This window comes from Peromyscus maniculatus, chromosome 22 (assembly GCF_049852395.1).
Source record: "Peromyscus maniculatus bairdii isolate BWxNUB_F1_BW_parent chromosome 22, HU_Pman_BW_mat_3.1, whole genome shotgun sequence".
Taxonomy (NCBI): Eukaryota; Metazoa; Chordata; class Mammalia; order Rodentia; family Cricetidae; genus Peromyscus; species Peromyscus maniculatus.
The window spans coordinates 10,480,163-10,552,251 of NC_134873.1; the positions used below are offsets into that span (position 1 = coordinate 10,480,163).

The 72,089-nt window shown below is 40.1% G+C and overlaps 1 protein-coding gene across 1 annotated transcript; it reads right to left on the reverse strand.

Moving 5' to 3' along the window:
* Positions 1 to 24,510: 24,510 nt before the first annotated feature.
* Positions 24,511 to 30,113, reverse strand: LOC102905036 (olfactory receptor 7A42-like). The gene is made up of 2 exons (XM_076558885.1): positions 29,936 to 30,113; positions 24,511 to 26,947 (listed from the first exon to the last, which is right to left on the reverse strand). Exon 2 carries the CDS (start codon positions 26,932 to 26,934, stop codon positions 25,981 to 25,983), a length of 954 nt encoding a protein of 317 aa, XP_076415000.1. The 5' UTR covers positions 26,935 to 26,947; positions 29,936 to 30,113; the 3' UTR covers positions 24,511 to 25,980.
* Positions 30,114 to 72,089: the final 41,976 nt, after the last annotated feature.

Below are 72,089 nucleotides of genomic sequence, written 5' to 3' on the forward strand. Positions count from 1 at the left end.
GCAGACTGAAGCTCTGGCTCACAACATGGCAGAACAATAAGGGGTCAAGAGTTTGTCCTCTATGGAAACTAAAGACCTCAAATGATACCCTGCATGTTGTCTAACCCAATGCCGCTCAGTCTTAGAGTCATCAGAGGAGGCAGTTTCGGCTCCCTATAACTGCTCATTAGAAACGCTCTTCTCTGCTTACATCATTCTCTAACTGCCCAATTTCCCTGTGGAGCGCTGGCCTGGAAAGAAAAAATTCTCCTTCTGATTCTCTTTCCCTTAGGGGCTAGTTTACAATCAGTAAATCTACTTTTTAATTCTTCCTTCTCCATAGACTCGCATATACCAAGAGACCTGATCTAGCGTCACCTCCCTGCTTCAGGTTGAATCTTAACAGTGATGATCCTTTCTTGATTGGCTCCCATGGATAATTACAGCATTGGTGGTGGTGGGTACAAACCTCATGGCATGTTTACATAATTATTAGCCTTTATTTAACAAGATGGGTATTTGTGTGTTCCTTTCGCATAAAATATCAGAGCTTGGTTCCAGGGTGCTTTACTAAACCTGGCTAGAAACTTTATCATCTGAGCCCTAGAGCTGTCATTTAGTTCTATCATTTTGAAATGGATACTCATTAGAAGAGATGCTCGTCTGTGAACTGATGATGCAAAAATAAAAATAGTTCTTGTCACTAAGATAAAGAGAAATAGTTATTCTGAAGTCAAATATGAGTGAACATGGCCCAGGACCACATGTCCAGGTTGGACCAAATATCATCCTCTGAAGATGTAGCAATTTCGTGATGTTTTACTGTTACAGAACCAAGAGAAGTTTTAAATTAGTACATTTTTCAAATATGCTGGTAAAAGGTATCTAGATTACGGCAAATTGAGGAAACTTCTACTACGGCCTCTGATCAATTTCATTGAATTCCTAATTAATCAGTTAATCTATCAATCAGTCTCACTGTACCTTCTTCATAAGTACATTTATTTGGGGACTAATATTGGTATGAGTTTATTTCTGTTGCTGTCATATAATGTCCTGACAAAAATCAACTTTGAGGAGTTTGATTTACAGCTTCCCAGGTGACGCATGGGGTCACATGGCAGTCAGGAGGCAGAGTGACCACACATGATCTGCACAGGAAAGAGAGAGAGTGTGGAATGGTGGTGGGCTATACAACCTCCAAGCCCATCCCCAGTGACCTCCTGCAAGGCTCCACCTCTTATTTGTATTTATATTTTTTGGGCAAAATTTGACTACAACATTTCTCCTTTTCTCCCTCCAAACTTTCCCATATACCCCTTCCTGCTCTCATTCAAATTCATGGCCTCTTTTTTTTCTAATTCTTATTACATACATATAAGTATATGTATATACATAGATATTCCTAAATATAACCTGTTCAGTCATAATTATATATTTTTAGGGCTAAATGCTTGTCACAAACATATAATTCCTATGATCTTCCGAGGGTAATGTCATGTCCCCTGTTCCCAGCTTTCCTCGGTTGCCTGTCGTTCTTTGTGTAGGATGCAGGCCTTGTGGACTTTCCTCCATCCAGTTTGGTGTAGTCATTGGTGTCATCCTTGTTCAGTTTATATTTGAGAAGCCAAGTTGGTGAGACTCTAGAGGTACAGCTTCTGGTATTACTAGGAGAGACAGTCTCATAGCAACGTCCCTGATAATCTGCCTCTTACAATCTTTGCGTCCCTTTCCACAGTGTACTTCGAGCCTTTGGAGCAGGAGTGTTTTGTAGATGTATTCATTGGTACGGAACTGTAAAACATCGTTTTGATTGTTTGTGGTTTTCTGTAATGGCCTCCATATGTTGCAAAGTGAAATTTCCTCAATGAGGAGTGAAGGCTACATTTATATGTGTGTATAAGAACACATGTTTAACTACACTTGTATGTATGTGTAAGAACACATGTTTAACTACACTTATATGTATGTGTAAGAACATGTTTAGGCCGGGCAGTGGTGGCATATGACTTTAATCCCAGCACTCAGGAGGCAGACAAAGGCAGATCTCTTTGAGTTTAAGGCCATCTTGGTCTACAATGTGAGTTCCAGGGCAGTGAAGGCTACACAGAGGAACCCTGTCTCAGAAAAACAAGAAAAAAAAAAAGAGAACAAATGTTTACAGATTGTTATTAGGGTTATACAGGTTTACTAAAGTGGTAGTTCTAGATTCTCTTTTATGACTCCACTAGCAGAGTAGTTAGCTAGGTTTCCAGTATCAGGCATGGTCTACATCTTGTTGAGAGGGTCTTAAGTGCAATTAGAGAACAGTTATCTATGGCCAAGGTAGTGCACCCTAAGGCTATTGTGCTGTGCTGGTCATTGGTGTGCTTCATAGATATCATAGCTGAGCAGGAAAACAGCTTCTCTGGTTTGTAAGCTTACCTTCTGGTGCCATGGAAAGCAGTCTTCAGGGAAGAAACTTTCCGGTCGGTCCCAGCTCAGGGGTCTCTGCAGCCCTATTTCTGAAGAGCACAGTGTTTTCCTTCCACCTCTGGGGAATAACCAAGGGCAGTGGCAATAGGCTGTATATTCGGGGACTATCTTAGAAAGCCCTGGGCAATAGATCAAAATGGGGCTTTTCACAGGCTTCATCTCTTACAGGTTGCCTAACAACACCATGAGCTGGGGTCTAAATGTTCAAATGCATATTTGTGTGTCCCTATGAGGGTCATTTCATATTTAAATCATAGCAATAACTCAAGTTTAAAATCTTATAGAAATTATGTAATTTGATTTTTAGTAAAGAGTATTTTACGAAGATAGAAGTGCTATTATGAACTCCATACTTATTGTTGAAATGGGAGTGAAAGATTTTGTAAATTTGAACCTTGGTATAGGGTTCCAATTTTCACACACTTGTGGTGGACCAGCCACCACTTCTATGACCCAGAGTACTCTTGAGTAGGGAGAAGTGAGAAATATTAGCTTGTGATACCTAGATGATGAGAGGAAAGACAGAAAACACAAGATAGCTTCAGGAGGACTTGGGTCTCAACCCACCAGCCCTGAACTTTATTCCAAAGGGCTTTTTATCACAATGCCAAGGGGAGAAGCAAGATACCTCACCCTTGCCAAGTGTAGACCCTTCCAAACACCTGCACTCAGGCCTGTGGTCCAATCATCCTCTTTATACATACCTGCTGGGTAAAACCACCAGGAAACCCAGATGGGCTACAACACACATTGGGCCAGTAATTATCAATTATAAATGTTTTACTCCATAAGCTCTTTGGTGATATCCAAAGAGATCAGTTAAATATCTGTAAAACAGTTCTCAACACAAATAATGTTCTGGTCCTTGAAGGCCAACAATAAGAATATAAGAAAGCCAATTATAGAGCAACTTCTTTTACATAAGAATTACAAAGGACTCACATTTCAGTGTAAATTCGAATGGAGCAGATACATTGAGTGTCTCTAACGTCAATTAGCTTGTTGACACTACAGGTTCCTACACAGGTGGAGATTCTGCAATAGAATCCAGCACAAGGGTAAAACACACTGACCATGCACAAGACTCCTATCCCACTGTTGGCACCAAAATGTGTTTCATGTATCATGTTAGGTCTTTACCAAGGATCTTCAATGAATGTAATTTTGAAAAAGAAATGGTGTGTTCATTTTATTTGAAACTTTGTTAGAAATACTGCATATGACTGCTTTATATGAAGGACCTGGAGTGACATACACTAATATGCTTATGATAATGACTTTGTAGCAAGTCTGTGAACCTCAAGATGCATTTGATTATAAGCAAGAGGAAGATTAAGGTATCACAGTGAATAGACCTGCTGATAAGCAAATCTCAGGAAGAGGCCTTTCAACCAAATGGCTGTAATGCAGTCACAGAGTTCTACCCAATCCGAGGAGAGAAGCAGAAGAATTGGATTCTGAGAGAGAGTTTTTAAATGTCAGCTTGCTACTTTTTGTGTGAGTGATTCCTAATATTGTTCTAACAAATGTCTTCATGAGGAGGTTGAAGGGTCCAAGTAGAATGTAGTATGGAGATGTAGATATAATCACCTTCATATAATTGGTACATACAGTATAGAATTACTGACATATCATTAATACACTCCATAATTATGTGCTGATTCAAAAACTTAAATGCATAAGGAATTGCAAGTGCTATCATGATTTGATCATTATACATTATAGACATTTATTAATATTTCATACTTCCATAAAAAAATATAACTACTGTGTTAGTTAAAATGTAAAATATGAACTAGTAAAAATGGAAAAGTGGATGGGTGAAAGAAAGTAAATGAGAGTCAGGATAAGAACAGATAAATTCTACTCAAAAGATATACTGAGGCAAAAAAAAACACAACTCTCATCTCAAAGAGGATAAGACACCATTTATTCTATAACTGAATATGAGGAACGTGGACCCAGGAATACAGATTTAGGTGACTACAAATTCCTTTTCCCAACATGATAACAGTTTGATGAAGTTTTTACTGTAACAAAGCAAAGAAGAAAGTCATACAAGAAGGCACTTTAAAAATACACTGGTAGAAACTTTAAGATTTTTTTTTTAGTGGTGACACTAAGGCCATGGTCTTCTGATGCCATGTGATGACATTCTAAGCCTTTTGGTTGGTGAAAACTAGGATTTTGTTGAATTAGTACATCCCCAATGATTTTCATAGGGGAACCAAAGAGTGTTAGACTGGACACATAGGTAGGCAAAGAACAGCTATACAGGGTGCTAACAGTAGTCCACGAAAAATCACAGACTAATGCAGGCTATATAAAAGTCAGTGTGGAGAACTCTCAAAAAACCAAACATAAATCTATCACATGATCCAGATATACCACTCCTTCATATATGCCATAAGAACTCAACATCCTACTTATTTATCCATGTTTATTGTTGCTGTATTTAAAATAGCTAAAATGGAAATAATCTGAATATTCTTTCCATGATGATGGATAATGAAAATGTGGTAGACACACAGTACAGAACATTATTTACTTTAAAGAAAAATCATGAAATGTTCAACAAATGAATGGAACTAGAAAATATTATATCAAGTAAGGTGAACCAGACCCCAAAAGACAAAAGCTGTATATTCTGTCTTATTTCTGTATCCCAAATGAGTATTTTTATATGTGAGTATATAACCTGGCGTAACTGAAGAAAGTAAAAATTTAAAAATGGCCATGGTGCCAAGGGAATCCACTGGAAATCTCCAAACAACCTAGGCTGTTTCAAAGACAAAAGGTTGCTTTCTGCAAACTGGCAGCAGGGTCCCATTGCCAAAGGACAACACCACACAGAACTCATTGAATGTGGAGAAGTCAAGTGGGATCCTACATGGACTCCTTAAACCCATGCTCCTGTCTCTGTGGTGCAGAAAGGTACTCTGCAGGATACTAAAAGATAATCATGGACACAAACCCAGACACAAAATCTCTGACATGCAATCTGTCCTGCTTGGATAATATACTAGGGCAGTTGTGGCACAAAACTTGTGGGAGAAACCAACAAATATCTTAATTGACCTAAGGCCCCCTCTACAAGAAGGAACCCATACCCAACAGTGTATGGGTAACCAAGAATTAGGAAGTAGAAAGCTCAGAGATCTAGGGAAAAACCAAACATTACTACTCTAAAAATATCAATAAAATGATTCCTAATGATATTTTACTATACTCATAGATTGGTGCCTTATCCAGTTATCAGAGAGGCTTCCTCCAGCAGCAGATGGAAACAAATATGAGACCCACAGACAGATATGAAGTGGAGAGAAAGTCTAAATTGGAGATCTCCATCAAATCTATCCCCTTGGAGCTCAGGGAATCCCAAAGGAGAGGAGCCAGAAAGAATGTAAGAGCCAGAGGGGATGGAGGACACCAGGAAAACAAGGTCCTCTAAATCAACCAAGCCAGGCACAGTTGAGCTCACAGAGACTGAAGCCTCAAGCACAGGGCCTCCATCATTCTGCACTAGGTCCTCCGTGTATATAGTATAGCAATTAGTTTAGTATTTTTATGGGGCCCCTGGCTGAAAATGAATGGATCTCTGAGTTTTGTGCCTGCTGTTGGGATTTTTTTCCTTCTATTGAGTTGCTGTTTCCAACTTCAATAAGATAATTTTGCTTTATTTTATTATATTTTATTTTGTCATGTTTGAGTGTTATCTCTTAGAAGTCTGTTTTTTTTTTTTTTTTAATGAGAGACAGAAATGAAGTGGAATCAGAGGAGAGGCGATGTGGGGAAAAACTGGGAGGAGTAGAGGGAGGAAAAACTATAATCAAGATATGTTGTATGAGAAAAGAATCTATTTTCAGTAAAAGAAAAAAAAATTTTTTTAAATGTCCATAGCAGGGGTAAAGCAGAGAAAGAGCTCCAGAGAAGGGACTACTATGGCAGAGGTATTTAAAAGGGGAAATGGGAAAACTAAGAGGCGGGGAACTTACCTGTAGAGGGGGATGGAGAACTGACAGAGGTATAAGTAACAAAATGACAAGTACATTTGTAAATGTCATAGGTAATCATTTTCTGTTTACTTAAACTATACACACACATGTGTATGTATGTGTGTGAATTAATATATATTAGTATATATGTGGTGATATTTTATTTGTGCTGAAATATGGTGATATTTTATTTGTGCTTTAATAAATAAAGCCTGACTGGAGATCAGAGGAAATAGCAAGCCATTTTAAGTGAACAAAGAAGTCAGGCAACAGTAGCACTCACCCTTAATCCTATTACTTGGTAGTCAGGATCTCTGTGTGTTCAAGGCCACAGTGGAAACAGAGCCAGGTGTGGTGGCACACAGCTTAAATTCCAAAACTAGTTAACCATGGAGGTCTGGAGGTCTGTACAGACAAACAGGAAGTGACAGAGCTGGGTAGTAAGAGGAAGTGATGTAGCTGAATGGAGAGAACAAATCAGATGGCAGAACAGCAAGGCATATAGGCATGGGGAAACAGGAAGTCACGGCATTTGGAAGCTGTAGAGTGATGAGGTAAGTTTGGCTGGTAGCTTTCCCAATTTCCCTGATCTCTCTAAGGCTTTCACCCCTATATTTGTCTCCATTTTTTTTTATTTAGTAAGACCATTTAGAAATTTGTCTAAAATTGGCATCCAATGAATATGGCAAGAATTCATTAAAGGCCAGAGCATGTGGCTGGACTCTCTTTGGCTTTCTTTCTCTTGGTGGGTCATGAGCTCCCTCTGGATTCCCATCTTGGACTGCCACCACACTAGGTACCTGCTTTGAAATTCCCCTGGACTTCTACTGTTATACACAGTCGACAGACTTGGCAAGTCAATTAAGATATCTTAAAAGGTGAAATTAGTTAAAAGAGAATTTTTTTCCCACATTGAAAAATGGGAAACATTTTTACAATGTAAGGAACTTGGTCTCTGTTTGATAACACATAAGGCAGTCTGAAAATGGAAAGATTAAATGAGAGGATAATTAATGCTGATGGGATGTATGTAACAACAATTGTAAAAATTAATTGCTTGATCATTTTTATTTTAGCATTAAAAAAGTTGGTCAATTTAAGTGCCAAGATAAAAGCTTTAGAAAAACCTGTTTACTGGTGAAATTATTTTGGCCACTCCACGTAGTTAAAAGGATATTTATTTAATGGCATAACTCACAAATTAAGTAATAGGTAGGTCGCAGGGTCTGGGAAGGTGTATCGCAGTCCAGCGGTGTTCTCTGGAGCTCTGTTCAGTCAACGTCCACCATTCAGCGTCCCAGCACAGAGAGAGCACACAGAGAGAGCACTGGCCCATCCAGCTCTCAGGTCTCCAGGCACCTCCTCTGGCCCCACTTTGTAGGCATGACAGTTTCCAGAGTCTCAATGGGGGTTGGAACTTCCAGATCAAAGCTGGAATGGCTACCCATTACATCTCCCCCTTTTTGTCTAGATAAGAAGGTTCTAAACTAATACAAGACTATATACAAAGGAATGGTTATCAAATATTGTCCAGGAATAATGAGGGATAATGACCTAGATAAGATGTAACTACAACCAATGCAAACAATATCAAGCAAGAAACACATACTAAAATCCAGAGAAGTATAGAGCATAGGTAAATGGCATGTTATAAAGATCATTCAAAGGTGTCCTATCCTAAAGAACCTGAATCTAATACTTAATATGTTCTATCTAAGATATTATATATACTAAGTTGTAACTATAACTGCTAGTCTTCAATCCCATCAAAGACCTGAGAAGGAACATAATGGTACCTGAAAAATGGTAGATGGATGCAAGCAACTTTCGGGAATCTTGTAAGAGTAGACCAATACAGGTGGCAGCCGAAGTGCTGTGGGATAGTCTGTATATCAAATTGCTCTGATTGGTCAATAAATAAAGCACTGATTGGCCAGTGGCCAGGCAGGAGGAAGTATAGGCAGGACAAGGAGGAGAAGAATTCTGGGAAGTGGAAGGCTGAGTCAGAGACACTGCAGCCACTGCCAGGACTAGCAACATGTAAAGACACCGGTAAGCCACCAGCCATGTGGCAAGGTATAGATTTATAGAAATGGGTTAATTTAAGCTATAAGAACAGTTAGCAAGAAGCCTGCCATGGCCATACAGTTTATAAGCAATATAAGTCTTTGTGTTTACTGGGTTGGGTCTGAGCGGCTATGGGACTGGTGGGTGACAGAGATTTGTTCTGACTGTGGGCAAGGCAGGAAAACTCTAGCTACATATGGCGCCCAATGAGTTGGCAAGAGTTTCCACCTAAAACCTGAGGAAAGATTCTAAAACAGAACTAAAAACAGCTTCCTAATTGTCTCTCTCAAATGAGCAGCGGCTGCCGGTTTGAGTTACTGGCGGGTTCCTGGTGAGTGTGCTTGACCTGCAGTATGGCGGGAATGAGGCCTCTGCAAGTGGCACATTAAGCTGCATGGTGGATTTAGCCTTTGCTAGTACAAAACAAAAAAAGAGGTTTCTGGGCTACTCACTGCTTTGATAGAAGCATAGACCCACTATTTCTGAGAATTAATGGCTCCCAGAGCTAGTGGAAAACATACCACCGCCATTTTGGGAAGCTGAAGTGGGCAGAGCCAGCAGCCACAGTGCCGTTTCAGGCTTAAAAGGCTGCAGTTTAAAGAAATAGGCTCACGGTAATATAAAAAAAAATAAGCCACATAAAGATGGCTATCACACAGAGAATCTGGATTATGTTCTCTTTGATGTTCATAACTGAAGAAAAACATTTTATTGCAAAAGCTGTTGAGTTATGCCAAAATGTATATTTTAAAATATACAAAATGTATATTTTGAAATATACAAATGTATATTTTGACTTCAAAATTTGGCTATAAGGATATGTTGCTTTGGAAAAGAGGCTCTGCTTTTGTTTCTACAGAAAGCCAGAGGCTATGGATTTGTTCCAGATTAAGATACATCAGGTTTGACCAGCCAAGACCACCTGAAAGGTCTCCGATGACACCATGGCCCAGATGATCCAATATCCAGAATCGTTTCAAGGCAACTGGCTCAGATGATACAGTCTCACGGACTTCTCCATGATCCTAAAATTTTCTTCGTGTCCCCATAAGATACAGCGCCCCCCTCCAGCAGGAAGTAGTAAGAGAAGCTACGCCCAAATTCCCAAATATACCAAGCTGGCTTTGGAGATGTGTAAAAGTTAAAGCCTTCCTTTAAAAAAAAAAAAGAAAGAAAGAAAGAAAAGGGGAAGTGCTGTGGGATAGTCTGTATGTCAAATTGCTCTGATTGGTCAATAAATAAAACACTGATTGGCCAGTGGCCAGGCAGAAAGTAGGTGGGACAAGGAGAGAGGAGAATTCTGGGAAGCAAAAGGCTAAGGTAGAGAGACACTGCTAGACACCACCATGACCAGCAGCATGTGAAGACGCCGGTAAGCCACCAGCCACGTGGCAAGGTATAGATTTATGGAAATGGATTAATTTAAGCTATAAGAGCAGTTAGCAAGAAGCCTGCCATGGCCATACAGTTTGTATGCAATATAAGTCTCTGTGTTTACTTGGTTGGGTCTGAGCGGCTGTGGGACTGGCGGGTGACAGAGATTTGTCCTGACTGTGGGCAAGGCAGGAAAACTCTAGCTACACCTGTTAAAATGAATCACAGAGAAATTCAAACACAGGAGAATTTAAAGGTGAAATTATATCAGGATTGAATTATACACTTACATCAGAGACAGCCTGTTTTCAAACAACCAAACTTAATCTATCCAGTAACCTTACAAGAACTACCTGCTCAAGGGCATACACAAGCTAATTGGACTCCAATAGAAATGTTAGATTTAAGGAGATTTAAAGAAGCTCAAATATCTTATGACATGCATTCTTCATTTGTAAAGCAGAGGTTAAACTCATGGCCGACTTGTAATAGAATTATCCCTCAAGACTGGAAAGAGTTAATTACAGCTGTCCTAGAGGCGAATCCACAATTACAGTGAAGAACATGGTTTAAAGAGGAGGCTAAAACAATAGAACAACAATGTAGGACTAGAGGCGTGTATATTTCCCAGGATCAGCTTCTTAGAGAGAGCAATTATGCTGATACACAAAGACAATGTTTTTGTGATAACCAAACTAAAATCCATCTGGACAGGTTGGATCTATTTCAGGCCTTTTCTGTCTCACCAGCATCCTGTCAGACAGAAAAGCAGCCAGGGTGCCAAGGCAAGAGGGACAGACAGCTCCAGAGCAGCAGGACAGCCTTACCCACCATCCCAGGATGCCTGTCTACCTCAGAAGCTCCCCTCCCTACACCCCTCTAAGAGCCAACCAACGCCCACCAAGTCAGCTGGAAGCAATTTTTCTGGAAGAATGACGCCCCTATTCCTATTTACTTGCTTTTATATATATAATAAGCAAGAAATCTAGAATGTTAGGATTCTGCTCTCATTCCTTGGGGTCTGGTGTCTTATGTCATCAGTAGGTGCTTGCCACTACATACTCACCTCGTGGTCACACAATCCCCACCTTAAAAAGCTGGACATGGACCCCCCCCTCTCTGTGTTTTCTCTTTACTCTCTGCTCTGCTCTGATCGCTCCACCAAGGCCTGGCTCTCCTCCCCCCTATCCCTTCCTTCCTTCTAATTAAGCCCTCTGTAACTCTAACAATCATGGCCATGGTTCATGACTTTTCCACTGGTAACCAGCTCCACCACCAGCACCATTCATCCCTTTACCTAATTCTATGCTGCATGGCAGCCATGAATGCATGGGACAAAACTGAGGAAGCAGGAAAAAACATTGAGTCATTTATGAAAGTTATACAAGGCCGCAGAGAATCCTTCATGAATTTCTTACAAAGGATGTCTTCAGCAGTATATAGAATGATAGCAAATTCAGAAGCTAGACAGATAATAATTGAATCTTTGGCTTTTGAGAATGCAAATGCAGCATGAAAAAGAATAAGCATACTGTTAAAGGCAAGAACAGCCCCCTTGGAGGATTGGATCAGGGACACAATTAATATTGAGTCTCATGACCTTGATGATATGTGGATAGAAGAGGTGATATCAAAAGCTGTGAGGAAAAATAATAATGTCAGAAGGTTGAATTGTGGCAAACAAGGTCATTTGAAAAGGGAGTGTAAACAGGACATTCCTAGAAACAATGTTTATTCAAGAAAAATGGCAACAGAATGCTCCTTCCTTCTGGATTATGCAGAAGGTGTGGTAAGGGTAAACATTGGACTAACAAATTAGATCGATAAGGGACAGGTAAGGTAATCCTTTGCCTCTACCATCAGAAAACTCCCTGAGGGGCCTATTGCAGGCCCCCACAGCAAATTCAGTTCTGTCCTTTCCTGCCATCATAGAAGAAATCCCTTCTCAGAGCGACTAAATAACCAAATGCCTATTAGAACAAACCAGGCTAATTAGAGTAACAGAACAGCTGTAGCAGAGAGAACAGGAAATTCAGGAGAAACCATAAAGCAGATTTTTGGCAAACTTCTATAAGTAAACAAAGACACAATTAAAAATACAAATAAATGATGTTCTCTAAGAAGGTTTGGTAGACACAGCTGCAGATGTTACAATAATTGCACCAGAATTTTGGCATCCAAATTGGCCTCTTCAGGAGGTAAATGTTCAGCTGTTACAGATTGGAATATTATCTCAAGTGAAACAGAGTGCAAGATGGCTTGAATGTATAGGGCCAAAAGGACAGAGAGGAATATTAAAGCCATATGTGGCTAATATAGCTATGAAATTATGGGGCCTTGATCATTTACAGCAATGGAATACTCAGATTAACATTCCTCCAACTTCAGAAACAAACCATAAACTAACACATGTTTCTAAGAGAAATATTAGGAGGTACTATTATAAAGAGCAGTCACCAGCCATCCAGATTGTACAATAGGGCACAACAACTGCTGATCTTTCAAAGACACCAACAACTCTACCTTTAAACTGGTTAACAGACAAGCCTGTATGGGTTTAGAAGTGGCCTTTAACAACAGAGAAACTGCTCCCATCAACCTCTCTGATAATGACTAGGCTAGGTAAGCCCAGATCTACAAGTTTAGCAGAACATCATTGGCAATCATTTCATTAGATTTTTTTCCTCCAGGGGTGTTTGGTTCTACCCCAGATTTTTGGGCTATCCTATGTCCTGTTCCTGGTCAACTATGCAGTGTCAGAAATGGGCTCCCTCTTGTGTGGGCCTCAAATTAGACCAGTTATTGGTTGGCCCCTCTCATAAGTTCTGTGTCAGCATTGCCCCTGAACATCTTACAGGTGGAACAGATTGTAGGTTGAAGGATTTGTGGCCAGGTTGGTAACTCAATCCCACAAATGGAAGCCTTGCCTGGTTACAGAAGATGAACAGTTCAGGCTCCATATTCTCCATTACTAGGAGTCTTTACTAGGGTCACCTTCATAGGTTCTAGGAGTTTCCACTGCAATGCGTATCCACAATGACATCTCCCTATGTTTTCCAATTCTAGTTGTCTTCCTGTACTCTCTGCCACCATCACCCCTCCCCTACCTGACCCTTCCTATTCCCATCCCCACCTGCCCCCAGCCCACCTACAGAATATATTCTATTTTACTTTCCCAGGGAGATCCATGGCCCCCCCTTGAGCACTCTGTGTTACTTAAATGTAGGATAAAAGATCAGTCAAAGAAACTCACACTAACCCTGAAACCAGGGCCAAAAAAACATACATACCTTGGTCCTGAATCAGAGCCAGTGAAAGAAATAAAACCTGTCCCTGAAACTAGAGCCAAAAGGTTAAAAAGGGCCAGTGAAAGAAACACACTTTTGCCCTGAAACCAGGGCCAAAGAAACGCACTCTGTCCTTGACGAGCACAGCACAAAATCTAACTAGTCATTGCCCAGGAAAACCAACCCATCCCTGAGCATGAAACCAACCAACTCCTGAGCATGAAATCCAGCCAGTCTCTGAGTTTATCAAAGCTCAGGGATTGAAATTTAACCAATTCCCACCCTGAAAAATCTTCACCCTAGAAAAACTCTGACCCTAAGAAGACTTACATAATCCTGTGCTTGTTCAGTGGGGAGCTGCCTTTTCCCACCCTGGCAGAGGCAGCTCTTCTAGATTTCTCCCTCTCAATAAATTTCTTGAATAAGTCTTGGATGAAGACCTTCTTTAGCCAGAGTGGAGCATCGCAGAGAAGTAACGACTTTCACCTGAGCAGGGGAAAACTGCTACATCTCTGTGAGGAATCTCTCTTAGGAGAGTGGAGCACAGCTGAATTATAATGGCTCTTGCAGAGAGGAGGAGGATTGCTACATTCCTGTGGGGAAACCATCCCCTACTGGAACACAGCTGTAGGTATAGCCTAGCTTCTGACAGCCCAGGATCCTTTCTCTTCACAGATATAGGTATAGCCTGGCTTCCCACAGCCAGGATATTTTTCACTTCAGAGCTGTACGTATAGTTTGGATTCTGACAGCCAGTCACAGATATAGGTATAGCTTGGTTTCCAACAGCCAGATAACTTTCTTTTCAGAGTTGTAACACTTACAGGTATAGACTGATTTCCAATAGTCAGGATACCTTTCCCTTCCAATCTATAGGTATAGCCTGGCTTTGGACAGCCAGAATACCTCTCTCTTCAGAGCTATGACACTTACACTTAGCCTCTCTGGGTCTGTGAATTATAGCATTTTCATCCTTTACTTAACAGCTAATATCCACTTTTAAGTGAGTGCATACCATGTTTGTTTTTCTAGGTCTGGGTTACCTCACTCAGAATAATGTTTTCTAGCTGAATTCATTTACCTGCAAATGCCATTGATGTCACTTTTTTTAAACTGCTGAGTAATACTCTATTGTGTAAATGTACCACATTTTCTATATCCATCCTTTGGTCAAGGGACATGTAGTGTGCTCCTATTTTCTGGCTATTATGAATAAAGCTGCTAAGTACATAGTTGAGCAAGTGTCCAAGTGGTAGGATGGAGCATCCTTTGGGTATATGCTCAAGAGTAGTATAGTCGGGTTTTGAGATAGATAGGTTCCAAATTTTATGAGGAAACATCATATTGATTTTCATAGTGGATGTAAAGTTTGCATTCCCACAGCAATGGAAGAGTGTTCCTCTTTGCTGCACACCCTCACCAGTATGAAATGGCACTTACATTGTTGATTTTAGCTATTCTGACAGGTATAAGATGGAATCTCAAAGTTGTTTTGATTTGATTTTCCCCATGATAAGGATACTGAACATTTCATTCAGTGCTTTTCAGCCATTTGAAATTCCTCTATTGAGAATTCTCTGTTTAGATATGTACCCCATTTTTAACTGGAATGTTTGGTTTTCTGATGTCTAGTTTCTTAAGTTCTTTATCTATTTTGGATACTAGTCCTCTATCAGATGTGGAATTGGTGGAAATCTTTTCCAGTTTGTAGGCTATCATTTTGTCCTATTGATGGTTTCTTGTGCCTTGCAGAAGCTTTTTCAGTTTCATGAGGTCCCATTTATTCATTGTTGAACTTGATGCCTGAGCTATCAGTGGTCTGTTAAGGAAGTCTTCTCCTGTGCATTCAAGCCTATTCCCTATTACTTCTTCTATCAAGTTCAGTGTTTCTTGTTTAAGGTTGAGGTCTTTGATCTACTTGGACTTGAGTTCTGTGCAGGGTGAGAAATGTGGATCAATTTGCGTTCTTCTACTTGTAGACATCCAATTAGAACCGCACCATTTATTGAAGGTACTTTCTTTTTTCCATTGTTTATCTCTGGCTTCTTAATCAAAAATCAAGTGCTTCATAAGTATGTGAATTTATGTCTGGGTCTTCAATTTTATTCCATTGATCAATATGCCTGTTTTTAATACCAATATCATGCTGCCTTTGTGACTGTAGCCCTGTAGTACACCTTAAAATTAGGAATGGTGATACTTCTGGACATTCTTTTATTGTTCACGATTGTTTTAGCTATTCTGGGTTTATTGTTTTCCCATATGAAGTCCTTTCAAGTCTGTGAAACATTGTGTTGGGATTTTAATGGGGTTGTATTGAATCTGTAGACTGCTTTTGGTAGGATGGTCATTTTTACTATGTTGATCCTACCAATCCACGAGCACAGGAGATCTTTTCATCTTCTGAGATCTTCTTCTATTTCTTTCCTCAAATTCTTGAAGTTTTTGTCATACAAGTCTTTCACTTGCTTTGTTAGAGTTACCCCATGATAATTTATATAATTTGAGGCTATTGTAATGGGTGTTATTTCCCTAATTTTTTTCTCAGTCCATATGTAATATGTAGAAAGCAGGGCTACTGATTTGTCCTAGTTAATCTTTTACTCATTCACTTTGCTGAAGGTGTTTATCAGTTATAGGAGTTCCCTGATACAATATTTAGGGTCACTTATGTATATTGTCACATCATCTGCAAATAATGACTTCTTCCTCTCCAATATGAATCCCCTTGAACTCCTTCAGTTGTCTTATTGATCTATCTGGAACTTCAAATATTATACTAAATAATATGGAGAGCACAACAGCCTTGTCTTGTTTGAATACAATTGCTTTGAGAGGAGGGGAGGAGGATTTGGTGTAGTTTCAGTGGCACTGAGAGAGTGGGGAAGGTCAGCAGACAGGTGGCCTTCCTGTATTTCTGGTGTCGGCCTCTAGTCAAGCATGGGGTCTTTGCCCAAGTTATGGGCTGGAACACAGTGTCAAGGAGTGGAGGGGGAATTGAGGATAGTGCTGATGGGGGCACTGAAAGAATTGGGGAGGTCTGCAGATGGGCAACCTCTCTAGAGTTCTTGTGGCCAGAGTGGCCTCTGGTTGAGCAGGAGTTTTGGGGCTGGGACATGGCAACAAGGAGGGGGCTGTTAAATCTTCTTATTGAATTGCTCCATTTATTAATATGTAAAGACCTTCTTTGTTTGGATTTATTTATGTTTATTTATGTGTGTAGGTATAGAAATGGGTATATGCATATGTGTGCCAATGTTCTGCAGTCCAGAAGAGGGCATCAAATTCCATTTAAGCTGGAATTACAGGTGGTTGTTGAGTCCTGTGACATAGAAACTGAAATTGAAACTCTGGTCTTCTGCAAGAGCAGCAAGTGACCTTAACTACTGAGCTGTTTTTCCAGTCCTAGTAGTAACCTTATTTATAATATCTATCTAATTTTGGTTTAATATCTACTTTATTAGGCTCTGGAGATTGATCATTGGTAAAGAGCAATTGGTGCTCTTGCAGAGGACCCACTTTGAATTTCTAACACTCACATAGTGGTCATAACTGGTGACTTCAGTATCAGAGGATCTTATGTCCTCTTCTGGCTTCTGTGGGCACCAGAGATGTGGTGCCGGCATACATGCAGGCAAACACTCGGGAATTATAAAATTAAAAATGAAACAAGGACGTCTACTTTACCAAATGTTAGAATTTCTGGACCAACTTGATTTAGTCTAGCTTTCATTGTTTGAGAGAGTGACCTCTACCCTTTGATGCTCAGCCTGTAGATGTCTTTATGCGTGTGTTATTTACAAAAAAGCATACTTGGATCTAGTTTTGAAGGTTTTATATTATATTTTCTTTGTTTATTTTACGTATTTGTGGAAGTGAGTGGGTAGATACATGCTTACACTCGTACTATAGTATACATTTTGAGGCCAGAGGATGACTTTTGGATTCAGTTCTCTCCTTCAACCATTCGTGTCCCTAGAAAAAACTAAATTTGTCGTGCGTGGCAGCAGAAACTTTCACTGCCGAGTCACCTTACTGGCCTGGACCTTGTTTGTTTACTAGTTAGCTAGTTTGAGTCTCTACTGAGTTTAAGTCATTTTCATTTAAGGTTAATTAGAAATCTTACTGATTCCAGTAATTTGGTCAGCCGGTCTTCTGTTTGGTTGGTTTACTGTCTGTTCTCTACTTCCTCCCAATGTCAGAATCAGGCTTTGCTGGTTTAACATGTTACACATGATGGATTCTTTTGCACTTCCCCCTTTCTGTGTGTTTCCCTCTATTCCCATGACTTACACGCCTTTCTTCAACCTCTGCAAATAGTTTTCCATTTAGTATCATCTGCATGTGGTGTTGGTGGTCATAAACTTTCTTAGCTTGTGCTTAAAATGTTCTTATACCTCAAAAAAGTTTAATTATAACTTTGTTGGATGTGGCATTCTTGATTATATACTGCCAGGACTGAAAACACATCATTCTATGTGTTCCTGTCTTTTAATGTTGCTGAGATATCTGGGGTTATTCTGACTTTTCTGCCTTTATGGGACAGGTGGCATTTTTTTCCATTCAACTTTTAATGTATTCTTTCACAATTTTATCATGAATACAATATTCACATCATATCCTCCCCTTGCTCATCTTCCCTAAATCTGCCTGAGCCTCTTCCTGCTTTCTTAAAAAAGTTCATGGGCATAGGCCACTATCAGTTGGAGTATAGGCCACCTACCATAGGCCATCCCACTAAAGAAAATTGACTTTTCCTTCCTGAGTGTCTAGTAGCCACTCAGCTAGGGGTTCAGTCTCACAAGTCTTTTCCCTCTTTACACTGGAGTTTTGATTCGATTGGATTGATATTGCCCAGCTCTCATGCCCAGAAGCCATGGCTGTGGAGATACCCATCTCTGATCATGTGTATTTAAGGTTCTCGATGCTATTACTCGCTTGCATGTCTTTCTCTGGACTTGGAAAACTTTCTTCTGTGATTTCACCAAAAACCTTCTCCATGGCTTTTGTGTTTCTCCCAGAATCTTCTTCTCTCTCCATAATTCTTAGACTTTATCTCTTAATCAAGAGACAAATCAAAAAACAAAAGATTGTGCAACACAGTTCTTGGAAACTGTGGTTGTACTATTTTTTTAAACTAATGTTTGTAAACATTATTTCCTCAGACTTGTCCCACATTCCTGATAGTCTTTCTATGCATATTCGAGCTTGTTGGGCATGCTTTCCTTTGTGTTTTTTATTCACTGTATTGAGTTTTCCCATAATCAACACACATACGTTTTTCAAGATCTCAATTTCTTTGCTAAATACTTTTTCATGTTGCCTTTTCATCCACACTGTTGATTTCCTATCTGTCTTTTGCTTCTGTGCTGCATGCTTCTGCCTGCAGACCCTATGCTTGTTTGTTTCCCTTTCATGGTCATGGATCATTTTAGCCAGTTTCTTAAATTTCATCTGGCACTTTCCCTTCTTTTGCCTTTGGATTCGGCCACTGAGGGCTGGGAATCTTTTTATTGGGCATGCTAAATCTTTCATTGTTTCAGTCTCCAGATCCACTTAGACAGAACACAGTTCTTTCACGGTAATGACATCAAGCTATGGAAAAGTATAGAAATATACTAAAGGTCAATTAAATCACACTTATATGTCACCAATTGCTACAAAATAGAAAATTGTAAATCTATTTGGTATAAACTTCGAACTCATTTAAGGTAAATATGTAGAGGTGAATTAGGTAAAGTAAGGAGTCAGGGAAAGAAGAAAAAAGTCAAGGTTAGGTAAAAGAAGGAAAAGAGAAGACAGGGAAAGAGTGCAGCTTCTGCTCACTTCCTCCCCCCAGGGAGCCATACACTTTATTGTTTTATGGTTCTCCACCTTCATTTCTCTGCTTTGCTGTGGGACGTTCTGAGGGTTAAATGTGTTGCTCTGATTTGTTGATAAATAAAACACTGATTGGCCAGTAGCTAGGCAGAAAACATAGGCGGGACAAGGAGAGAGGAGAAGTATGGGAACAGGAAGGCTGAGTCAGAGAGACAATGCCAGCCACTGCCATGATAAGTGAGATGTAAGGTACTGGTAAGCCATGAGCCACGTGGCAACTTATAGACTAATAGAAATGAGTTAATTTAAGATATAAGAACAGCTAGCAAAAACCCTGAGCTATTAGGCCAAACAGTTTAAATAATATAAGCATCTCTGTGTTTATTTTATAAGTGGGCCATCGGACTGCAGGGGATTGGCAGGATCCAGAGAGAAAACTCCAGCTACACTACTTTTCTTAGCTGTTCTACCTTTGCGAATTTCCACAAATTTTCTCACTGAAATGGAGTGTTTGTTTGTTTGTTTTTGTTGTTGTTGTTGTTGTTGTTTTTCAAGACAGGGTTTCTCTGTGTATCTTTGCGCCTTTCCTGGAACTCACTTTGTATACCAGGCTGGTCTCAAACTCACAGAGATCTGCCTGGCTCTGCCTCCCAAGTGCTGGGATTAAAGGCGTTTGCCACCACCACCGGGCCAGAAGTCTGCATGATTCTTAACTCTGTTTTTTCAGTTTATATAAGTAAACACTGTTCTCTGGAAATTTCATACATAAATAGAATGTGATCTGGTTACTCTTCCACTACCTTCTTTTATTTCCCTTCTACCTCTGTCCATTTTTCCTTAAAAATCTATTTTTTGTGTTTATTACTTATTCTTGTTCCACAGAGTTTAACTAGGGTCGCCTATGTGACCCTGAGTTTGGAACTAACAACCATAGTCTAGTGGGTTCAAATTGGGTATTACATCTCCTCCACTTCCAGATTCAGTTACTTCCCAACAGGTGAGCAGTAAGTGGAAGGGACTTACGAGCCTCTGTGTGAAGCAGGCTTCAAATGTGATATTGCTTTCTTTGTCGGAATGTTCTCCAAAGAGCAAATGAAGGGTAATGATTCCATTGCTATGAGGGCATGAGGTGATACACAGATGGCAAAGCAAGATGATAAATGGTCCAAACCATTCAGAAAGAAATTTGCTAGCAACATCTCCAGGTAAAGAACAAAAACCTGCTGGGGTGTTTGTTGAACACGGAGGTAATACAGAATGGGTAGTAGAGGAAAGAAGGTATAAATAGGAGCCAAAACCATGTGATAAGTTACAAAAAAGAGGATCATAATGGCTATGAGTGTTTCTCTTCTACTTTTTAAGGGGTAGTGTATTATAAGTTGAAAGCTGGATAGTTATATCATGTTGGGAAGAATCATGACCTTGCTGTTGCCTACATTTTGACATTAAATATCATAGGAGGAGGGTAAGTGATTGATTGTGTTAGGCTCACAAGTGGGTACACTGTGGTGTTTAATCTTGGTTGTTCAATAGTTAGAGTCTAGAATAAACTAAGAGATGTGACTCTGGGTGGGTGAAAGTATTTCTGTGAAGAATTAACTGAGGGAAGACCCTTGCCCAGAATGGAGACATTTTCTACTGGGAGCTCAGATCTAAGGAGGCATGAGGGTAAACCTGTTGTTTTTACTTGCCCACCTTCAGCCCTTGTTGGTGAAGGCATCGACTCTGTTATTACCACTGCTGCCACCCTTTTCTGGTATTGGAACCAAGCTTCTTCAGTCTTTCAAACTGGACTGAAGACCAGCAGCTCTCTAGGAATACTTCAGGCCTTCACCACTATATAGAAACTGCTAAGCCTTGTGAGTTGAGCTATTACCTGGTTCTCATCCTTTCCAACATGCACTAATTTCCTTTGAAATACATATTTCAATTCTATTTTTAGAGGACCCTGACTAATACAATGAACATGTCTGTACACAGTACTTCTGAGCAGGTATGTGTCAAGAAACACTTCAAAGGAGAGGACTAAAGAACTGATGCTCTGCAAATCCTAGTAGGAGCAAATTTTAGGTTTCTGTTTATTCTCTCACTTCTGTAAGACTGCTAAATTTGTACAGAGAAAGGGAAAAAAACAGTGCAAAATTTAGTCCAAATAGGCTTTACAGTGGCAGTAATATCTTATATCCTAACCCAGGACACTCCAGAGCCCATTCATCTCAAGCAAGCCCTTGTCTTAAAAGTCAGGATGGCACCTAAGAAATGATACAGGAAAGGCTTACCACTAGCCCCCAAACTCACATGTATACAAATACGTATGCACTGCTCACATGTGCACTCACTACATGAACATACATCTGCACATGTGAACACATATCCTCTCCCTCCACAGAGTTAAAGAATTCATTGTCATAAAGCAGTAGAAACAGGGGTGTCAGATAGTCTAGACAGAAGAGGGAATTTGAATCTGAGCTGACACATGAGGAGTTGATGGTTTGCAAGGTGAAAGATGAGGCAGAATTCCATTACAGAACTCCCAAATCTATACAGGTTTTTCACCTGCACACTGAACCCTTTCATCATCCCAGGGATATGTCAGGTGCCAAAAATTTTATAATTGTCTTAACTGTAATCCATTACCTAATGCTCCCCACAGTGGTGTGAAAATCAAGGTTCCTTGGATTATTAGATGTAACTGACTCCACGCTTTCTGTAAGAACATTATCAAGATGACTGCTGTGGAATGTCTTTCTGTACACGGTGTTGCTCTGATTGGTTGATGAATAAATCTGTTTAGACAATGGTGAAGCAAAATAAGATTAGGCAGTACATTCAAAGTAGAGAAAGAGGAGAAGAAAGGAGAGTGGAGAGACACCAGCCCACCACCAAAGGAACAACAAGGTGCCAGCAGACCATTGAAGCCATGGCCACATGGCAACATATAGATTAATAGGAATGGGTGGAATTAAGTTGAAAGAGCTGGCTAACATAAGCTGACCCAGAGACCATACAGTTTGTAAGTAATATAAGCCTCTGTGTGTTTACTTAGGACTAAGCAGCTGCAGGATGCAGGTGGGAGAGATTTGTCCCAACCTGGGCTGAGAAACTTCTGGCTACAGATGGCAGTACTCATTTATTATTATTATTATTATTATTATTATTATTATTATTATTATTATTGCTATTATTATTGACATCATTTATGTAATATGTTTTTAACTGAAGGAGTTATATTAATTTCCCCTTCCCATCCTCCCTCCAGCCCCTCCCATGGCCCCTTACACTCTCAACTTGACAGACTCTTTCTTTGATTATTATTTTTACCCACATACATATATAAGTCCCTAAGTGTGGACTGCATGTATGTGTTTCTAGTGCTGACAATTCACTATTGGGTAACATATATGTGTTATGTGTATGCAGTTTTTGTGTTTAATATACTCTTTTGGTCTTCTTTTCTTAGTCTTTTTCTTAACTTTCAATGTATATATTCTTCATGCATGCGTTCTAGTTTCATTTCTGTTGCTGATAAAATGTCCTGACAAAGAGCAATGTAGCAGGGAAAGAGGTTAATTTCAGCTGAAAATTTCAGGTTGTACTTCATTATTTATTTATGTCTTCCAACACTGTGAATACATCTTCACAGGTTTGATTGCTTCTTGTGCTAGAAAAAAAAATAGAAGTTATATGGAAATGAGCTTCTGCTTCAAAGGCTAAGGATCCCCAGGAGCTTTAAAGCCAGAGGACAAGGAGAGTCCAAGGATGTCAATGACCACAGGATCTGCTGCTCCAGGTAGACAGAATCTAGTAGCATGCAAAAACAGTGTGATGGAGTTAAAAGGGTTAACTCCACCTCCCTCCTTCCCTTGCCCAGGCGGTGTTTCACACGAGGTCCCAACTCAGTTCCTCCATTAAACGAAGGAAAAGTGCCCTGGCAAAGATATTTGTAGACACTTATTCCACTGCACAAGGAGTAACGTGCTCAGGATGGAGCCCTGGAAGGCAGCCAGCTCCCCATCTCTTTTCCAAGGTAGCCTCCCTCAAGGGCATCTACCTCATCTGGGAACCAGGCCACCTTGTGTACATGGCCTTTGATGAACAGCTCCACAATATGCCTCCTTTGTACATATTTTCATTTAAATAAAACAGCTTAATTTTAGCAATGACACTCATGAAATCTCAGCCACATGGCTGTATGAACAAGAATTGAATATTTCCAAAACCAGCTGACCTCACAATGTAGATGTGGAAATCTGAGAAGGGGAGAATTTTTATCCTCTCTAAGGATGAGTCTTCTGACTGGTTATCCAATAGTGAGCAGTCAGCCCTTGAAACTCATATGTGCTGGCAACACTGAAGGACTCAACATTTGCACTGATATTTATTCATCCATGTATTTGTGATGACAATGTTTAAAAAGAAAAGACCATGAAGTTTGGGTAGAAAAGGGCAGGATGGGGAGGAAAAATTATGCAATTATATTCTAACTAAATATTAAAAGATTTTAAAAGAAAATAGGTATATATATATGTATATACATATATATAATATGTAATAGTACATAGTTGTGTGTAGAGAGTAAACAGATTGAAGAAATGGGAGAGATCAGAGTTTCAACACTTTTTTCTTCCTTAAATTAAAAAAGTATTTATTTTATCTATGTGTATGAATGTTTTGCCTGCATGTATGTATGTGCATACCTGGTGCCACAGATATCAGAATAGAGTGTCAAATCCCCTTGAAATTGGGTTACAGATTGTTGTAAGTAGCTACATGGCTGCTGGGTTTGTCAACCACATCCTCTGTTAAAGCTTTAAGTACTATAAACCACTGAGCCATATCTCCAGCATGCAGAACTAGAATTTAAGCTCTTAAACACAAGATTTTATTGTATTTTGACCTTCTGCATTTAATTATAGATTTATTTGGTGACAGTTGTCGATTGTGATGCATTGGTCAGAAACAACAGGCAGTCTTCCATTCACCCTTTCCTCCATTCCCCTGATGATAACAAAACAAAGAACTATAGCACAATATCACAATATCACAATACCACAATGGTAACAACTGAACCAGTCAAAACCCAGAAAGGTTTCCACACCCTGACATCACTAGTGTTGTCCTTTAAGGCCACATCAGCCTCCCTTATTTCCCAGGCCTGTACTCAAAAGCAGCTCTAGACCAGTCATCATTTATGCTTTTTCATCACGTGGGCTTTGTGTATGATAGATGAAAATATTATCTAGACTATGAATAATCACTGCAGAAAAATGGTGGTGTAGATTCCAGTGGGGTGATTTCTGAGCAAGCCTAGTAAACTGAATTTGATTTGGGATTCCACCCAAAGTTAGAACGAGGGAACTGATTGCTCGAAGTTTTCATGGGACCTCCCGATATGTACTGTGACACACACTACCTGGAGACACAAATCCACACAAATACAAACACACATACACAATAAAAATAGTAACAATTGTAGCCAACCATCTTATTAAATAAGAAACACAGAGCCAATACAGAGATAAAAGCCAAGAGGTCAGAGCAATAGCTAAGAGCTAAAAAACTTTACCCTTCACTATCGCGGTGGTCCTACCTCCCCGAAAGAGAGCTACTTCCTGTATGTTTGTCTTTATAAAGACTTTCTGTTCTGCCTTCTGATTGGCTGTAAGCCCAACCACATGACCTCCTCATCACTGCCTGTCTGTACAGACCTCCAGGTCTTCTATGGTTGGTATTGAGATTAAAGGCGTGTGTCTCCAATGCTGGATGTATCCTTGAATACACAGAGATCTACCTAGCTCTGCCTCCCAAGTGCTAGGATTAAAGGCGTGTGCCACCACTGCCCAGCTTCTGCGATGGCTTGCTATTAGCTCTGACCCCCGGGCAACTTTATTTATTAACATACAAATCACATTTTAGTACAAATAAAATATCACCATAAACAATGATAATAATAAATTTAAAATATAAATAGAATAAAAAACAATGTTTTGGTAGAATGAATACATAAATTTTCAAGTTGTAAAGTACAGCAGCATAGCAATAAAGCCTTGTGTATCTCAAAATGGTTAGAAGACTTCAATGTACTCATATTAAATATTGTTTATACTGCAATTTGACATACAGGATCATTACCCTGTATTGGCCATGTACATGAATTAAAACATAATATGGAAGTCAATACACGTGTTCATGTATGAAAAGAAAAATTAATGCAATATATAAAACTCTATCCAGCAGTTTAAATGCACATCTAAAGTTCACACTATCGAGAAAAAGTTAAGATGGTCCTGTGCAGAGAACAGCAAGTACAAAAGACAAAACTCAGGCTTCATATTTTCTGCAACTACAGTGAATACTGCATTAGTTGCCAAGCCTGGTTTTCCCCTGAGGGCCATGATTGCTTATATGTTAGCAAAACAAAACAAAAATAAATATTACTGTATATAATATATGTCACACATGAAGAAGTTATTTTGAAGCATTGCTGAGCAGCTGGATGAGTGGCAATAGTCATCATATACTTTCAGTCTTGTGTTTGGGAAGCCAGGACTACCATAGAGTAGAAAGCTGCTGCATAAGAGAACAAAAATCTTAGTAATGTGGCTTGCATATATTATGTACAGAGCAGGAATGAGATTAATGGAGATGCTGGGAAAAATTTGTTTGCATATATAAGATCGGTTTTATTTTTATTTATGCACGTGTATAGGGGGGTATTGTGCCTATTAATATAGGTATCTAGAAAGGTCAGAAGAAGGTGTTGCATCCCTTGGGGTTGGGGTTACAGGCAGTCATGAACTTCCAACATGAGTTCTGGGAACTAAATTCTGATCCTCTCAAAGAGCAGCAAGTACTCTTCACCTTTGAACAGTCTCTTCAGACCCTCCACGAAATATTTAGATGTACCTTCTCCATTCATGATCTGAAGACAGTGCTTGAATATCTGGCTCTGTAGCTTCAACCCCTGCAACCCAGAGACTTCTTCAGCTCAGTGCTAGGGGACAATTTAGTTTTCCCCCTAAGAGTCTTTCCAGAGCTCTCTTTACATCTTTATTCCTTAGACTATAAATGAAGGGGTTCAGCATGGGGGTGACCACAGTGTACATTACTGAGGCTCTTGCAGCAGAGTGTGAGCTTTGGGTCACAGCAGAACTGAGGTACACTCCTAGGCCTGTGCTATAAAATAAGGAGACAATACAGAGGTGAGATGCACAGGTAGAAAATGCCTTATACTTGCCCTGAGCTGAGGAGATAGCCCATATGGAGGAGCCTATCTTGAAGTAAGAGTAAAGGATTGCACTCAGGGAAGTGGCTGCCAAGAGGACAGGTGCAAGATGCATCGTGAGATAGCTTGGAAAGTTGTTTGAGCAGGTGAGTTGGGCCAGCTGATTAAGCTCACAGAAGAAATGGGGAATTTCTACATCTGTGCAGAAGGACAATTGTAGCACCACTAAGCTCTGTATCAAGGCATGCAAGACACTAACGACCATGGACAGCAGAACCAGCAGCATGCAGAGCTGGGGATTCATAGTGACTGTGTAATGCAGGGGGTGACAGATGGCCACATATCGGTCATAGGCCATCACAGCCAGGAGCAGGTTGTCCAATTCTGCAAAAACCAAGAAGAAACACATCTGGGTGATGCAGTGTTTATAGGTGATGGCCTTGCTCTGTGTCTGGATGTTCACCAGCATCTTTGGGACTGTGGTGGAGGTGAAGCAGATGTCCACAAAAGACAGGTTAGAGAGGAAGAAGTACATGGGTGTGTGCAGGTGAGACTGTGAGATGATGGCTATGATGATAATGAGGTTCCCAAGCACTGTGACCAGGTACATGGACAAGAATAGTGAAAAAATGAGGAATTGAAGGTCTGGGTTCTCTGAAAATCCAAGAAGAAGAAATTCTGAAATTCTTCTTGTGTTGTTCTCTGATTCCATAAGTCAGATGTGTCTAAGAGGCAAGGATAAGGGCAGCATGATTCTTATTCTCACATTACTGATATAGGTGATATGCTACATTTTATATTTCTAACATATTAACTTCTGAATTGTGTCCATGGAACTGGTCCTCTTAGGCAGTTCCTGATGCTAATTTTGAGAAACATTTCTTTCATTATCTGAGTATTTCCATCAGAGGTCATATATTCTACAATTTTAATTAGAAATTATTATGAACACACAATGTCTTCTGATTATGGACAGGCAGTGTTCAGGGATTTTATAGAGGTTGGTAACAAAAAATTTCATACATATGATTCAAAAGAATATAGAAAGAGAAAGAAATTATATCCACTACCTTTTGGAGTGATAGTATCACATATATTTGTCTATGCACAGACTCACCAGATTTCACACTTTTAATAGATGTGTCCATATGCATATGTATAATAACAAACAAAACTGTTTTAAAATAATTATAACATAACCAAGAGTGAAGATGCTATGAAGAAAATTAAAACAGGTGTAATTGAAAGGGAAGACAGGAACTACCTTTTTATGTGTCTGTCTGTCCAAGTGCATGTGTGTGCCTCTGGGAAGGTTTATGTATTTTAGGGGAATTGCACTCAGGACCTCCTGCATACTAAGTAGGTGACATTCTGACCCAATCACTCTGTGTAGTGGGATTTTCTTTGCCTCAAAGGCGACCCATCCTCTAATGAGGCCTACTTATATGACAACCAAGTGTTTTGAAACACTGCTCAATGTTCACTGGAAATGAAATTGCTTCATAGTGTGAACCACAGTTTGACTTAATAGCAAAAAACGTTATTTCAACATTGATATAATTATAAATTCATGAAAAAAAATACAAAAATCCATCACAATCAGGCCACAGGGCCGATTTTACAAAAGGATGTGAAACAGCTAATCTGCACTATGAACACTGACTTTTAGATATCTATGGCTGTTATTTAGTGAGAAGGTAGGCAGAGAACTAGAAAAGAACATTCTAGAGTCTATTAACCACATTCTCTCCTCTGCTACATTTTCTCAGACGCCCTCACTCTCCCTATGTTTAACTTCCGTGTCCACAGTCGCACAAATGCAAGAATTACCTGCTTCCTTTAGTGTAGGGAGGCGCAGGAAAGGGAAGGGAAGAGTGATTATGATGCCAGGCACCGTTTCTATTGTGTTGCCATTTGTAACTGATAATTGATCCCTAGTAACAACTCACATGCATGGCATACAGCAGGGTAACTCCACACAGGTGCACAGCATGCAATGATCACAGCAGGAACTTAGTGTTGCCCTTTCCTTCAGCACCCATGGGCCCTTTGTGTTGAAAGACTTCACATTCCCATCTTGTAGTTTTCTGTTTAAAAGCCATGTGATGAAGCACAAGCATGGAGGCTTTGAAGTGATGTTTTATTTGTTTCTTATGAAATAAACATTAGACATGGAAGTATATTTTAGGAGGCCTCTGAACCCATGCAGCATTATTGGGTAGCTGCTTGACCTCACTGTCTCCTCCCCTCGCTTCTTTCCTTGACCCCAAGGACTGCTTCGACTTTATATAACAGTCAGTTCTAATTTTTCATTAGTGTGTTCAGTGTGAACCAAATATATAAATTAACAATTATTTGATGACATCACAAGGGTAAATAATTTAAAGTCAAACTTCTGAAGACTTGAGAGTAACCAAATATGATTTAAAAGAAACACTTCCAAATGCACGGAGACAGCTTTGTCAAAACTTAATGTGTCTCATAGAGCTGTGTGTTTGGGTATGCTCAAATCAAATACATGAATGTTACTTAAATGAGGAGGAGAGTGAGTGTCCTGTAAGTAATGGATGAAGGTGATAATGCCCTTCTTTGGGAATGCATATCATTATAGACATTCCAATAGCAAAATAAGGAATAACAGAGATGAAGAAAAACACTGGAATCATGTACAAAAATGACCTGAAGGGGAGACAGGACATACAAATAAATGGCATATTGCTGAATTCTTTCTGAAGAATAGAGGCAAGTTGGACACAAGTGCGACTAAGGATTAATAGATTCATGCACAGAGAACAAACTTTTGCACATTGCTACAAACAAGTATCTAGGAATAAGAGAGGAATAGGGGATAAGCAGACAATTTGTGAAAAAAAGAAAATGAGAGAAATCTAATATGCTGAAAGAGTACATTGGATATCAGGAATATAAATGTTCCCACAATAACAGACAAGAGAAGACTTCATGGGCATTTTCAGTAGAGAAAGGAAACAACCAACAACCTCATAGCAACATTCAGTTTTTCAGAGATTGGAATAACTGTAGTGTGTGTGTGTGTGTGTGTGTGTGTGTGTGTGTGTATCCAGAATGAGAAGTGATACTTTCAAAAACATTTCACAACTTCTCTTGAAAAATGAGACTTTTAAGAATGCCATTCTCTGATTTTTCTCATCATAAAAGCAGTACAGTGAGTCTCGTCTACAAAAATGCCATTATTTTTGTGCATCAGAGTCCTGCATACACCTTCAACCTTTTCTTTTGTTGTTGTTTTGGTTTGGGATTTTGGAGACAGGGTTTCTCTGTATCAAAGCTCTGGCTGTTCTGGAACTAGCTCTACAGACCAGCCTGGCCTCAAACTCATAGAGATTTGCCTGCCTCTGCCTCACTAGTGCTGGAATTAAAGACATGCACCACCACTGCTCAGCCTTCACCTACTGCCTTTAACTGTGAAGATTCATGGGTAGTTCTTACACTGGAGTAAACTTCTACCTCTATCCCAGATCCCTTATTCCATTTGTGATTCTGTTTCTGCCATTTCTTGTAAGCAGTGAAACTGGCATTAACTACTTTAATATTCATATCTCAACATAACCTGAACAAGAAGTAAATGAGTGGTGTGGTATGCACTAAGAGCAATCACACTACTCTAATAAGGACTGGCCCTTGAGTCCTCAGAGGAACAAGCCTGGGGTCAATTACAGAGCTCTGACACTCACCTGAACTCTCTTTGAGGAAGGTCCTGTATAGCAGCAGCTCAGGCCTCTCCCTGAATGGTGGAGACTGAAGCTGTGAACTGGACCACACAGCACAAAGAACTGAACACATGTAAGATCTCAGAAGCAATGTCCACATACACCCTCTCCACTCCCGCCCAAGACTGCACACTCTGAGGATCCTCCGAGGAGGAAGTTACAGCTTTCTATATCTGCTCATTGGGTGCATTTCCCTCTCCTTACATCATCCTACTTTAACCACCTGATGATCCTCTGGGACACAGGCCAGGAAAGACAAGAATTTCATTCTGTTGATTCACAGCAGACCAGTGACTTTTGATTATCTCTTCTCCATGAACTTAACTACTCTCTAGAGGGCTGGCCTCCTAACATCTTTCCTTCCTTGAAGCCTATAACACAGAGGGCCTGTCTTCAGTCAAGCCCAGGAATCTTGAAATTATTGGTCAATGGATGGTACAACAAATTTAAACATTCAGAAAACTGTCACCGCATCTGATCTCAAAAATTTGTGTGTATGGTTGTTTTCCCTGAATATACAAGAGTGCATTGTGTGTATACAGTGCCCTTGGGAGCCAGAATAGGTGACTTGATTCTATGGAACTGGACTTAGAGATGGTTGTGAGCTATCATGTGTGTTCTGGGAACAAAATCTGGGTTGTCTACACGGCAACAAATGCTGCTAACCACTGCTCCATCTCTCCAGTCCCCCTTTAACTTTCATTGAGCTTGGTCTTTGACAATTTAATACAAGTATCACACACATTCTGATTGTCACAGACCAATCCTAACTCCCTCCTATTCTTATCATTCCTACTCTGCCCCCTCCCTAGAAGTTGCTTCCCTGCTTCTTGTATTGTTGTTTTTTGTTTGTTTGTTTGTTTGTTTGTTTTGTTTTTTTTCAGACTCACTGAGATTAACAATATCATCTGTTTGGCCATGACTTTGGATCTATCCACTGAAGGCTGGTTGGGTTCTCATTGGTTACAAAACTAAACAGAATGAGTGTCTCTCAACAGGAATCTCTTAGTAGCCAGTCATCTGGGAGGAGCAGAGCACCATGATTTCCCTAATTCAGACATTGTGATGTCATGGCTGTAGTGCCTTTACCATGCTCAGAAATTAGCACCTTGCATGTGTGGCTGTCTGTGTAGTCCCACATAAGACCTCTGCTCCTTATACTTAATTGTGAACAGAATAGGGGAGAGGCATATAGAGGTCCTGTTTATGACTGAGCTCTCAACTGTCACAGTACTTTGGGCTGCCAGATATGCTTCTGCAATTAGAAAAAATAGATCTTATTTTCTAATTAAAGCTATGAGTGTAATGTCTATGAGTGTAAACATATATATTTAGAAGGAAGTGTGGGTGCACGACAATTTATCTAAAATATAGAATTAATATTTCTTCCTAAGGTCTAAGAACTTGTCAGGCTTGCTCTTTTGACTGTATTTCCTGTACTGGGTATGAATTCCCTTTTGTGGAACAGGGCTAAAATCCAATCAGAAAGCAGGTGATTACAACCATGAGAATCACGTCAGTATTGCAATAATGCTACAACCATATTCTTGTTCAATTTAAGGACAGATTCATGAGAGGAAAAACATAATTGACACTGTTAAAGAGCCAAAGGGCCAAGAACATGTAACTAGAAAATGTCATGAGAGCTGGGGGAAGACCTACTACTATTATTCTGCTAAATGGATATTTTATTAAACCAACTCCTTGTGACTTATCCTAATATCCATAGAGTAGTTCATCTCTAAATTCTTATCTTTTTAATAAATTTTAAATCACAATAGATGGTGGTTAACACAGAAAACTACAACTTGGAAGGTGTAAAAAATACAAGACTATGAAATTCTCAGCCATAAATAGGATACTTACATCACATGCTATCCTCCCAAGGCTCAGGTCTTATTGCAGAAAGATTCTAAGAGCCAACGGCAATGGATGGCTATAAGAAAACAACATTTCTGGATACAGCATTGCAGTTGCTCATATGAACTCAGAGTACTTATTGCAACATTCACATTCAAGGCAGATACAATCCTAGTATTCATCGAGAATTTAAATATGAACTCAACATCCTAGCTAAGGACCTCTTGACTAAGGAGATCTACTGCTCTGGAGGAGAGCCAGCTTTTGTTAAGGTTGAATCTCCTGGTAGGTCAACCATATTCCAGTCAAAGACAAAACATACAAGAGTATAAATTCAACAATAACAGTCCTGGAGGAGTTTAAAAGCAAAAAGAGGGAAAAAAAATTTGCTAAGTAGACAAGAGAGAATCTAGGAAGACTTAGGGAAAAGGTGAATATGGTCAAAATACATTGATGAAACCATGAAAGAACTAGTAAAAATGAAATTATGCCTGGCAGTGGTGGCGCACGCCTTTAATCCCAGCACTCGGGAGGCAGAGCCAGGCGGATCTCTGTGAGTTCAAGGCCAGCCTGGTCTCCAAAGTGAGTTTCAGGAAAGGCGCAAAGCTACACAGAGAAACCCTGTCTCGAAAAAGAAAAAAAAAAAAAATGAAGTTATGTCATTTGCCCAGAAATGGATACAGTGGAGGGAGATAAACTAATTAAGTCAGTCTCACAAAGATGAATGTTTCATGTTTTCTATCATTTGTGAGTCTCAAGTACAAATACAGAAAATCCTATTTGTAAAGAGGACATGAAATTCTAACAGTCTGAGGAACAGAGAGGGCTTATGGGAGGTGAAGAGACTACAATATGGAGGCAATACACTCAACATACATTTTATACTTGCATTAAAATGCTCTAATATAGCACTCTATAATACAAAAGTTTCTTTTTTAAAAGTTTAATCATATTCCGTGTCAGGCTGTATGTACAACATAGGAATAGTTGGTCAATCCAAAATGGACTTATTTTTTTTAAATGGGGCATGTGTCTTTTGCTTTGTTTTGTTTTATTCAGTTTTTTGTGAATTTTGTTTTTCTTTTGAAGACAGAAAAGAATGCAAAGATGAATGGTAATAATGGGGTCATCTGGGAGGGGCTGGGAGAGACGAAAGTATATGACTAAAATATATTGTAGAAATTGTAAAAAAAAATCAAAACAAAACAAAAGGACTACTTAAGTTCATGTATTACTTATTACAATAAAACTAAATTAATTAAAACATTTAGATCAAACCCTGTAACTGGAGCTGGAGAAACAGTTTGGTGGTTAAGAGTACATGGTGCTCTTGCAGAAGACCTGAGTACAATGACTCACAGCATCCTGTAACTAACACCACTTTCTTGCCTTTGGGGCACTGACACCTGCATATTCCCACACAGACAGATACCCTACACATGTAAATCAAAAGCAAAACCTTTAGAAAAAAAAAAAAGAAAAACCTCTGAGGTCATTACACAGTCATGATACTGAAATTCATACTTTATGTTCTTGATCCACTGTAGGTATTGATGCCTCCCAAAAAAACCACTCTTCCCACACTAGAGTAGAAAGCTTCATTTCATCAAAAACTTGAACACACATTGTTTTAAGTAAGAACTCTTCATGGTTTTAAAAACATATTTCAATCACATTTAGGACTCGATTAAGGCTTTGTTCTTTTACAGCTCCATGATTCACAGCATGGTTCTGGGAACACAGCCGACTGGAACATTGTTTATTTCATACACATACATACATACTGCAACCCAGAGAATTTCAACTGTTCCTTGAGAAATAGCTTCACACCTTATTTGTACCGAGTTCTACATCAGTGTGACAAACAATACATCCCACAGCAAAATCAAGATTGCATGGTCAAATTGGTACAGATGCTCAGAGGCTTAAAGGATGTAAGGAACTTGAGTATGCACATTTAGAGTAACTTGTCATGAACTTAAGAGAATCTTTCATCAAAAAGAAAGAATTAAAAACAAATATTTGTATTACTATTAATGAAGTTTAACCTATAACTGTATCATTTCTGAAATTTCTGTGATAACTATAATCTATATTGATGTAGTTTTTTCAGTCCTCAAAGAATGTGATATAATCCTTAAAATCAATATTCAAAGGTCAGTAGTTTAGAGTTATAGTAATACAAGCATTGCTATCAATAAAATGCATAAGTTGAGAGACAATGTATTGTGGGAGTAACCGAGGGCAGAGTGAAACCACCAAACTAGACTATTCCATACTTGGGAAGAAAAACACATTCAAAATGTCAAGACTGTCTCTGAGGGACAGAGAGAACAGCAAATGGTAGGGAAAGCTTTGCAAGTCTTAAAGGGGTATGTGTGTGGTGGGGGGGCATGGAAGTGGGGACAGCCTGGAGGTTAGAGTATGGGCAAGAAGAGCCTGAGAGTTCATGTGGAAGCTTGGAAATGTGTTATAGGTATGTCTTAGTAGGAACAGAAGAGCCTTGAGCTAATATGGGGACTTTGGTAGGTGTTAGATACCTGCGAATGAGGAACTAGAAGTTCCATTGCTGGAGGGAGTTGGCTGTAGGGGCAGATAAGAGAAATAAATGTCTCTTCATGACAAACAAAAACCCACTTCACAAGTTTCTGAAGAAAAGTGATTTCCAGCTTTTGTTCAATTAGCAATCCTCTTTAACTGGTCAGGGTCCAGCCCGAGTCCCCACTGTCATTTACACCATTGGCTCTGGCCCTGTCATTTTGGGGGGCACTTTGTACCTAATGGTGGTAACTAACTAAATTTTAAAACATGACATATGAGCTGTTCATTTCAATAAGTGGAATGAATAAGCCAGGAATAATTTCATATACATACGGTCACAGCCTCTCAGTACACAGAGGTAGAGGGAACATTAGTTAATGTCATTCTGCTGAGAAGGGTATGAAACCCTGTGTTAAAATTGATTCAGGGAACATGGAAGAGAAACAGTGTGGCTGGACGGAGAGCCTGTGAGAAGGAGCACTGAGACACTATGTTAAGTAGGAAGAGAAGACCAACACAGAGTCACTGCCACTAGTATTTGTGGGACTAACGATCTTGTTTTCTTATTACTGTAATATTAAGGATAATTCAATTATTGATCCAGAAACTCTTAAACTTTTACAAAACTTACTTTTAAAATAGGCACCTTCTAAATATTTTGTGGTTTATAAATTGTATAGTTTCTTAATATTAAATTACAGATAATATACTGCATCATATAGTTAACTTAAATAAAGATTATTTAAGTATACTGGGCATGTACAAATTCCTATACATGTTCATTTGCACAAAGCATGGACATATCACAGATCAAAACTAAACCCCAAATGGTTACAGGCTAAGAAGTATACTTTACAACACTATGTAGGCAAAAAGGAGCTGACACAGACATGTTGGACAGTTTATCAGCAAATATATTCCTTGACAGCCTTTGAGAATAAGACAAACTTAACATGGAAATATTTCATCTCTGGAAAAGTGAATTAAACAGCTTGTATATCATATGCCTTAATAAATAAGATATGTATGTATATCATACACATGCATACATGTATATATGGTATTCATTCAATACACATACATATGCATACACATCACATATATATCATATATACATATTATATATATTATATACAAACACAATAACTAAATAAAACCCAAAGGAGATAAAAGGGAGGAAGAGTGGAGTAAGCCTTATAAGTACACCCTGAAATGTACAACTTTAGAAAATGTGTAGGTGAAGGGGAAGTTAAAAAAACAGGAAGAAAAATAGGCAATATTCACAAGCGAAGGTTGACACTAATAAAATGAATTTGAAATTCCACTAATAAACTTTAGCAACAAAAGTAAAACTGAAAAGTCTTTTTAAAAAGAAAATTGTACAAAAATGTTGGTGTTAAGGCTGGAGAGATGGCTCAGAGTTTAAGAGCACAGATTGCTCTTCTGGAGGTCCTGAGTTCAATTCCCAGCAACCACATGGTGGCTCACAAACATCTGTAATGAAATCTGGTGTCCTCTTCTGGCTTACAGGCATACATGCAGACAAAATGCTATATACATAATGAATAAACCTTAAGAAAAAAAATTTTAAATGTTGATATTCTTAACATAATGAACGTATTGCATAAATAAAACTGTGTGCACAGTTACAGACACTTAGCCCATTACCATCACTGCAGGGAGTATGGTGGCTCACATATACTGGAGCAATAGCTGAGAACTACATCCTATCCTGGTAGGCAGACACACACACAGAGAGAGAGAGAGAGAGAGAGAGAGAGAGAGAGAGAGAGAGAGAGAGAGAAACTGGGCACCTGGCATGGGGTTTGTAAACCTCAAAGCCCATTCCCAGTGACACACATCCTCCAAAATGCCATACTTTCTCCAACAAGGTTACCCCACCTAACTCTCTCCAAACAGTTCCACTCACTGGGAAGCAAGCACTAACAATACGAGCCCATGGAGGCCGTTCTCACTCAAGCCACCACAATTCCTACGAAGTTCTTTGAATGTGGTTACTCCCCCTACTCCTCCCATGTCTCTGTTTACTCCTACTCCATCACAGCAGTCTGTCTTTTTTCCCTTTTCATTGTCTACTCAGTCCTGTGTACACTGGTCATACACTCAAGGGTCTGGGAACACCAGCTGGAGAGAGGTTGACCTAAGGGGCTATACCCCGAAAGAAAACAGACGTGCTGCAGCCCAGGGGCTATCAAGTGTCAACAGCTCCTCAGTTAGTGACCGGTGCTCGTGCACTCTTTGTGATTTTCTTGTGACTACACGGTTTCTACCACTCTTAGCAGGCCCTCACTTCCTGTTCCTAAGACCCAGGTCTGGACAGCTACCACACATCCATCTAGCGTAGTTAGGCTTTCTATTACTATGGTGAAACACCATGACCTACAGCAACTTGGCGAGGAAAGGGTTCATTTCAGTGAAAATGTCCTGACATAATCCATCATGAAGGAAGTTGGGAGAAATCTGGAGGCAGGAACTGAATTAGAAGCCATGAAGAGTATTGTCTGCTAGGTTTCCTCTCCATAGCTTGGTTGGCTTGTTTTCTTACACAACCCAGAACCAAATTCCCAGGGATGTTGTGGCAAGCCACAAGAATATATCATAGAGATTAAGCTGTGTATTAAAGCTATACTTTGACCAGCCAAGGGTCTGTCAAAAGGCAAGCCATTCATTATGAATATTTGGTGTTATGCAGCTTTTAATATTTCAGCTGTCTTCTGTTATGGAATTCTTGTGTGCCCAAATATCCCCAGACCATTTGGAAAACAGTTCAGCTCCTCAGACCTGCTGAACTTCTAGGTAACTAACTCCCCCTCTGAGCCTAGGACACAGGCTGGCTGAGGATGCATGGTTTTGTTTCTTGTGCAAATGAAACTCAGACCATCCCCTTACCTGGAGGCCTCGTGGCTCTCCAGAAAAATTGACTGAGAATAAAAGAGCATTTTACATATCAAGGTGGAAGGTAGGGTGGAGCAACATTCCTGAGGAGGCAGAGAACCAAGTGGTGAGGGAAAGAAGAGACAGGCATTTTCTGTAGAGGCAGACAGACCAGCATGACCAGGGAGAAGAGAAGAACACAGAGGCAATGTAGATGAGATCCCTCCTCCCACTCCTCTACCTCCACCTACCTCCCCTCGACCCACTGTTCATTCTCTCCTCCAAAAGGGTAAGTTCTCCCATGGGGGTGGGGACAGCAAAGCCTGGTACTTTCAGTTGAGGCAGCCCTCAGCCCCTCCCACCTGCCTCAAGGGTGAGCAAGGTGTCTGACAATAGGTAATGGGATCCAGGAAGCCAGCTCATGCACCAGGGATAGATACTGATCACACTGCCGGGGTGCCTCAAAAAGGCCCAGCTACATAACTGTCTCCCGTATGCAGAGAGTCTAGTCCAGTCCCATGCAGGTTCCACAGCTGTCAGTCTAAAGTTTGTGAGTTTCTATGAGCTTTGTTCAGTTGTCTCTGCAGATTTCTGTATCATGATCTTGACTCCCCTTGCTCATGTAATTCCTCTTCCCTCTCTTCAACTGGACTCTCAGAGCTCAGCCTGGTGCTTCATTGTGGGACTCTGCATCTGCTTCCATCAGTTACTGGATGAAGGCTCTATGATGACAGGGTGTTCACCAATCTGATTACCAGGGTAGGCCAGTTCAGGCGCCCTCATCACTATTGTTAGTAGTCTAATCTGAAGTCATCCTTGTGGATTCCTGGGAATTTCCCTAGCACCAAGTTTCTCCTTTGCCCCAAAATGTCTCCCTCTATCAAGGTATCTCTTTCATTGCTCTCCTATTACATCCCTACCCCAGCTTTATCATCCCATTTCATCATATTCTCATCCTCCATCCCCTTCCCTCTATTCCCCCCCCCACACACACACAGTTTATTCATGGAGATCTCCTGTTTCTTCTTCCCAAGGTAATCCATACTTCCCTCTTAGGGTCTTCTTTCCTAGCTTCTCTGGAGCTGTAGGTTGTAGTCTGCTTGTTGCTGGAGAGCTTCTCTCCAGGTTCCCCAAGCTCCGCAGTCCCACAATCCACTTATAAAATAATCACTCAGACGCTTATATCACTTATAAACTGTATGGCCGTGGCAGGCTTCTTGCTAACTGTTCTTTTATCTTAAATTAACCCATTTTTATAAATCTATACCTTGCCACGTGGCTGGTGGCTTACCAGAGTCTCTACATGCTGCTTGTCCTGGCGGTGGCTGCAGTGTCTCTCCCCAGCCTTCCACTTCCCAGAATTCTCCTCTCTCCTTGTCCCACTTACTTCCTGCCTGGCAACCTACTTCCTGCCTGGTCACTGGCCATCAGTGTTTTATTTATATATAGAGCAATATCCATAGCACTTCCCCTTTTCTTCTTTTTTTTAAAAAGGAAGGTTTTAACTTTAAAATGGTAAAATTACATATAACAAAACAATTACCGAGCAAGAATTATAGTTACAATATTAAAGAAGATGTCCTATCTATCTTATATTTGTGAGTTTAAGGTTTTATGTCTAACTTATCTTTTATCATAACTAAGGAAATTACAACTATCTAGTTTTCAACCACATCAAAGACCTGAGAAGGAACATAATGGTACCTGAGAAATGGTAGATGGATGCAAGCAACTTTCGGGAATCTTGCAAAAGTAGACCAAGACAGCTGGCAGCCTGGACAGTCACCTAATGTTTCTCAGCATTGTTGGTGCATTCAAATTGGCTACAGGCCTAGAGTCTCTGACAGACCATTTTAGAAGCAGGAATTCTGAGAGACCATCTTACCCTGTCTTGGCAGAGTACAGTGGTCGCTTTCCTTGTGTCCCGCTTGTCCAGAAAGGACAGCATTATATTTGTACTGTCAGCCATCAAGGCAAGGGCAGTTCTTTGCCCAGTAGGCCATTTTGTGCCAAAAGACAAACTTCCCAATGGAAATGTCTTAGAAGCCCAACATTCTCTCGGGATCAAATTGGTGCAGCCAGGAGCAATTGTGTCTCATGTCAACAGAATTCTAAGTTATTTAAATGCCATATTCTCTAGGTCTATGAAGTGTTTGAAGATTACCTATCTATCTGAAATATATCTATGTATATCTAGAAGACTTAACTAACATGGCTACAAATATGATTATCATAGATGACTAATTATTAATCTATTTTTAATTATCCATTACAATTTTAAATGAGTTACATAAACATAATACCTCAAACAAGAATAGAAATATATATATATACAGTATAACAAAATTAACTTTAAGTTTGTATCAATAAACTAAAATTTATACCAATGTAAAACATTTTAAACATAAACTAAAATCTATACCAATGTAAAACATTTTAAACAAGTTGTTCTTTAAAAGTAGGTTCATTAATCTACCCTTTTATCTTATCATCTCCATATCCTCCTATATATCTAATCATATCCCCTTTTTCTTTTTTAGAAAGAGATCACATTTATAATCAACCTGTTTTAAATAAAAATATTGGTTTTTCTCTGTCACACACCAGAGGGCTCTTCTGATTTGGGACACAAGAATCTCTTAACCATTTTTTTTAAAGCAATATGTCTGGGTTTAGAGGGGGAGTGAGCCAATTCCACCTCCAAAGCCAGCTTGGTATATTTGGGAATTTGGGCGTAGCATCTCTTACTACTTCCTGCTGGAGGGGGGCGCTGTATCTTATGGGGACGCAAAGTAAATTTTAAGCCTATGGGGTAGTCCTTGAGGCTGTATTGTGTGAACCAGTTGCCTTGAAACCGGTCTGGATGTTGGATCATCTGGGCCATGGTGTCATCAGAGACCTTTCAGGGGGTCTTGGCTGGTGAAACCTGATGTATCTTAATCTGGAACAAGTCCACAGCCTCTGGCTTTCTGTGGAAACAAAAGCAGAATCTCTTTTCCAAAGCAACATATCCTTAAATCCAAATTTTGAAGTGAAGGTACCTTTAAAATATACATTTTGGCATAACTCAACAGCTTTTGTAATCAAATGTTTTTCTTCAGTTACGAATATCAAAGAGAACATAATCCAGATTCTCTGTGTGGTAGCCATCTTTACGTGGCTTATGTTTTATATTACCTCGAGCCTATTGCTTTAAGCTGCACCATTCTAAGACTGAAACAGCGCTGTGGCTGCTGGCTCCGCCCACTTCAGCTTCCCAACATGGCAGTGGTACATTTTCCGCCAGCTCTGGGAGTCATCAAGTCTCAGAAATAGTGGGTCTAAGCTTTTATCAAAGCAGCGTGTAGCCCAGAAACCTTTTTTTTAAAAATACTAGTAAAGACTAAATCTACTACACAGCATAATGTGCCGCTGGCAGATGCCTCATTCCCGCCATACTGCCGGTCAAACGCACACGTCAGGAACCTGCCAGTGTTCAAACCCGCATTTTGCGGCGTCTAGCTGCCCATATGAGACAAGAAGCAGGAACCTGGTTTTGGCTCTGTTTAGAATTGGTTATTAAATATTCTCAGGTTTAAGGTGGAAACTCGAGCCATTGGGCGCCATTTGTTGCTGGAGAGCTTCTCTCCAGGTTCCCCAAGCCCCGCAGTCCCACAATCCACTTATAAAATAATTACTCAGACGCTTATATCACTTATAAACTGTATGGCCGTGGCAGGCTTCTTGCTAACTGTTCTTTTATCTTAAATTAACCCATTTTTATAAATCTATACCTTGCCACGTGGCTGGTGGCTTACCAGAGTCTCTACATGCTGCTTGTCCTGGCGGTGGCTGCAGTGTCTCTCCCCAGCCTTCCACTTCCCAGAATTCTCCTCTCTCCTTGTCCCACCTACTTCCTGCCTGGCAACCTACTTCCTGCCTGGTCACTGGCCATCAGTGTTTTATTTATATATAGAGCAATATCAACAGCATCTGCTTATCCTTTACTTTACATCTAGTATCTGCTCATGAATGAGTCCATACTATGTTTGTCCTTCTGAGTCTGGGTTACCTCACTCAGCATGATATTTTCTAGTTCCACCCATTTGCCTGCAAATTTCATGATGTCATTGGTTTTTACAACTGTGTAATAGTTTATTGTGTATATGTAGCACATTTTCTTTGTCCATTTGTCAGTTGAGGGCCACCTAGATTGTTTCCAGGTTCTGGCTATTATGAATAATGCTGTTATGAACATAGTTGAGAAAGTGTCCTTGTGGCATGATAGAGCATTCCTTGGTAAATGCCCAAGAGTGGTATAGCTGAGTCTTGAGGGAGATTGATTCCCAATTTTTTGAGAAACTGCCATACTGATTTTCAGAGTGGCTATACAAGTTTGTTCTCCCACCAACAGTAGAGAAGTCGTTCCCCTTGTTCCACATCCTCTCCAACATAAGCTGTCATCAGCGGTTTTGATCTTAGCCATTCAGACAGGTATAAGATGGTATCTCAGAGTCATTTTGACTTGAATTTCCCTAATGACTAAGGATGTTGAGCAACTCCTTAAATGTCTTTCAGCCATTTGAGATTCTTCTGTTGAAAATTCTGTTTAGATCTGTAGTCCACTTTTTAAGTGGATTGTTTGGTATTTTGCTATCTAGTTTCTTGAATTCCTTATATATTTTGGAGATCAGCCTCTGTCAGATGTGAGATTGGTGAAGATCTTCTCCCATTCTGTAAGCTGTGGTTTTGTCTTATTTACTGTGTCCTTTGACTTATATAAGCTTCTCAGTTTCAGAAGGTCCCATTTATTAATTGTCACTCTCAGTGTCTGTGCTATCGGTGTTATATTTAGGAAGTGGACTCCTGTGCCAACGCATTTTCTAGGCCACTTCCTACTTTCTCCTCTATCAGATTCAGTGTAGCTGGATTTATGTTGAGGTCTTTGATCCACTTGGATTTGAATTTGTGTGTGGTGCTAGATATGGGTCTATTTGTGATCTTCTACATGTTGACATCCAGTTATGCTTGTGCCATTTATTAAAGATGTTTTCTTTTTTCCATTGTAAAGTTTCGGCTTCTTTGTCAAAAATCAGGTGTTCATAAGTATGTGGATTAATGTCAGGATCTTCAATTTGTTTCCATTGATCTACATGTCCGTTTTTATGCCAATACCAAACTGTTTTTATTACTGTAGCTCTATAGTAGAGCTTGAAATCAGGGATGATGATGCCTCCAGAAGTTGTTTTATTGTACAGGATTGTTTTAAATATCGTAAGTTTTCTGTTTTTCCATTTGAAGCTGAGTATTGTTCTTTTGAGATCTGTGAAGAATTGTGTTGGGATTTTGATGGAAATTGCATTGAATCTGTAGATTGCTTTTGGTAAGATGGCCATTTTTACTATGTTAATTCCACTGATCCATTAGCATGGGAGATCTTTCCTTCTTCTGATATCTTGTCTAATATCTTTTTTCAAAGACTTGAAGTTCTTGTCATATAGGTCTTTCACTTGCTTGGTTAGAGCTACCCTAAGATATTTTATATTATTTGTGGCTATTTTGAATGGTGTTATTCCCTTATTTCTTTCTCCATCCCTTTATTGTTTGTATATAGGAGGGCTACTAATTTTTCTTCTTAATTAATCTTGTATCTAGCCACTACAAGAAGGTGTTTTTCAGCTATAGGAATTTCTTAGTAGAATTTTGGGGTTCACTTATATATACTATTGCATCATCAGCAAATAGTGATTTGTTGACTTCTTTTCCAATTTGTGTCCCCTTGATCACCTTCTGTTGTCATATTGCTCGAGCTAGACTGTCAAGTACTATATTGAAGATATAGAAAGAGTGGACATCCTTTTCTTGTTCCTGATTTTAGTGGAATTGTTTTGGGTTTGAGCTTTTGGTGGGATGGAACATCTTTTCTGCAAGAGTAGTATAGTTGGATCTTGGGGTAGATTGATTAACAACTTTGTGAGGAATTGCCATATTGATTTCTTTAGTGGCTACACAAGTTTGCACCCCCACCAGCAAAGATGACTATTTGTTTTATTCCACATATTTGCCAGCATGTACTCTCACTTGTGTTATTCACTTTCCTCTTAACACCACTTTCATCATGTCACATAAGTTTGGGTATGTATTTATGTATTCATTTTCATTGAATCCTATTTAATTTCCTTCCTGATTTCTGCCTTGGCCAAGTAGTCCTTCAGTAGGGCGTTGCTTAGCTTCCATGAGCTTGCAAGCTTTCTGTTGTTTCTGTTGTTGATATCCAGCTTTAATCCATGGTGATCTGATAGGATACAGGGAGTTATTTCAAATTTTCTTGTATCTGTTGAGAATTACTTCGTGAAAAAGTATGTGGTCAGTTTTGGAGAAAGTTCTGTGAAATGCTGAGAAGAAGGTATTCTTTTATGTTTGGGTGAATGTTCTGTGGGTATAAGTTAGGTACATTTGTTTCATAATATCTGTTAACTCCATTATGTCTCTGTGTAGTTTATGTCTGTTTGACTTGTCCATTGGTGATAGTAGGTTATTGAAGTCTCCCACAATTACCATGTGAGATTTGGTATGTGATTTAAGCTTTAGTAGCATGGATCTGCACCAGATCCCCTGCATATTTGTTATGAGTATTAGACTGGTGCTTTTGTGGGACTCCTAACAATGGAAGCAGGTATTTCTCTGACACTTTCACCTGCCTTTGGGACTCTTTCCCTCCTCTTGGGTTGTGGCCAGCCTCAATCTGAGGGCCTTTGCCTTGTCTTAATGTATCTTGTTTTGTGCTGTTTGCACTGTCCTCTCTTGGAGGCCTGCTCTTTTCTAAAGGGGAAACAGAGAGAAAATGGATTGGGGGAAGGGAAGGCAGGGAGTAGCTGGAAGAAGTGGAGAGAGAGGAAACTTGTTGGGATGTATTGTATCAGAGGAAATCTATTTTCTTTTTTAAAAATAAATATACCTACTTATTTTACATTCCAGTAGAAATTTCCCCTCCCTCCTCTCTTCCCAGTACCTACCTCCAATCCCTCCCTCTGTTTCTACACCCCCAATCCACTTCATCTCTACCTCTGTCCAGGAAAGAGCAGCTCTCCCATAAGTATCAACAAAACATGGCATCTTAAGTTGCAGCAAGACTAAGCACTTTTCCGTTCGTGAAGGTGGGCAAGGCAACCCAGTGCAAGGGAGTAGGGTCCCAAATGTCTATAAAATAGTTGCAGACTGACCCTGTTTTCACTGTCAGGAGTCCCAAAAGAGGACCAAGCTATACAACTATAACATATGCATAGTGCCCAGGTCAGTCTCATAAGGCTCCCTAATTGTCAATTCAGTCTCTGTGAACTCCCCAAAAAATGAGAGAAAAAAAGAGAGATAAGGGTCTGATTTCATTCTTCTACATGTTGATTTTGGTCTCATGGCACTGTTTGTTGAAGAGACTGTGCTTTTTCAAATTAGTGTATTTCTCATCTTTATCAAAAGGAGTCTGTAATTGGGTAAACTTTTATCTAAGCTCACTGCTCTATTTTGATTATTGTACCTTATTTTTCTGCCATGACCACACTCTTTTTAGTATTATGTTTCTGCAGTACAGCTTGTCAACATGAAAGTTCATTCGTTCATGTTTATTGTTTTTGATCAAGATTGCTTAGGTTAGCGGGAGTCTTTTGAACTTCCAAATGAATTATAAGTTAATTTTTTCCTTCTGTGAAGAATGACAGTGTAATTTTCATTGAGCTTGGAGAACCCATTGCTTCCTTTAGAAACTATGGCCATTTTCACAATATTAATGTTTCCAATCCATGATGATATTTTCAATGCATGATGAAATGATGATGCCTCAATCTTGTGTAATTCTACTTCAGGAAACCCAGCTGTGTTGAATTCATGAGTGCAGTTTCTGTGTCCTGTTCATCAGATCCAGTTTCACAACAATTTCCCCCAAAATTCTCCCCAAACTTGGGTTCTTATATCCTTTCTGTCTCCCTCTTCCACAGTAGTACCTGATCCTTGGTTGCTGCTATGATGGTTGATTTTTTTCCAACTTAACACAAACCTAGACATATTTATTGTGGGAAGAGGGAGGGATCTTCTCCATCACAGTGTCCTGTAGGTAACTCAGTGAGGATGTTTTCTTGACTGATTATTAACATAGGAAGACCAGTTTACTGTGGGTAGTGGCACTCGGTGCAGATGCTCCTCATTCATACAAGAAAGCAGGCTGAGCAAGCCATGGGGAGCATGGGAATAAGCAGTGCTCCTCCATGGCTTCTCTCTCTGTCTGTCTCTCTTTCTTACTCTCTGCCCCCCTCTGTCTCTCTCTCTCTTCCATTTGTGGATCTAGATGGAAGTTCTCAGCTATTTGATGCCATGTTTTTCCTCCCCTATCATGAACTTAAGCTTCTGAAACACTTTCTTTCATAACTTGTCTTGCTCATGCTATCTTATCACAGCAATAGAAAAGTAACCAAGACAGCTTAGGGGCTGTCCTACACACTCAATGCTTCACATCCTCAGGACCCAGTATTTTCATGTTAGCTCAAGAACTGTTCAGCATGGTCAGCACCTTACAGCATTGAGCATCCAGCACTATCATGTCAGGGGCTGTTTTACATGGTTAATGACTTACAATGTAAGGACCCAGTGTTTCCATGTCAGGTTGGGAGCTGTTCTACATGGTCATGTATGCATCTTTCTTTAGGTTATCACATCTGCCCTCATCCAATGCCCAGCCTTACTCTAGATCCTAAACCTAAGTAAAAGTGTCCCCAAGTCTGTCAGTCTATTGCCACCTTCACAATTTTTGTTATATCAATATATCACTCCACGGTTATTTACAGAATGATTTTTAAGGATTTATTTATTTATTATGTGTGCAATGTTCTTCCTGCATGTATACCTGCATGCCAGGAGAGGGCACCAGATCTCATTACAGATGGTTGTGAGTCACCATGTAAGTGCTGGGAATTGAAATCAGGTCCTCTGGAAGAGCAGCCAGTGCTCTTAAACTCTGAGCCATCCCTCCAGCCCTGAATGGTTTTTCCTTAACTCCTAAAACTGTTAGCTTTTAAAATTGAGCTGGTCCCAAGTGAGATACTGAATATCTCACTAATTAAATAAAATAGTTGTCACCTATTTAAAATAATCCTTTGTCCCTCCAACAGTGTTTGCCACCCTTGAAGACTGTATTGAGTGTTTAGGCAGCAGTGAAACTAAATCAAACGAATCTCTAATTTTCTCCAGGGTCTGAGGGATAGGAGGGGTCTTGAACCACTGTGGCTCAGATAGGAGACAGGAGTCACTCCTCACAAAACTTCTGGCTTTTGAATCTTGCCTTGAGCTCCAGGAGGTAGGCGAAGCAAAGAGGGGCCTCTGTCCATGGTGTGTGTATGGAGAGAGTAGGAATAGCCTTTCCCACCAAACTGGAGGTTGACCTCAGACCTCCTGCTACCCTCTCCCAGTGGATAAGACAACTTGGTCCCCATCTCAAACTGGAACTTTCCACTTAAACTTTAATTTCTAGTTAAAATCAATGATTCTGCCTGAAGGACCAAAAGGAGGCTCCATTTGCTGTTTGGAGGACCTAAGGTCTGTCATCTCTACTTCTAGACACTCATTTTCTGCCCCAGCATTCCAGGAAATCCAGGGAAACCCCGTGAAAGAACAACAAATACTGTGACTGTTTTGAAATGCCACTTGGAACTGGCTGTGGATAGATTTGGTCAGCCATTTTTATGATGACTATCCCTCAATCCACAGGTGGGGGAGCTCCCACTTCTATTGCAGCACATCATTTGTACAGATTTGCCATTGTTTTTTCTCCTTTGTGACCCTAGTCACCCCTTTCACCTCTGGATCCCTAGGAGAAAACCAAAAGAAAGGGTCAATGTACTAATATTGCACTTCTGTGTGTGTGTCGGGGTGGTAGGGATAAAAGCATGTCAAACTGATAAACTCCTAGGCCAACTCCCTCATTTTTGCAAAGCTCCAGGCTCAGATAATAGGTAGCTTGCCCAGTACAGGCATGCTTCATAGTTAGATCCCTTAAGACCTCTTTTTTGTTTGTTTGTTTGTTTGTTTTGTTTTGTTTTTTGTCTGTTTGTTTTATTTTCAGGACAGGGTTTCTTCTTCTCTGTATAGTTTTGGTGCCTGTCCTGACACTCTGTAGATCAGGCTGGCCTTGATCTCACAGAGGTCTGCCTGGCTCTGCCTCCCAAGTGCTGGGATTAGAGGCATGTACCACCACCGCCCTGGTGCCCTGCACCCATAAGATCTCTTAATGATAGTTAATAAAGGGAAACAAAGAAAGTCCTGGGTCTCAGATCCTCTCATCTCACAGGGCATGTGTCACAGGCGCTGAAAGGGAGAAATTAGTAGCCATCTTAAAAGATGTTCCTTCCCCTTCCCTTTTCTTCCTCCAAAGGTATTTGCTGACCAGCATTTTTTTTTTAATTGACCAAAAGTTGAACTTGTGGGAAAGATAAGGCTGGGACAATAAATCCATGTATCCTAGACTAGGCAAAACAAGGTGTAAAGAGTAATGGGCTCAATTAACCAGAAGTTGAACTCGAAAAGAATGCAACAGTAAATCTAAATGGGTCAACAAAAATTGGACATAGGGAATAAAAATGTATTATAACTTTGCAGAAGGTAAGGAGAGACTCAAGGTCTATCGCCAGACTCTGTTGGCGGGTCTCAAGGCTGCAGCTAGATGGCCTGCAAATATGAGTAAGGTATATGATGTAAGATGGGGAGCTGAAGAGAGTCCAGCGGCGATTTTAGAACACCTGCAGGAGGCCTTCAGGAGATAGACTCCGTATGATCCAGAAGCACCAGAAACAGAGCTGACTCTGATCTTCGCTTTTGTGAATCAGGCAGCGTCAGACATCAGAAAAAACTTCAGAAACTGAATTGGCTAGCAGAGAGAGGTATAAGGTGGTGGCAGAGAGAGTTTATTATAGTAGGGAAAGTGCAGAGGAAAAAGAAATAAAAAGAAGAGACAAGAAAGAAGCCTGGCCAGAATCCTAGAAGCCCAGCAGGAGAGACACCATCAACAGCTTGTTGATATTCTAACCAATGTGGGAATTAATGGTGGCCGCACACCAGGGCCAGGGCATATAAGATTGGATAAGGAATGGTCCAAGGATAGAGAGCACAAAACCCCCAGACTGGGAAAAAAAAAAAAAAACCAATGCTCCTATTGCAAAGAGGAAGCACACTGGGCTAGGGAATGCCCTAAAAAGAAACAAAGAGCCAAAGTTCTCCAGACAGACAGCGATTAGGGGTGTCAGGGCTCGGATTCCCTTCCTGAACCCAGGATAACCCTGAAAGTAGAGAGGGAAAATATAAACTTTATGGTGGACACCGGAGCTGAGAACTCGGTACTGTTAGAACCAGGAGACCCTCTATCCAATAAGAGAACATGGGTCCAGGACGCCACAGGAACCAAATCTTACCCATGGACTACTCAAAGATCAGTGGATCTAGGAATGGGAAAAGTAACCCATTCTTTTCTGGTAATACCTGAGTGTCCATATCCCCTCCTGGGCTGGGATTTGCTTGCAAACATGCAAGCACAAATTCACTTTTCTGAAAAGGGAGCAAAGTTGTTCCGGCAGGAAGGCCAACTACTCCAAGTAATGATAACACATGACTTGGTTGAGGAATATAGACTTCACCAGAGGCCCCCAGAGTTTGATGACTCTGTTCAGGTCTGGCTTCAGAAGTTCCCCTTGGCATGGGCAGAGACGGGAGGCATGGGCTTAGCAGCCCATCGCCCCCCTCTGTACTTGGAAATAAAAGCAGGCGCAGACCCAGTAAAACTCTGACAATATCCAATGCCTCTGAAAGCTAAAAAGGGGATAACTCCTCACATTAGATGGCTGCAGGAACTAGGTGTACTAAAGCCTATTCAGTCAGCCTGGAACTCGCCCCTCCTGCCAGTCAAAAAGCCCCATACTAACGACTATCGGCCCGTCCAGGATTTGAGAGAAGTAAATAAGAATGTCATAGATATTCAGCCTACAGTGCCAAACCCATATACTCTACTCAGCACCCTGCCTCTGGACTGACAATGGTACGCGGTCCTAGACCTTTAAGGGTGCATTCTTCAGCCTACCGCTGGCACCCCAGAGTCAGCCTTATTTTGCGTTTGAGTGGCAGGACCCTGAGATTGGCGTCAGTGGACAACTGACCTGGACCCGACTACCTCAGGGGTTCAAAAACTCACCAACTATTTTTGATGAAGCCCTCCATGAGGACTTGGGTGAGTATCGCACCCAGGTATCAGTCTGTTACAGTGTTTAGATGATCTGCTGATCGCAGCTGCAGACCAAGAAACCTGCCTGGGTACAGAAAGCTTACTACAAACTCTTGGAAACCTGGGGTATCGAGCTTCAGCCAAGAAGGCTTAGATCTGCAAACAGCAGATAATGTAACTGGGGTATGTCCTGCTGGGGGTGCCAAAGGTGGCAAAGAGACTGTGCTAAAAATCCCCACTCCTGCTACCACTAAAGGAGTGAGAGAGTTTTTAGGCACCGCTGGGTTCTGTCATTTGAGGATCCCGGGCTTTGCTGAGCTGGCCAAACCATTATATGAAGCCACAAAAGAAGGTCAGGACTTGATTTGGACAGAGGAAAAACAACAGGCTTTTGAAGCTCTTGAGTAAAAACTCCCAGAAGCCCCTGCACTCGGGATACCAGACATTACCCAACGATTTTCTCTGTTTGTAGATGAGCATAAAGGAATAGCAAAGGGAGTGCTCGCCCAGACAATAGGACCATGGAAACAGCCAGTGGCTTACTTGTGGAAGAAATTAGATCCTATAGCACCTGGGTGGCCTCCATGTTTACACATTATAGCAGCAGTAGCCCTCCTGGTTAAGGATGCAGATAAGCTAACTTTGGGCCAAAACCTCACAATAGCAACCCCACATTCCTTAGAGGGAGTGCTCAAACAGCCCCCTGACCGCTGGCTAAGCAATGCCTGCATGGCTCACTACCAGATTTTGTTGCTTAATCCAGCCAGAATAACATTCCAGGTCCCAACAGCTTTGAATCCGGCTACTTTGCTACCTGACCCAGATCTGGATGCACCACTTCATGAATGCTCCAGAATACTAGCCCAGGCTCACTGTTTCCAACCAGACCTTAGAGACACACTACTACCAGATGCTGAAGAAATATAGTTTTCTGATGGGAGCAGTGAGGAATGGAACGAGGTATGCTGGGGCAGCTGTTACCACAACAGACAAGGTAATCTGGGCATCATCAATGCCAGCAGGAACATCAGCTCAGAAAGCAGAACTGATAGCCCTAACTAAGGCCCTAGAGCTGGGGCATGGGAAAAAGATCAACCTTTATCTTAAAGGTTTATCTTAAAGTCACTATCCATTTGCCACAGTTCACATTCACAGGGCCGTCTATAAAGAGAGGGGGCTCCTAACAGCTGAGGGAAAGACAATCAAAAATAAAGAGGAAATTCAGAACCTCCTAAAGGCCTTGTGGGGGGCCCTGAAACTGGCTATAATTCACTGTCCAGGGCATCAGAAGGGCAGTGGGCCAATATCGAGAGGTAATAACTTGGCTGACCAAGCTGCCTGGAAAGCAGCCATGACATCTACCTTAGCATCAGTCTTGCTGGACCCAGGCCAATCTGTGCTGCCGAAACCCCTGATTATACAGAGGAAGACATGGCCTGGAATAGGACCCTCCCTATGACTCAGTGCCTCGAGGGGTGGTGGAGGGCTGCTGACAATAAGGTAATTCTGCTAAGGCAGTTAGGGCTTAATACATCACTCTTCCCACATGGGCAGCCAATGGATGCAGGGCTTATTAAGACATGCAGAAGTAAAAATACAAAATGGGAATCAAGTCATAGAGGATCTGGTCAACAGTTGTAAAGCTTGTCTACTAACCAATGCTACTACCCACCCCAGAAACTCCAGGACACGATTAAGGGGTAAGAAGCCGGGTGCATACTGGAAAGTTGATTTTACAGAGATCAAATCTGGTCAGTTTGGCTGCAGGTACCTCCTGGTGTTCCTTGACTCCTTTTCTGGATGGGTTGAAGTGTATCCTGCCACACATGAGACAGCTCAGACAGAGGCAGAAAGGTTGTTAGAAGACATCTTGCCAGGGTATGGGTTCCCCGTAATGATAGGGTCAGATAATGGACCAGCATTTGTGTCCCAGGTGAGTCAGAGCTTAGCCACCATCCTGTGGTTAATTGGAAATTACATGGTCAATACTGACCCCAAAGTTCTGCACAAGTAGAAAAAATGAGCCGGACTCTAAAAGAGACCTTAACCAAATTAGCCCTAGAGACTGGTGCAGGCTGGGTTACTCTCCTTCCCTTTGCCCTCTTTCATGTAAGAAATTCTCCTTGCGAGATGGGTTTGACTCCCTTTGAGATTATGTTTGGTACCCCTACCCCTATAATCCCTAACCTCCAGTCTGAACTTATAGCAGAGATGAGCAATCAAGATGTGCTTGATTCTTGAACGTCTTCAACATGTACACAAGCATGTCTGACCTAAACTTAGGGCCCTCTATGAGTCTGGCAATCCCCCTGAGCCCCACAGGTTCCAGCCCGAAGACTGGGTCTTCATCTGTCGTCATTGACAAAAGACCCTTGAGCTAGGATAAAAAGGACCTTTTGTAATCCTAATGACCACACCCACAGCCCTGAAACTGGATGGAATGGCTGCCTGGGTGCACCACAGTCATGCGGGACCCATTGGCCCAGAAAGAGGACTGCCAAGGGGAAGGATGGGAAACAACCCGGCACCTGACCAACCTGCTCAAGGTCAGACTCAGATGACGAAGCCCGCCCCGACCAAAGACTACATCCTGATGATGATGTTTCTCCTGCCTGTGATTTCAGCGAATCCACACATACCCTGGAAACAGACTTGGGTGGTGTAGATGTAACTGTCTTTTAAAATAAGAAACACAGAGCCAATTGCAGAGTTAAAAAGCCCAAGAGGTCAGAGCTATAGCTAAGAGCTAAAAACCTTACCCTTCACTGCCCCTGATGTCCTCCTCAGCCAGAGTGAATCTCAGCTGAACTGTTGCTCCAAAGCCTGAAACCTTAACCAGCTAAAAGCTTCTTGTTTCTGGTCCTCACGCCTTATATACCTTTCTGCTTTCTACCATCACTCCCTGGGGTGAAAGGCTCACAATCTGGGATTAAAGGCGTGAGTCACCATGCTTGGCTGTATCCTTGAACAGATGGATTTCTGCCTCTGGAATGCTAGGATTAAAGGCGTGTGTTACCACTGCCTATCCTAAGTATCTAGTGGCTGTTCTGTTCTCTGACCCCAGATAAGTTTATTAGGGTACACAATATTTTGGGAAACACAATACCACCACAGGGTGGTCACTTCTAAAAATGGTGACCAAAGCTGGAGTGTGGTGGCACACACCTTTAATCCCAGCACTCGGAAGGCAGAGCCAGGCAGATCTTTGTGAGTTCGAGGCCAGCCTTGTCTACAGAGCAAGATCCAGGAAAGTCACAGAGCTACACAGAGAAACCCTGTCTTGGAACACCCCCCCAAATGGTGACCAAATCTAAGTGGCCTCAGCAGAGGCACTTCAAGGCACAGGGTGGCCAGATCTTAGAGTAGATTTATGTGACTTGGCAGCTGGTTCTTGGGATGTACCAGACCAAGACCTGGGGAAGGGGCTACCTGAATGTGAGGGCCAGGAGTGATGTAACCCCATACCCTGCCCCTCCTTGGGAATAGGAAAAACGGAGGGACAGGGTGGGAATTGGATAGGCTGTAGTCATCCATCACTTTGGCGATAGCTAAGAAACATCCCTATTTATATATGCCCTGGGGATGGAAGGAACAGGTCAGAAGCTAACAGATGTGGAGGGCCAGCCAAGTTTTTCTGTAAAGAACGGGAGTGTGAAAGATCCAGCAACACCTATTGAGGACCCAGGTCCTCTTCGGACTTCATAACAGTACCAGAAATCACTCTGGACCAGGACTCATACAGAATTACTGTAAAAGTTATTCAATGGTTTACATGGGAGTTAGCTCAGACCCCGTGGGACCATGGGTGGGGTGGGGAGAATGTGTTAAATATTGATGTAACCCCCTAATTATCAGGTTTACAAAAAGGGGCATGAGTTTACAGATTGGGTGAGGGGAAGGACATGGGGATTAAGGCTTTATCAGGATGGCCACGATCATGGCCTGACTTTCCACCTTAAATTAAATATCAAGCCTATCCACTGACAGCACTTAGGTCCTAACGTCATCCTAGCTCCTCCCTGTGGTGGTATTCTAATTGTACTGAAATGTGATTTTGATTGTATGTTAATAAATAAAGTTGCCCGGGGATCAGAGCTATTAGAGCCATAGACAGAGTGTGGCGGTGGTGGTACATGCCTTTAATCCCATAGATCTCTGTGTGTTCAGGGATACAGCCAGCATTGGAGACATACGCCTTTAAGACCTAGAGGGATGTACATACAGACAGTGACGAGGCAGTCACATGCTTGGGTTTACAACCAATGAGAAGGCAGAATGACTATGAAATGACGTAAACACAGGGAAATTGCTCTCTTTCGGGAAGCTGGGACTACCACAGGAGGAAGGGTGAGATTTTAGCTCTGAGCTCTGACCTCTTGGCTTTCTCTTTTATATTGGTTCTGTGTTTCTTAATTAATAAGACGGTTGGTTACATCTACATCTGGCGCCCAACATGACAAGAATCCATTAAAAACTACTTGGCTTGGCGGCAGGTCTGCTTTCCTGCAAGGGCAGCAGGTCGGGCGGCCCCCTAGTCCGAGCGGCGGCTTCCTAGCCCGGGCCTAGGTCTGCTTGGCTTCAGGACGGACTAACTGTGAGCTGCTTGCTTAAAGCCTGCTTGCTTAAAGCCAGTGCTACAAACAACTCAGACCTGCCCTGCCGAACAGGGCCCTGCCTGTAAAGCCAATGCACGTGGTCGGACGTAGTCGGAGCTTAAGGAAGCCAGAGCCAAGCCTCGACTTGGCTCAAGAGGGAACACGTGGCTGCATTTAAGCTTTAGGCAGCTATGCTTTCTCTCTCTCTCTCTCTCTCTCTCTCTCTCTCTCTCTCTCTCTCTCTCTGGATTTACACCTCGGACACTAGGTGGCTGTTTTGAAATTTCCTCGGATTTTTACTGTTCTATGCAGATTTGGTAAGCCATAACATATCAGATATTTTAAAGGAAACTATTTAAAAGAGAATTTTTTTCCACATTAAAAAAAATGGGTTTTATGCATACATTGGAAGAAAATTGGGTTTTGTTCGAAATTTTAGGCAGTCTGACAATGGAACAACTATATGAGAAGATTAGTATTGGTGGAATTATGCAGTTTATCACTATGCTAATCCTAATTTTAATATTCAAAAAGATAGTCAATTTAAGTGCCAGGATAACAGCTTTAGAAAAACTTGTTAAACCTGTTCAAATTCAGAGAGAAGAAATTAACAGTGAAGTTGTTTCAAGTTTGGATCATAATGTTACAGAAAGAAAGCCTGTTTTCACACAGTCACCCTTAATTTATCCTGTAACCGTACAGCAGATGCCTGATCAAATGGCTACACAAAATATTTGGGCTCCAATTGAAATGTTGGATTTAAAAAGGTTTAAGGAGGCAATGGTATCTTATGGCATGCATTCCCCATATGTAAAGCAAATGTTAAAGTCTTGGTCAACATATAATAGGATTGTACCACAGGACTGGTGGGACCTTGCACAAGCTGTTCTGGAACCCAGCCAGAGACTTCAATTTCTAACGTGGTTTAAGGATGAGGCTAAAAACATAGAAAAGCAATGGAGGGATAAAGGAATACAAGTTTGCCAGGATCAGCTTATTGGAGAAGGTCAATATGCTTCAGTACAAAACAATGTTTATATGATGTCCAAACCCTAATTTTTATGTCGAGCGGCAGCTTTGAATGCATGGGACAGAGTTGAGAAACCAGGGAAAAAAATCTGAGTCATTTACAAAGGTTATGCAAGGCCCATAAGAATCTTTTACAGATTTTTTACAAAGACTGGCTTCAGCAGTAAAGAGAATGATCTCTGATTCAGAAGCTAGTAAGGCAATAATTGAACCTTTGGCCTTTGAGAATGCAAATTCAGCATGCAAAAGAATAATCAGGCCATTAAGGGCAAGATCTGCACCTTTGGAAGATTGGATTAGAGACACAGTTAATGTTGAGGTTGATGAACATGATGCTATGTGGGTAGGAGAAGCAATTTCAAAAGGTTTGAGGAATGTTAGATGTTTTGGATGTGGAAAGCAAGGACATTTGAAAAGGGACTGTAAACAGATCATTCCTAGAAACAATGTTTCTTCAAGGAACAATGGCAACAGAATGCCCCTTCCTTCTGGAGTATGCAGAAGGTGTGGTAAGGGAAATCACTGGACCAACGAATGTAGATCAACAAAGGACAGACAGGGTAATCCTTTGCCTCAGTCTTCAGGAAACTCCCAGAGGGGTCTCATGCAGGCCCCCATAGCAAATCCAGTTCAAACCTTTCCTGCAGTTGTAGAGGAAACCCCTACTCAGAGCAATTAAATAACCAAATGCCTATTGGAATAAATCATGCTGGTCAGAATGATGAAACAGAGAGAATAGAAAATTGAGGAGAAAACATAAAGAAAAATTTTTGGCAAACTTCTATTAATGAACAAAGACCAAAATTAACAATAAGAATAAATGGTGTTTTGTTGTCTGGTCTGGTAGACACAGGTGCGGACGTTACCATAACTGCACCAGAATTTTGGCATCCAGCTTGGCCTCTTCAGGAGGTAAACGTTCAACTGTTAGGAATTGGGACATTATCTCAGGTGAAACAGAGTGCAAGATGGCTCGAATGTATAGGTCCAGAAGGACAGAGAGGAAAATTAAAACCATATGTGGCTAACATAACTATGAACCTGTGGGGTTGAGACTTGTTGCAACAATGGAATACTCAGATTAACATCCCTCCAATCTCAGAAACAAATCATAAACTAGCACATGTTACTGAGAGAAATATTAGAAGATATTGTTCTAATGAGTGGTCACCAGCCATCCATATTATACAAGAACAGGGCACAACAACTGATGATCTTCCAAAGACACCAACAGCTCTAACTTTAAAATGGTTAACAGACAAGCCTGTATGAGTCCAGCAATGGCCTTTAACAACAGAGAAACTCCAAGCTTTAGAAGAGCTGGTAGAAGAACAGTTAAATGCTCAGCATATTGAAGAATCAACCAGCCCTTGGAATTCTCCTGTATTTGTTATTAAAAAGAAATCTGGTAAATGGAGAATGGTAACAGACCTTAGAGCAATTAACAAAGTAATTCAGCCAATGGGCTCTCTACAATCTGGGATGCCTTTGCCTACTCTGTTACCAAAAGGATGGCCTCTCATAGTTATTGATTTAAAAGACTGTTTCTTTTCAATACCCTTACAAGAAAAAGACAGAGAAAGATTTGTTTTTACAGTGCCTACTTATAATAATTCTCAACCGGTTAAAAGATTTCAATGGAGGGTCCTCCCACAGGGAATGTTGAATAGCCCAACTCTGTGCCAATATTTTGTACAACAGCCATTGGAAGTGATACATAAAAAATTTCCTAAATCTATAATTTATCATTATATGGATGATATTTTACTAGCTGACTCAAATGCAGATACTTTAGAAAGAATGTTTGAAGAAGTAAAGAAAATTTTGCCTTGCTGGGGATTAAAAATTGCTCCTGAAAAGATACAAAGAGGAGATTCTATTAATTATTTAGGATATAAAATAGAGCTACAAAAAATTAGACCCCAAAAGGTGCAAATTCGGAGAGATAGACTACAGACTCTTAATGACTTTCAAAGATTATTTGGAGATATTTCTCATCTATGAACTATTGTTGGGGTAAAAAATGATGAACTGACTAATTTGTTCAAAACCTTAGAAGGTGACAAGGACTTAAATAGTCCAAGAGAATTATCACCTGAAGCTGAGAAAGAATAGGCTTTGGTAGAAAAGAAAGTGCATGAAGGGCACGTGGATTGTATTGATCCAAAGCTGGATTGCATTTTGGTTATTTTACCTTCTAGACGTTCTCCTACTAGAATATTAATGCAGAGGGAAGATATTATATTGGAATGGATATTTTTACCAAATAAACCAAATAAAAAATTTAAAACTTATGTTGAAAAAAAATCTCTGACTTGATTTGCAAAGGAAAATTGAGACTTCGTCAATTAGCAGGAATAGACCCAGCAGAAATTGTTGTACCTTTAACTAAGGAGGACATTGAAAAATTATGGATAGAAGGTGAACCTTGGCAAAGAGCTTGCAGTAATTTTTTGGGAGAAATTAACAGCAAATATCCCAAAAGTGATAGAATTGGTCTTAAAAAGAGAGCTGATTGGATCTTGCCTCGAATTGTACGGCAAAAACCCATATCTGGAGTTCGTACATTTTATACAGATGCCAACAAAGAAGGAAAGGCAGGTTACAAATCAGAAAATTTAAGTAAAGTGGTTCAAAGTCCATATAATTCAGTTCAAAAATCAGAATTGTATGCTATTCTGTTGGTATTAATGGATTTTTCAGAACCTCTCAACATAGTAACTGACTCTCAGTATGCTGAAAGAGTGGTGTTACATAATGAGACTGCAGAATTTATCCCTGATGCTTCAGAATTAACTTCACTATTTATTCAATTACAAGATACAATCAGGAAAAGGAATCATCCTTTATATATAACACATTCAATTCCATACTGGTCTGCCAGGTCCTCTAGCACAAGGCAATGATGAGATTGATAAATTATTGATAGGAAATGTGCTGGAGGCCTCAGAATTTCATAAAAAACATCATGTCAATAGTAAAGGCTTAAAAAAGGATTTTTCCATAACCTGGCAACAAGCCAAAGAAATAGTAAAGAAATGTCCTACTTGTTCCTTCGACAATCAAACACCATTACCAGCAGGATGTAACCCAAAGGGTACTCAGAGGAATGAAATCTGGCAGATAGACGTGTTTCACTTTGCAGAATTTGGAAAACTGAAATATGTACACCACACCATCGATACTTATTCAGGATTTCAATGGGCAACTGCTTTGAGTTCTGAAAAAGCTGATTCTGTAATCACTCATTTGCTAGAAGTTATGGCCATCATGGGTATACCTGAACAAATCAAAACTGACAATGCTCCATCATATGACTCTGTTAAAATAAAACAGTTTTTTGCTTATTACACTATAAAGCATATTACAGGTATACCACATAATCCTACAGGTCAAGCAGTTATAGAGAGATCAAACAGAACTCTAAAGGATATGCTAAATAAACAGAAAGGGGTAACAAAAACCGCCAGAAATAGACCGCAAAATGCTCCTCTAACTTTGAATTTTCTCAATGCCAATGAGAAAGGAACAACAGCTGCAGAGAGACATTGGATAATAGAAAAAACTACAGAATTAAATCAGCTTATATACTTTAAGGATGTGCTGACCTCAGAATGGAAACCAGGGTATGTATTACATTGGGGACGAGGTTTTGCTTTTGTTTCCACAGGAGAAGATAAGCTGTGGGTACCATCAAAATTGATAAAGGTTCGATTTGAACAAGAGAGACCTCTTAATTAGAGGAGGTGATAGTTCATCAACCAGCATGAACATCCAATTTAAACTAACTTGTATCAATAACACATGCCTTTGCATTTAATCAGATAATAATTTGCCAAAAAGGAACATCCCCAAAATTAGTCTTGGGGAAAGGTTTCTGTTTTTGTCTTTTAGGAGAATGAAGGTTAAGGAATCTGAAGAACACTGGACAAATGAGACAACTGAAGAAAAGGGACAAATCATCTATCCCTAGAAACAGAATGAAACGGTGTATGGGTATATATTATCTAAAAAAAAATTATGTCTTCCTAAATGTTTGATTCTGCTCTTCTCTAAAGATTTAACACTATTGGTCTTCTAATAGTCCCAGTTCAATTAAAATTTAAAGCTGACTTTGGAGTGGGAGAATGGCTCTCTCCTTCTTTAAACTCAAGCATGTTGCTAAAAGGAAAATGCAAACTCCCTGTATCATGCCAGAATAAAAGAGCCATATTCTGCTATGGGACAGGACAAAAGCCAAATTAATTAAGGGACTATTCTATTACTAATCTCAATTCTTTGATTCTATTCTGATTCTTTAAACTTTTCTTAAAGTATGAATTTTATATTGAAATTTACAAGATTAACATATATAGATATATAGATATATATACATTTTAATCTTTGTTAAGATATGAATGGTCATATGGAGTACTAACTAATTCTAGAAAAAAGGCTTCAATTAGCTGCATATATATGTCTTTGTGTTCGAGTCTCTTATCAGTTTTCTTCAGGAAATAACGGTCAGGCCTAACATCAACTGAAGTCTCCAGGAAGAAGATGGAGACCCACAACAGCAACAATTCCACGTGGACAATAATAATATCATTAAGCTGACAAACATCATCCACAGATCAGCTTTGAACTACAAGGTGCTCAGAGCAATTTTGAGATGACTAGCTGAGATGATCCAGTCTCAAAGACTACTTGAATAAGGACTTGAGATAAACCCTCAACTTTGGCATTATACACAGACTGGATAATGAAGGATATGGTTACCTTTCCTAGAATTTGACAATTAACCTAAAATTTTTCTTTCAGGATAAAGAAAACTTTGCCCATACCCAGCAGGAAGCAATTTTAAGAATACGACACCCACATTCCCAAAGAGGTGGTGTGGGGCGGGTGGTTTTTTGGTCTTTTTAAAGGGTTTTGGGTCTGGGATAATTTTCAATGTTTAGGGGGTTTGGTTACAAGTTGTTGTCAAGGGTTAGGAAAAAGGCTAAGCAAAGGAGATTAGATTTAAAGTTCTTGTTTAAAAAAAGAAAAGAAAGAAAAGAAAAAGACAATTACTAGTTTTAAATACTTTACATTGGATTGGATTGTTTTATATTGTATACAAATTTGAAACTGATATTGTTAGAAAATGCCGTATATATATTTCTAATCGTATTCATACCATTCATTTAACAATGTAATGCAATTTTCTGATCCTTGAATTACCAACTATTAGGATATAAAGAAATGAAAGTTAGTAGTTAGACATTACAATAGAACTTGTAGTCATATTAGATATGTTTTAAAAATTGAGCAGAGATGTTTTAGACAGGTCAACTTCAAACCCTTCAGAGATCTACAGAATATGGCATTTAAAATGTTTTAATAACTTAGAAATTTTTCTTTTTTGAGACATGTCGGCTCCTAGCAGTACCAATCTACTTCAGAGAAAATATGGGCATTGAAGAAACTGCATATGGAGTCAACTTTCATTGTGGCAAAAGTTAGCCACTGGACAACAAAGTATCCTCGAATCAACAGGACAAAATGGACAGACAGAACACAAAACAAAAAACTATGATTCTTGCCAAAACAAGTGTGGTTATGGCTTTATCAAAAGGCATCTTCTGAGGCCAGGACAATATGGCCCCATCCCTGAAGTGGCCTTCACAATCCAGAAAAGGTACAGTGCCCTTTTCTTTGAAGGCAGCTTAACAGGCAGAGGGCCAATGGCTTCTGTTGTGCAATGGAACAGCAGCTGAAAGCTCATGCCTCTCGATAGTAGACTGGCATTTAATAGAGGGATGTGGAGAAGAAGGGGATGCTGAGATGAAGCCATATATACACAGCCAAGAAGAATAGACAGCTGAATTCAAAAACTGTCAACAATTTCCAGAATTTAAAATCCTGAATCATGACAGGACACTAGTGGAATTCAGGTGTTTCTGGTACATGGACTGCTCTCACCCAATGTGAGGTTGAACTGTTGACCTTGTGTACATCCTACTTCACAAATGAGTCTGTCAGATACACTAAGCCTATAGGCTGAAGATGATGCCCCAACACTGTGGAGAAACCTCAGGTGACTGTCCAGGCAGCTGGCTGTTTCTGTCAACTCACAAATTTTTTGGAAGTTGCTTGCATGCACTTCCTGTTTTTATTTTTGTTAGCTAATATTATTTCCTTCTTGGGTCTCTGAGGGAGTTGAAGATTAGTTAGTTATAGTTGAAAATTAATTAGGATAGAAAGTGCATTAGATACATCTTGGATTTACCAAAATAGGATAGATAATGGAATTATTTTCTCTGATTTGTCAAATACCTGTTTAGTTATTTATTACTTGTATATTTTGTATATAGTTATTGTACTTTTGTATATACTTTTTCTTTTGTTAGTTATAACCTTTTGCTTTTTTTCTTTTTATTAAAATAGAAAAGGGGAAATGTGGTGGTATTCTAATTGTACTGAAATGTGATTTTGATTGTATGTTAATAAATAAAGTTGCCCGGGGGTCAGAGCTATTAGAGCCATAGACAGAGTGTGGCAGTGGTGGTGCACGCCTTTAATCCCATAGATCTCTGTGTGTTCAGGGATACAGCCAGCATTGGAGACATACACCTTTAAGACCTAGAGGGATGTACATACAGACAGTGACGAGGCAGTCACATGTTTGGGTTTACAACCAATGAGAAGGCAGAATGACTATGAAACGACATAAACACAGGGAAATAGCTCTCTTTCGGGAAGCTGGGACCACCGCAGGAGGAAGGGTGAGATTTTAGCTCTGAGCTCTGACCTTTTGGCTTTCTCTTTAACATTGGTTCTGTGTTTCTTAATTAATAAGACGGTTGGTTACATCTACACCTCTCCCTATGCCTAAAGTAACCCCGGATTCCCAGATGTTGGTTGTGATCAACACACCCACACAGATACACACTTGTAACCAACAATATCAAGTGACTATAGCCCCATATATCCCTAAGGCAAACCTCTCTGCAGCACCTGACACTCACCAGTCAGAAGAACTGCTTCTAGGTATTGTAGCTCAGTCCTTTTCAGTCCTTAATGCTTCAAATCCCAATTTGACCATGGCTTGCTGGCTTTGTTATGACACGACCCCCCTTACTACGAGGGTGTGGCTGTAGTAGGAACATTCAGTCAAACTTTAGATTCTACTCAGTGTCAATGGACGTCCACAGCACAGCTGACTCTCCAGCAGATCGCTGGAGCAGCGATATGCATTGGGAATGTCCCAGTCAATCAACAGTCTTTATATAATTCCTCAAACACCAGTCCTACAGAAGCCTTTTACCTAATTCCCCACAATGATACCTGGTAGGCGTGTTCCACTGGCCTCACCTCCTGACTCTCAAATGCACTGAGAGTTTCTGTGTACTAGTTCGCCTGGTCCCTAGACTCATTTATCATGCAGAAAACGAATTCCTTGATGAGATCGGGAATCTGCATATCAGAACCAAAAGGGAACCCGTGACTACTTTAATTCTCAGTGTCTTATTGGGGGCTAGCCTAGTCAGGATGGAGACTGGAACTGCCTCTCTGATCACCCAGAATCAACATTATTCTAACCTTCGAGCAGTTATTGATTTAGATATAGAGAAATTGGAAACCTCCATCTCTAATTTACAAGAATCTCTGACTTCCTTAGAGGAAGTAGTTATGCAAAACAGAAGAGGACTAGATCTCGTCTTTTTGCAATAAGGGAGACTATGTGCAGCCCTGGGATAAGAATGTTTTCATATAAATCACTCCAGGTTAGCTAAGGATTCTATGGCCAAAGTAAGAGAAGCCTCAACAAGCAAAAAAGAGACAGGGAAGCTGGCCAGGGAGGGTTTGAAGCTTGGTATAACGGTTCCCCTGGCTGGCAACTCGAATCTCTAAAATCTTTGTGGACCCCTACTGTTACTAGTCCTCATACTAACCTTTGGGCCTTGCCTCTTAAACAAGCTGATACAATTCATCAGAGAAAGATTGAGGAACATTCAATTAGTGGTACAGAGGACTCAAACTCAGTATGAGACCCTCAACCAAGATGTAGAAATGAGCAATTTGACTCAGGATAGATATTTACAAACAAGGTATTGAAAATCCATGATTGGGTGTTCTCGTTACTTGGAGAGGAGGGAATGAAAGGGAGAAATTAGTAGCCATCTTAAAGACGTTCCTTCCCCTTCCCTCTTCTTCCTCCAAAGGTATTTGCTGACCAGTGTTTTTTTTTGTTGTTGTTGTTGTTGTTGTTGTTGTTGTTGTTGTTGTTTTTTGAATTGACCAAAAGTTGAACCTGTGGGAAAGATAAGGCTGGGACAATAAATCCATGTATCCTAGACTAGGCAAAACAAGGTGTGACAAATAATGGACTCAATTAACCAGAAACTGAACTCGGAAGGAATGCAACAGTAAATCTGAATGGGTCAACAAAAACAGGACATAGGGAATAAAAATGTATGTCTCTATAGATACCCTGAACCCTGTTAGTAATTAGCAACCTTATGCTTACCTCATCCCTAGCCCCCGAGATATGTAACATTCTGCATGTGAATCTTTCCTATATAAACCCCTTAAAGTGAGTGCTCGGGACCTTCTCTCTTTTCGCCTACTGTTAAGTGGTGTTGGGGAGGTCCCTGCCTAGGCTGGAATAAAGGAAACCTTTTGTTCTTACATCAGAAATCAGCTCCTTGTGTTATACCCAGATCATGACCCCAAAGAGACCACTGAAGACCATGGGTGTCCAGAATGCAACAGCAAGGTTTATATATAAGGTATCTATAGATACAAGTCTAGACAGGGAACTCATTCCTACACCCAATAGAGTGAGGCAGGGAGGAGTTGCTCTTTCTTTGTGAGGCTGGCTATCTAAAGGTAAAAACCACAGCCCTCCAAGGGTGGTTGGAGGGGTTTGGCATGGGTGCAACTCGGATTGGTTTATTTTTATTTTTGAAGGTCTCTGTTATCTTTTAATTGGGTGAGGGTATGTAACTTTTGAATTTACTGGTTGGGGGTTACAATTATCATTTTGGGGGCAGTCTGGCACAAGTCCCAGGCTTTGTCCTTGAGCTGTCATGGGGACTGGCTGGCCTAGCACATACTGACTGGGGGCTGGCTCAGTGGTCTAGGCTCTGTCCTTGACTCATGCACATAACTCTAAGTTGGTGAGGGGTCCCAGACAGTAAACATCTGGCTGAAATTTGAGCAATCAGAGTACATGCAGAAAGGGAACTACTGCAAGGACTATGTCTTTTGTTCATGGCCCTCCCAGAAACTGCTTGCTCAAGTCTCAGGAAACTAAAATTGAGGCCTGATCTCTGAGAAGACTGAGCAGCCTGTTATGGCATCTTCTTGGTCCTTTCATTGCCCCCTTGAGTTGTATATCATCTCCAATCTTGGAGATGTTTCTTTTTGGTAAAAGACTTTATCACCAGGGTAGTATCAGAGACTAATTGGACCAGAACATAAGAGTTTTCCCATTATCAATGGCGATGTGAGCTTCCCCTTATTCAGTTTTTGCCATCTGCAAGTAAGTATGTCATGAGTTCAGGGGTGAATATTGGGATTCTAACATCCTCAGTTTAGTGGTACCCAAACACAAATCACCATTTAGTTAAGACATCAGTGATATAAGAGCCAATTAGCAGTAATTAGCAGAAGCACAAGGGCAAAAGCCCTGTGATGGCTGACAGAGTTCCTTATCCTGAAGGAACTTGGAAATGAGAATGGGGACCAGTTATTACTTTATCTCAAGTTCCCTATGACAGGAAATTCCCTTTTGATCTAACATTCGGGGGGGGGGACAAGAGCAATGTTTTCTCTTCTGTAATTACTTCCTGCTGACATTGGGATGTTGTTGTCAGGGCCCTGGAAAGCCAGAATGTTAGTCAAAGACAAGAGGGAACGTTTTATTGACCAGCTGAAGAGATGGTATGCATATCGGCTGAATTGGTCCATATCAGCTTTCAGCAAGTTCAGGGCTCACAGTCATTTGCAGTAGGTTGTCACCAGCAAATGATGCTTGGATGTATTTGTCAGCCAAGTGGAAACCTGTTGAGACAGATATAAACTAGGAACAGGAGTTAAAACTTATGAACTTATTTGGAACTTTTAGACCCATAGTCTCAGTAATTGTAGTATTATCAATTTGCCCTGAAATCCATACTGTCTTTTTTTTTAATCAATTAATAAGGTGGCTGCAACCTTGTGGAAGACTCTGGTACTAAGCTGACAAAGCCATAGCTAGTCCAGTCATTGATGTCATCAAAGATCTGAGAAGGATAAATTTTACCTGAGTGCAGACTTTTAAATCTATTTAAAAAGCAACAGAGACTATCCATTACCCAGACCACCATCATCCCAGTGTAGCTAGAGTTTTCCTGCCTGGCCCACAGTCAGGACAAATCTCTGTCACCCACCAGTCCCACAGCTGCTCAGACCCAACCAAGTAAACACAGAGACTTATATTGCTTATAAACTGTATGGCCGTGGCAGGCTTCTTGCTAACTGTTCTTATAGCTTAAATTAATTAATCCATTTCTATAAATCTATACCTTGCCACGTGGCTTGTGACTTACCAGCATCTTCACATGCAGCTTGTCATGGTCGTGGCTGGCAGTGTCTCCTTCTGCCTTCCTGTTCTTTCTTTTCTCCTCTCTGTTAGTCCCGCCTATACTTCCTGCCTGGCCACTGGCCAATCAGTGCTTTATTTATTGACCAATCAGAGCAATTTGACATACAGACCATCCCACAGCATCCCAGGCTCCTGTAGTCTTCATAGTGTTGGCAGGACATGTGTCAGGATAACATCAGTCTTGGCTGCTGGGCCCATAATGTGAAATTCTCTCTGTGGAGGAGCAACTTGGTAAAGACTGACCTCATCTTGTCAGTGTCTCATTTGTCCATTCTGGGCCGGATCCCTGGCAGCAGGTATTGAGTCAGAGCGTCTTGCCCAGTGGTCGGTGTTGTCCGCAATTCAGGTGGTGTCTTCTTGTCATTGTTCCATATATTCTTTGTAGACCTTAAGAGTCATTGCTAGGAGCTGGGAGTCTCTGTTTGCTATAGTAAGCTTTTTATCAAATAATGTAAATGCCATATTCATCAGATCTTTGACAGGTTTGAGGGCCATTATCTATTAAATGTACCTGAGCCAAACAAATCTAGGCCTAATCTTGAAAACATCTCTAAGTTTGGTAACAATAACCAGGCTAATTAGTTCTCCTATAGATATATTAGTCAAATATACCTCTCAGTTTTTTTTAATTTAAATAGAACAGTTTATGCTTTAAACTAGTATCTGGATAGCCAGATGACTAGTATTAACCTGTGTTCCTTAACACAAAGGACATCCAAACTCAGACATTGAAAACCAAACATACATGTGGCCACATTTTCATTCATACCTGCAGAGTAGACAGACATTTTTAAAACTACGACCCTTTGGAGTCTCAATGTAACAGCAGAATAGCAAGAGAAAGAAATCTGAAACATGTTTCATTCTTTTATACATCTCAAGTCATTTTTTAAATCATTATTTAAGCCTTTTTATCCTCAGACATTTATAACTTGTTTTTACATGTTTTAATAACTTGTATTATATATTTTTTTAAAAAAACTAAAAAACTTTTTTTATATTTTTATATCTAAAACCTTTACATCTTATATCCTACATAAACCTTATTTATATTTAAACCTTATAATTTACTTAAACTTTAAAGTTAGGCTTTAAAGTTCCACTATTATTATTTTTTTTTACTTCAAACTATTTACTTAGACCCAAAATATCATATACTCAAATCCTCATGACATGCTTAAGCCTTTAAATTTTTACATCTTAAACTGCTTTCTCTAACCAAAAAAATCATTTATTTAAGCTTTTATCCTCATATCTTAAGACTTTATATATTTTTTTTGTGATATATATTTTTTATTTTACAATACCATTCAGTTCTACATATCAGCCATGGGTTCCCCTATTCTCCCACCTTCCACGCCCTCCCCTTACCCCCAGCCCACCCTCCATTCCCACCTCCTCCAGGACAAGTCCTCCCCCGAGGACTGTGATCAACTTGGTAGACTCAGTCCAGGGAGGTCCAGTCCCTTCCTCTCAGACTAAGCCAAGTGTCCCTGCATAAGTTCCTGGTTTCAAACAGCCAATTCATGCAATGAGCACAGGACTTGGTCTCACTGCCTAGATGCCTCCCAAACTGATCAAGCCAATCAACTGTCTCACCTATTCAGAGGGCATGATCCAGCTGGGAGCCCCTCAGCCTTTGGTTCATAGTTCATGTGTTTCCATTCATTTGGCTATTTTTTTCAATAATTGAGTAAAACTGAAATTTATTATATGCCACAGTCGTCCTAGGGACCTCCATGCTATATATATATATAGCCTTTATGGTTCTATGGGTTGTGGTCTGATTGTTCATTTTATATCTAGAATCCACCAATGAGTGAGTACATACCATAACTGTCTTTCTGGGTTTGGGTTACCTCACTCAGGATGATTTTTTCTAGTTCCATCCATTTGCCTGCAAATTTCATGCTTTCATTGTTTTTCTCTGCTGAGTAGTACTCCATTGTGTATATGTACCACATTTTTTTCATCCATTCTTCCGTTGATGGGCATCTAGGTTGTTTCCAGGTTCTGGCTATTACAAATAGTGCTGCTATGAACATAGCTGAGCATGTATCTTTATGGTATGTATCAGCATTCTTTGGGTATATGCCCAAGAGTGGTGTGGCTGGATCTTGAGGTAGTTCGATTCCTAATTTTCTGAGAAACCGCCATACTGATTTCCACAGTGGTTGTACAAGTTTACATTCCCACCAACAGTGGAGGAGTGTTCCCTTTGCTCCACATCCTCTCCAACATTGGTTGTCATTGGTGTTTTTGATCTTAGCCATTCTAACAGGTGTAAGGTGGTATCTCAGAGTCGTTTTGATTTGCATTTCTCTGATGATTAAGGATGTTGAGCATTTCTTTAAATGTCTTTCAGCCATTTGTAGTTCTTGTTTTGTGAATTCTCTGTTTAGCTCTTTAGCCCATTTTTTAATTGAACTGTTCAGTGCTTTGATGTCTAGTTTCTTGAGTTCTTTATATATTGTGGAGATCAATCCTCTGTCAGATGTGGGGTTGGTGAAGATCTTTTCACAATCTGTTGGCTGTCTTTTTGTCTTATTGACTGTCTTTTGCCCTGCAAAAGCTTCTCAGTTTTGAGAAGTCCCATTTATTAATGGTTGTGCTCAGGGTCTGTGCTGTCGGTGTTTTATTTAGGAAATGGTCTCCAGTGCCAATGCGTTCAAGAGTGCTTCCTATTTTCTTTTCTATTAAGTTTAGTGTAACTGGATTTATGTTTAGGTCTTTGATCCACTTGGACTTGAGTTTTGTGCATAGTGACAGATATGGATCTATTTGTAATCTTTTACATATTGACATCCAGTTATGCCAGCACCATTTGTTGAAGATACTTTCTTTGTTCCATTGTATAGTTTTGGCTCCTTTGTCAAAAACCAGGTGTTCATATGTGCATGGATTAATGTCAGGGTCTTCAATTCGATTCCATTGGTCCGTATGTCGGTTTTTATACCAGTACCAAGCTGTTTTTATTACTATAGCTCTATAGTAGAGTTTGAGGTCCGGGATGGTGATGCCTCCAAGGGTTGCTTTATCGTATAGGATTCTTTTAGCTATCCTGGGTCTTTTGTTTTTCCATATAAAGTTGAGTATTTTTCTTTCCAAGTCTGTGAAGAATTGTGTTGGGATTTTGATGGGGATTGCATTGAATCTGTAGATTGCTTTTGGTAAGATTGCCATTTTTACTATGTTAATCCTACCTACCCATGAGCATGGGAGATCCTTCCATTTTCTGATATCTTCTTCAATTTCTTTCTTTAGAGATTTAAAGTTCTTATCAAAAAGGTCTTTCATTTGTTTAGTTAGTGTTATCCCAAGGTATTTTATATTATTTGTGGCTATTGTAAAGGGTGATGTTTCTCTGACTTCTTTCTCAGCCCTTTTATCATTTGTGTATAGGAGGGCTACTGATTTTTTTGAGTTGATCTTGTATCCTGCCACTTTACTGAAGGAGTTTATCAGCTGTAGAAGTTCCCTGGTAGAGTTTTGGGGGTCACTTATGTATACTATCATATCATCTGCAAATAGTGAAAGTTTGACTACTTCCTTGCCAATTTGTATCCCTTTGATCTCCTTTTGTTGTCTTATTGCTCTAGCTAGAACTTCTAGTACTATATTGAATAAATATGGGGAGAGTGGACAGCTTTGTCTTGTTCCTGAATTTAGTGGTATCACTTTGAGTTTCTCTCCGTTTAATTTGATATTTGCTGTTGGCTTGCTATAAATTGCTTTTATTATGTTTAGAAATGTTCCTTGTATTCCTGATCTTTCTAAGACCTTTATCATGAAGGGGTGTTGGATTTTGTCAAAGGCTTTTTCAGCATCTAGGGAGATGATCATGTGGTTTTTTTCTTTCAGTTTGTTTATATGGTGTATTACATTGACTGATTTCCGTATGTTGAACCATCCTTGCATCCCTGGGATGAATCCTACTTGGTCGTGATGGATGATTGTTTTGATGTATTCTTGGATTCGGTTTGCCAATATTTTGTTGAGTATTTTTGCATCAATGTTCATGAGGGAGATTGGTCTGTAGTTCTCTTTCTTTGTTGCATCTTTGTGTGGTTTGGGTGTCAGGGTAATTGTAGCCTCATAAAAAGAGTTTGGTAGTGTTCCTTCTGTTTCTATTGTGTGGAACACTTTGAAGAGGATTGGTATTAGTTCTACTTCGAAAGTCTGGTAGAATTCTGCACTGAAACCATCTGGTCCTGGGCTTTTTTTAGTTGGGAGACTTTTGATGACTGTTTCTATTTCTTTAGGGGTTATTGGTCTATTTAAATGGTTTATCTGGTCTTGATTTAATTTTGGTATTTGGTATTTATCCAGAAAATTGTCCATTTCTTCCTGGTTTTCCATTTTTGTGGAGTACAGGTTTTTGAAGTATGATCTGATGATTCTCTGGATTTCCTCATTGTCTGTTGTTATGTCTCCCTTTTCATTTCTAATTTTGTGAATTTGGGTGCTCTCTCTTTGCCTTTTGGTTAATTTGGCTAGTGGTTTGTCTATCTTGTTGATTTTTTCAAAGAACCAACTCTTTGTTTCATTGATTTTTTGTATTGTTCTCTTGTTTTCTATTTCGTTGATTTCAGCCCTCAATTTGATTATTTCCTGGCGTCTATTTCTCCTGGGTGAGTTTGTTTCTTTTTGTTCTAGAGCTTTCAGTTGTGCTGTTAATTCATTGGTATGGGATTGCTCCATCTTCTTTATGTGTGCATTTAGAGCTATGAATTTTCCTCTTAGCACTGCTTTCATAGTGTCCCATAAGTTTGGGTATGTTGTACTTTCATTTTCATTGAATTCTAGGAACTCTTTAATTTCTGTCTTTATTTCTTCCTTGACCCATTGATGTTTCAGGTGGGCATTATTCAGTTTCCATGAGTTTGTGGGTTTTCTATAATTTTTGTTGTTATTGAGTTCTAACTTTAAGGCATGGTGGTCTGATAAGATACAGGAGGTTATTCTAATTTTTTTGTATCTGTTGAGATTTGTTTTGTGTCCAAGCATGTGGTCAATTTTTGAGAAGGTTCCATGGGGTGCTGAGAAGAAGGTATATTCTTTTGTGTTAGGATGGAATATTCTGTAGATATCTATTAGGTCCATTTGAGTCATAACATCTGTTAGGTCCTTTATTTCTTTGTTAAGTTTCAGTCTGGTAGATCTATCTTTTGGTGAGAGTGGTGTGTTAAAATCTCCCACTACTAATGTGTGGGGTTTGATGTGCGTTTTAAACTTTAGTAGTGTTTCTTTTATGAATGTTGGTGCTTTTGTATTTGGAGCATAAATGTTTAGAATCGAGACTTCATCTTGGTGGATTTTTCCCGTGATGAATATGTAATGTCCATCCTGGTCTCCTTTGATTGATTTTAGTTTGAAGTCTATTTTATTAGATATTAGGATAGCTACACCAGCTTGTTTCTTAGGTCCATTTGCTTGGAAAACCTTTTCCCAGCCCTTTACTCGGAGGTAGTGTCTGTCTTTGGAGTTAAGGTGTGTTTCTTGTATGCAGCATATGGATGGGTCCTGTTTTCTTATCCATTCTGTTAGCCTGTGTCTTTTTATAGGTGAGTTGAGACCATTGATATTGATGGATATTAATGACCAGTGATTGTTAATTCCTGTTATTTTTTTGGTTGTGTTGTGTTGTCCTTCTGTGGTGTATGTTGGTGTAGGATTATCTATTGCTTGATTTTTCATGGATGTGTTTAGCTTCTTTGGGTTGAATTTTCCCTTCTAGTGCTTTCTGTAGGGCTGGGTTTGTGGACAGGTATTGATTAAATCTGGTTTTATCCTGGAATATTTTGTTTACTCCACCTATGGTGATTGAGAGTTTTGCTGGGTATAATAGTCTGGGTTGGCATCCGTGGTCTCTTAGTGTCTGCATGAGGTTTGTCCATGATCTTCTAGCTTTCATAGTCTCTATTGAGTAGTCTGGTGTTATTCTGATGGGTTTGCCTTTATATGTTACTTGGTCCTTTTCCTTTGCAGCTCTTAATATTTTTTCTTTATTCTGTGTGTTTAGTGTTTTGATTATTATGTGGCGAGGGGACTTTTTTTTTTTTTTTTTTTTTGGATCCAGCCTATTCGGTGTTCTGTAAGCTTCTTGTATCTTCATAGGTATTTCTTTCTTTAGGTTAGGAAAGTTTTCTTCTATGATTTTGTTGAATATATTTTCTGTGCCTTTGAGTTGGTATTCTTCTCCTTCTTCTATCCCTATTATTCTTAGGTTTGGTCTTTTCATGGTGTCCCAAATTTCCTGGACGTTTTGTGTTAGGACTTTTTTGTCTTTATTGTTTTCTTTGACTGACGAATCTATTTTCTCTATCGTGTCTTCAGTGTCAGAGATTCTCTGTT

Coding starts and splice junctions, on each gene's coding strand:
- LOC102905036 (XM_076558885.1), bottom strand. CDS start 26,934: ATGGAATCAGAGAACAACACAAGAAGAATTTCAGAATTTCTTCTTCTT.